This window comes from Amblyraja radiata, chromosome 1 (assembly GCF_010909765.2).
Source record: "Amblyraja radiata isolate CabotCenter1 chromosome 1, sAmbRad1.1.pri, whole genome shotgun sequence".
NCBI lineage: Eukaryota > Metazoa > Chordata > Chondrichthyes > Rajiformes > Rajidae > Amblyraja > Amblyraja radiata.
The window spans coordinates 140889912-140954114 of record NC_045956.1 but is presented as its reverse complement, the minus strand read 5'-3'; the positions used below and the strand labels follow the sequence as shown (position 1 = coordinate 140954114).

General features: G+C 42.5%; 4 protein-coding genes across 6 annotated transcripts in view; 2 read left to right on the top strand and 2 right to left on the bottom strand.

The window, feature by feature from the left end:
• The first annotated feature begins 9595 nt into the window (after positions 1–9595).
• On the top strand, positions 9596–19508 carry fam166b (family with sequence similarity 166 member B). The gene is made up of 6 exons (XM_033031731.1): positions 9596–9734; positions 12451–12677; positions 13798–13973; positions 14955–15093; positions 16537–16758; positions 17490–19508. Exons 1-6 carry the CDS (start codon positions 9658–9660, stop codon positions 17576–17578), a joined length of 930 nt encoding a protein of 309 aa, XP_032887622.1. The 5' UTR covers positions 9596–9657; the 3' UTR covers positions 17579–19508.
• A 250-nt stretch (positions 19509–19758) lies between these two features.
• Positions 19759–44910, bottom strand: creb3 (cAMP responsive element binding protein 3). The gene is made up of 10 exons (XM_033031720.1): positions 44789–44910; positions 36397–36525; positions 35196–35508; positions 34643–34755; positions 32551–32643; positions 29375–29481; positions 28882–28950; positions 27443–27527; positions 25004–25091; positions 19759–22592 (listed from the first exon to the last, which is right to left on the bottom strand). Exons 2-10 carry the CDS (start codon positions 36523–36525, stop codon positions 22219–22221), a joined length of 1371 nt encoding a protein of 456 aa, XP_032887611.1. The 5' UTR covers positions 44789–44910; the 3' UTR covers positions 19759–22218.
• An 8286-nt stretch (positions 44911–53196) lies between these two features.
• Positions 53197–64203, bottom strand: part of sra1 (steroid receptor RNA activator 1) — a 47816-nt gene continuing 36809 nt past the window's right edge. The window contains 1 exon segment of the mRNA XM_033037652.1: positions 53197–53256. Coding sequence (XP_032893543.1) covers positions 53197–53256 — 60 coding nt within the window.
• tln1 (talin 1) overlaps positions 54123–64203 on the top strand; it is a 245220-nt gene continuing 235139 nt past the window's right edge. For 2 of the 3 annotated variants that reach the window (XM_033031712.1, XM_033031693.1), the window contains exon 1: positions 54123–54283. The gene's annotated coding sequence lies outside the window, so the exon portion shown is untranslated. Of the gene's footprint in view, positions 54284–54549; positions 54795–64203 lie in introns of those variants that run through there. The other variant, XM_033031702.1, reaches the window with a different exon arrangement.

The window sequence follows — 64203 nt, the reverse complement described above, 5'->3', positions numbered from 1 at the left end:
GCTGTATCTCTAAATTAAACTAAACAAAACATCGGTAGAAATCCCCCACATGGAACTGTTAGCAAAATCTGAAGTTCTAGGAATTGAACACATATTATTAACCTTGCCAGGAAACTGTGAAGCAGCAGGAAACAAAGTGTATGAACAAAGGGCATATATAGTTGCAAAGTATCAGTTGTTCCTTTGTTAAAAAGAAAAGAAATAGAGACAATCAGGAAATTATAGATATAGTGACAGATTGAGTTAAGCTAAATGGCTACTACAATAGGCTTGTGAGCCTCACGTCAGTGGTAGGGAAGCTATTTGAGAAGATTCTTCGGGATGGGATTAATTCCCATTGGAACAGAATGGGTTACTTAGGGGTCCAAGTCCATAGCTCCCTGATAGTGGCAATACAAGTAGACATAGAAACATAGAAAATAGGTGCAGGAGTAGGCCATTCGGCCCTTCGAGCCTGCACCGCCATTCAATATGATCATGGCTGATCATCCAACTCAGTATCCTGTACCTGCCTTCTCTCCATACCCCTGATCCCTTTAGCCACAAGAGCCACATCTAACTCCCTCTTAAATATAGCTAATGAACTGGCCTCAACTACCTTCTGCGGCAGAGAATTCCAGAGATTCACCACTCTCTGTGTGACAGAATGGTAAAGAAAGCACCTTCATTGGTCAGGGCATTAAGTACACAGTAAGTGTCAGGAAGTCATGACGTAGGTCAAGAAGACTTTAGTTAGGCCACATTTTGTGTTTTGCATGCATTTTTGGTCACCCTATTACAGGAAAGAGGTGGAGGCTTTGAAGAGGGTACAGAAGAGGTTTACCAGAATGTTGTCTGGATTTGGGGGATTTGTAGCTACAAGGAGAGGTTAGACAAAGTTGGATTGTTTTCTCTGGACTGCCAGAGATTGAGGGGAGACCTGATAGAATTATATAAAGTAAACTCCACCTGGGTCTCCTCAGTCTCCACCTGTCTGGTGGGTGGGGATGGGGGTTGGGCCTTGCCCTTCCTTCTCCTTGGAGCCATTTTTCAAAGCACAATGTCCCCAACAAAAAATGTATAATGTCCACGCACTATATTCGACTGACCACATGGTGTTGAGGACTTGTGTTTTTCCAATGTCGCTACTTGACTTCTCTTGACGGCGGTACCTGTCGCCAGGGTGACGTAGAATGACGTAGGTAGTCGCCAATGTAACTCACTGAGGTCATCCTGGCGACATCATCCACGTCAGGCTAAGATTGTTGGGCGCCGACTGTCGTCGAAAAGTTTTGAACATTTTAAAATCCAGCGCCGACCAGAAAAAAGGTATGACTCTTTGGGCAACTGAGGAGACCATGCAGGCTATTCCTCGGCGAGCATGTGGCGACAGCCTAGTTGCCTGTAGTCGCCTGAAAAATCACCTAAGTGGGACAGGAGCATTACGAGAGGCACAGAATTGCTGGACTTTTTCCCAGGGTGTAATTGTCAAATACTACAAGCTCATCTTTAAGGCGTTTAAGAAGCTTTTAGATACAGTCGGTGCACAGAAATGCAGGGAATGGAGTAATGGGGATCATGTGCAGGCGGATGAGATTAGTTCATCTTTGCTACAGACATAGTGGGCTAAAGGGCATGTTCCTGTACCTGTATTGTTCTATGTTTTATACACTCATGGCAGAACATGATGAGAGGAAACCTGCAACAGCCTGTGTTAATGACCCAATTATTCATAGTATTTATATATAACTTGTCATGGGTTAGAAAGCTATTTAACCAATATTGCTGCAAAAGGAACGCAGCTTTGTGAGCAATATAAAGCACAGATTGAAATTAAGAGAAGAAATGAATTGGTAACATTGTGACGAATAAACTTTAACATTGATAAATGTGTTTGCGACTTTGGACCTCAAATAATCAGATCAGAATACTTAAATAATGAAAAGATAAAAATAGTCAATTGATTATTGATTATTATTATTTCACCCATCCAGACTCTTCCAGATATTGGTTAATTTCAACGAGTGTTGAACCACCACAACATCAAGCTGTCAACTAAACTCAAAGTCTACAAAGCAGTTGTGCTTTCCAGCCTGCTCTATGGCTGTGAACCGTGGACCTTGTATAGGAATCACATCCGTCAACTTGACAAGTTCCATATGCGCTCCTTACGGTCCATCATGGGCATTCACTGGCAGGACAAAGTGCCCATCCTAGTATTGGACAGATCCAGCTTCACAAGCATTGAGGCAATGATCATCAAAGCACAGCTCCGATGGACGGCACGTCATCAGGATGGATGAAACCCGCATTGCCTCGACAGGTCTTCCACAGCGTGCTCTCCCAGAGACAAAGGAACCGTGTGCGTCCCAGGAAGCGGTACAAAGATTGCGTCAAGGCCCATCTCCACAATTGTGGTCTTGCCCCCAAGCAACTGGAAGCCTGCGCCAGCGACAGAACACACTGGCGCGCAGCAGTGCGAACAGCAGCCAGCAGCTTCGAGCAGCGCCGCCTAGAGCGACTTACCAAAGCCAGGGAGAGGAGGAGGGCTGCCGCCCAGAACCCGCTAGCGATGTCCTTCATAATTTTTATGCAAGAAAGCATTTATTGTTATCAATCCTAATTTGATAGTTTGAACATGCGTCTTCTGTCCTATTCAAACAAATTAATTTAATTAGACACAAAAGGCAAAATCGCTGGAGAGAAGGAATAGGTGACGTTTCAGATTGAGACGAAGGGACTGATGAAGGATCTCATAGAAACATAGAAACATAGAAATTAGGTGCAGGAGTAGGCCATTCGGCCCTTCGAGCCTGCACCGCCATTCAATATGATCATGGCTGATCATCCAACTCAGTATCCCGTACCTGCCTTCTCTCCATACCCTCTGATCCCCTTAGCCACAAGGGCCACATCTAACTCCCTCTTAAATATAGCCAATGAACTGGCCTCGACTACCCTCTGTGGCAGGGAGTTCCAGAGATTCACCACTCTCTGTGTGAAAAAAGTTCTTCTCATCTCGGTTTTAAAGGATTTCCCCCTTATCCTTAAGCTGTGACCCCTTGTCCTGGACTTCCCCAACATCGGGAGCAATCTTCCTGCACCTAGCCTGTCCAACCCCTTAAGAATTTTGTAAGTTTCTATAAGATCCCCTCTCAATCTCCTAAATTCTAGAGAGTATAAACCAAGTCTATCCAGTCTTTCTTCATAAGACAGTCCTGACATCCCAGGAATCAGTCTGGTGAACCTTCTCTGCACTCCCTCTATGGCAATAATGTCCTTCCTCAGATTTGGAGACCAAAACTGTACGCAATACTCCAGGTGTGGTCTCACCAAGACCCTGTACAACTGCAGTAGAACCTCCCTGCTCCTATACTCAAATCCTTTTGCTATGAAAGCTAACATACCATTCGCTTTCTTCACTGCCTGCTGCACCTGCATGCCCACTTTCAATGATTGGTGTACCATGACACCCAGGTCTCGCTGCATCTCCCCTTTTCCTAGTCGGCCACCATTTAGATAATAGTCTGCTTTCCTGTTTTTGCCACCAAAATGGAGAACCTCACATTTATCCACATTATACTGCATCTGCCAAACATTTGCCCACTCACCCAGCCTATCCAAGTCACCTTGCAGTCTCCTAGCATCCTCCTCACAGCTAACACTGCCCCCCAGCTTAGTGTCATCCGCAAACTTGGAGATATTGCCTTCAATTCCCTCATCCAGATCATTAATATATATTGTAAATAGCTGGGGTCCCAGCACTGAGCCTTGCGGTACCCCACTAGTCACTGCCTGCCATTGTGAAAAGGACCCGTTTACTCCTACTCTTTGCTTCCTGTTTGCCAGCCAGTTCTCTATCCACATCAATACTGAACCCCCAATGCCGTGTGCTTTAAGTTTGTAAACTAATCTCTTATGTGGGACCTTGTCGAAAGCCTTCTGGAAGTCCAGATACACCACATCCACTGGTTCTCCCCTATCCACGCTACTAGTTACATCCTCGAAAAATTCTATAAGATTCGTCAGACATGATTTACCTTTTGTAAATCCATGCTGACTTTGTCCAATGATTTCACCACTTTCCAAATGTGCTGCTATCCCATCTTTAATAACTGACTCTAGCAGTTTCCCCACTACCGATGTTAGACTAACTGGTCTGTAATTCCCCGTTTTCTCTCTCCCTCCCTTCTTAAAAAGTGGGGTTACGTTTGCTACCCGCCAATCCTCACGAACTACTCCAGAATCTAAAGAGTTTTGAAAGATTATTACTAATGCATCCACTATTTCTGGAGCTACTTCCTTAAGTACTCTGGGATGCAGCCTATCTGGCCCTGGGGATTTATCGGCCTTTAATCCATTTAATTTACCCAACACCACTTCCCGGCTAACCTGGATTCCACTCAATTCCTCCAACTCCTTTGACCCGCGGTCCCCTGCTATTTCCGGCAGATTATTTATGTCTTCCTTAGTGAAGACGGAACCAAAGTAGTTATTCAATTGGTCCGCCATATCCTTGTTCCCCATGATCAACTCACCTGTTTCTGACTGCAAGGGACCTACATTTGTTTTAACTAATCTCTTTCTTTTCACATACCCGAAACTCCACCTGCTTGTTCTCTCCAGTGATGCTGCCTGGCCCACTGTTACTTCAGCATTTTGTGTCTATCTTCGGTGTAAACTAGCATCTGTAATTCCTTTTTACACAATTTAATTTAATTATCTTGTCAGTTTTCCTGTAAACTCAACATGCATTCAACTCACTTGGATTTCATGTAGGCCGAATACCACGTGATGAGAACTGGTTTACTTATTATTATTATTATTTAAAACTTGGCAAAAGCTTTTCGAACACTTAATCTGCTCTGGGTGCGAGTATCTTATTCATTGTTGAACGACGAGTCACCAGCAGTCAGCTCATGCATATCCAGTGTTGCAGAAAACAATGTGAAAAGTTAGATAATAGAGAGGCTCAGCTCAAGATTGTTTTGTTTTAGAAGAATACCAAGGGACTTAGGCAATTGTTAAGAGTTAAATTCTGTTCAGATCAAGAAAGATCACCTCCCAAAAGTCGAGATTCACACAAAACACTTTCTTGTGTAGGTAGTCTCTGTGGGTTGTCACCTTGTCGTGGTGGAGAAGCTTGTGTGGTCCTGAGATCCTGAGAGTGATGCCATATGGAGCTATGCTCCTGGTATGACCACCCATGGCGGTAAGGTCGAGGGGGAGGTCTCTGACAAAGAGCAATCCAACCAAGACCTCAATGGTGGAACAGGCGAAGGACGATGGCTGACCTTAGTGGAGTGTCACAAAGGCTGGGAAGGCGGATGAAGGCTGCAGGGCCTCCGGTTGTCTTGGACTTCATGCCATCGGATCCTGACCCAGATCTGTTAAGGATCGTGCGGTGGCTGTCTGTGCACCAGTCTCCCCACAATAAACAAAGTCACCCACAGGCATCCTCCATATAGGGAATAACACCCTGGAGACATCCATGGTCAGCCACGACCGAGGGGGGCCTAAGAAGTCTGACAACAATTTTGATGTATTTGTATCATTTTTGCGACTAGCAGAAATAAAATCTACTAAGATAGATTCAAATTCAGTAAGTAATCTCTGGAGAGAAGGAATGGGCGACGTTTTGGGTCAAGACCCTTCTTAAGACCCGAAACGTTGCCCATTCCTTCCCTCCAGAGATGCTGTCTGTCCTGCTGAGTTACTCCAGCATTTTGTGTCTACCTTTGATTTAAACCAGCATCTGCAGTTCTTTCCTTCACATACTCAGTAATCTACCTGGTTTTCTTGTGGAGTGTACACACTCTCTTCTTGGAATGTACCAATTACTTAAGTCTATTCAATGATTCAATGATACTTTATTGTCACATGTACCTAGGTATAGCGAAATGCTTTGTTTTGTATACAACCCGGTAAAACTATATAGCAGGCCTCACCTATCCAGCACACAAGTTCATGACGCTGAGAAAGTTACAAAATGGGCAGCTGACATTTGGAAAAGCTACTGTAGTCCAGAGTTGTACAATAACTCTGACCATGCTAAATTTTCTTGGTGGAGTGTAAACTCCCATTAATTCACAACAAGGTCACATAGAAACATTGAAACGTAGAAAATAAGTGCCATTCGGCCCTTTGAGCCAGCACCGCCATTCAATAATGTTCATGGCTGATTATCTAAAATCAGTACCGTTTCTGCTTTCTCCCCATATCCCTTGGTTCCGTTTGCCCTAAGAAGGTCGGTGGGGGCGCTGCGAGATGGCTGCCCTGCCAGCAATGTGTTCGTTATTTCGACTTTTTTTGTTTTTTTTAGTGTGTCCAAATGTTTGTTTTGGTGTCTCTCGGTGTGTCTTGTGTGGGGGGTGATGAGGGGGAGAAGGGGGGAACCACTTTCGGTCTCCTCCTCGACGGAGAGGCAACTTTTTCCATGTTGCCTCCTTCGCGGCCTAACAGCATGGATTGGAGCGGCCTTTCCCGGAGTCGGGCCCGGAGCTTCAGCAGCGGGCGCAGCGTGGACTTTTCATCGCAGAGCAGGAAAGCCCTTGCCGGGGGTCGCCAGAAGGCAGTGCTCCGATCGATGGTCCGCAGACTGTTACATCCTGAAGCTGTGGTCTGCGGAGTTGCTAGCCGCAGGCGCGGCGTCCGGAGCCCGGGATCCCTCGCTGGTGATACCTGGAGAAGAGCTCCGACCGCTGGCCCGCGGCCTATAACATCCTGAAGCCGCGGTCTGCGGAGCTTCTTGCTGCGGGCTGGGCGTGGACTTACCATCCGGAGCCTGGGATCCCTCGCCGGGGATAGCCAGAGAAGAGCTCCGACCGATGGCCTGCGGTCTACAACATCCTGAAGCCACGGTCTCCGTTAAGAAAGTGCCGATTCGGGACCTCCAAGCCGCGGAGTGTGTTTGACCGTCCCGACGAGAGGGCCTGTACATCCGGCCGTCCGTAGCGGCGACTGCGGAGGGTTTTTATGGCCTCGACCATGGGTGAACACGGAGGAGGACTGACTGAACTTTGTGCCTTCCACCACAGTGAAGAATGCTGTGGTGGATGCTTGTGTTAAATTCTATTGTGTATTGTGTATTCTTTTTGAATTGTACCGTTGCTGGCAAATTCATTTCACTGCACCTTCGGGTGTATGTGACGAATAAAATTGACTATTGACTATTGAAGAGTTATATCTAACTCTCCCTTGAAAACATCACTGTATGGGATAAATTACTATCCAGACATATGAACTGATTCACATTACTTCTCAGCAGATATTCATTTGAACCACACCACTGTCAAGAACCACAACCACCTATTTTTTGTAAGATATCCTAATATCACAAAATTGTGGAAATGTAAGACTAATACAAAACAGCACAATCCTTGATTGAATGGACTGTAACCCACCCCTTTAAGCCACTAAACACTCTATAATTAATGATCTCTTGGTGGCAATATCAACGTACAGCATCATTTATATTGCGGGAGCCTTATTTTTGCTTTAAATGTATAGATAAATCTAAAGGCTTCATCGTCCTCTTCTAGCAATAATGAGTGTGTGAGGAAGTGGTCACTTATTTCCACGTCTCTGCTGGTGTTTTCTTTGGGATCCATATTGCTTGTCAATGATACATGTGCTTCCTTCCTAAAGCTTACTATCCGACTGCAGTCAGATGGGATCCAAAACTCTATGCTGGGTCATTTTGGATGGTTTCAGTCTAAGTCCTCAGAATACAAGGACGTATCTTTAGAAAGAAGGTGAGAAGGAATATCTTTAGTCAAAGGGTTGTGAATCTATTCATTGCCACGGAAGGCTGTGGAGGCCAAGTAATGTGGATATTTTTAAGGCAGAGATTAACGGATTCTTGATTAGTAAGGTGTCGGTGGTTTTGGGCAGAAGGCAGGAGAATAGGGTTGAGAGGGAATGATAGATCAGCCACAATTGAATGGCAGAATAGACTTGATTGGGCAAATTGCCTAATACTGCTCCGAGAACCTATGAACTCAGGTTGGGTCAGATCAGGCAGGTAGCTGTCGGCTCTTCATGGGACGACAGATCGCACAATGGGCTAAGTGTTCGGCTGGCAACCGGAAGGTAGCCGGTTCGAATCCCGCTTGGAGTGCATACTGTTGTTGTGTCCTTGGGCAAGACACTTCACCCACCTTTGCCTGTGTGTGAATGTGTGTGAATGCGTGTGAGTGATCGGTGGTGGTCGGAGGGGCCGTAGGCGCAGAATGGCAGCCACGCTTCCGTCAGTCTGCCCCAGGGCAGCTGTGGCTACAGAAGTAGCTTACCACCACCGAGTGTGACTGAGGAGCGAATGAATAATGCGATGTAAAGCGCCTTGAGTATTAGAAAGGCGCTATATAAATCCCATCCATTATTAATGTGCTGTTGCTTGAGGCTTGGGGTCAAAATTTTTGATGTTGGACAGGTGGGTAGATGGGATTTTGGTGCAGTGTCAAGTGAGCTGGTATTGTGTTGATCGGCTGGAAAAGAATTTGAGGTGAAGGTCAATATGACATAGACTGGAAGTCTGCTTATTTAAAAAGGAGAGTATCTTTTGGGCAACAAAATGTAAATGTAAACTGGAATTGGTCTCCTTCCAGAGATGATTACTCACCTTCATCTCTGAAGGTCATTGGCTTTTCAAGATGTGGCTTTGGGATGTTTTGTAATTCGTTAGTTAGTTTTGTTTATTGTCACCTGTGCCGAGGTACAGATGAAAAGATTTTTGTTGTGTGCTATCCAGTCGGCGGAAAGACTATACATGATTACAATCAAGCCGCCCACAGTGTGAAGATATAGGATAAAGGGAAAAACGTTTAGTGCAGGATCAAGTCTAGTAAAATCCCATTAAAATTACACATATACGCTAGTTATTCCGGGCAGACCTGCTGGTCTCATAGTCAGTAGGGTTTGAACCTGCGTGGGGAAAACCCAATGGATTTTCAGACCATTGCCTTCACCACTCCACCACGACTATCCCGATAACGAAATGTCTTCTATTCCTTTTCTCCAGAGATGCTGCCTGACCCGCTGAGTTACTCCAGCTTTTTGTGTCTAAAGTCCAATTAAAGATAGTTCGAGGGTCTCCCATGCGGTAGATGGTAGTTCAGGACCACTCTCTAGTTGCTGATGGGAACAGCTTCTTCCCCACAGCCATAAGGCTGTTAAACACAACGAATAAGCTATGAGCTATGATCTGCAAAAGTCTATATTATTATTTGTTATTTGCACTATATTTTATTTATTGAACTTTTTCTTTTTTTTTCGTTATCTACTATGTTTACATTTTCACATATTCTGTTGTGCTGCAGCAAGTAAGAATGTTATTGTCCCGTCCGGGATATATAACAATAAAACACTTTTGACTCTTGGATGGTTCAGTTGCCTGTTAACAGCAGGGAAGAAAATGTCTTTGAAACTGGAGGTGTGCTTTTTCACACTTCTGTCCTCTAGTATCTTTGCATCTGTCCCTCTTGCCTAATGCCTCCAAATGACTTTGGCCTCTTCCCTGTGGTTTGCAGCTCCGGCTTCGTGTGGGACGTCCCGCGGGGGAAGTCCCTGCCTCTTTGCGTTCTCCATCTCCCCGCCTCTGTTACCAGCACCAACCTCACCCCGCCCCCGGGAGCGGCCGCTAGGAGGGAGCATCCACCGACTGCAGCCCACCGCTCATGAATGTTGAGGATGGCTGACCTTTACCCGCCCAAGATCAGCCTGAGTCTGATGACCCGGGAGCCTCACTACGTCCCCGGGTGAGTGAGTGAGTGAGTGGGTGAGTGACTGTGGGGAGGAGCCCACCCACCCTCCGCTGCTCCGCGCCGGTTCCCCCTGCCTTTGGCCTCACTTACACGTCCAACTCGTCTAGGTTCTTAGTTAAAACGAATCTTTGCTCGACCATTTCTACTTCCTTTGATAAAGTAAAGTTCGCTGCAGCAGAGGCGCTGGTGTGTTTAATGTCCCTATGGAAACCAGCAACTCAACAGTGGTTTTCAACGTCTAAAAGCTCAAGTCTGGAGAAGTATATCGACTGAAAACATCGCATGTCCATTCCCCCCCCCCAAATGCTGCCCGACCCTTTTTTTAAACTTCAAAATAGACTTTATCCAAGTGATAAATATATATAATTCATGAACCGTGCAAAAAAATCATCCGACATTTTCGGAGACTATGCAAATTGTTCAATACAATTTTTTACATTTTTCAAATTCCACCAAACTGTCCCCCACCCGTGCCACTCATGTGGCCCCTGTCCAAGTAATAAATATATATAATGTGTGAACCGTGCGAAAAATTCATCCGGCATTTTCGGAGGCTATACAAATTGTTCAATACAGTTTATACATCTTTTAAATTCCACCAAACTGTCTTCCACCCGTGCCACTCATGTGGCCCCCTGGCGTGGGATACCTTCCCTTATTTTGAGGGGCGTCTCCACCATACCGTGCCCCCCATGTCCAGCAGCGGAAGGACCCTAGACTGTGGCCCTCCCCCACCGAGCCTTGGCGTTGGCTGCACCGAGCTTCAGAGAGTCCCTTAGCACGTATTCCTGCAGTCTGCAGCGGGCCAGTCGGCAATATTCCCTGACGGACATCTCGCTCCGCTGGGTGGTGAACCCACTGCGTTCCTCCAGGACTTTTGTGTTCTGCTCAATATTCCACCATCTGACTCTATTGTGTCTCTTTATACCCTTGCCAGCTATTGCTCTTTATTGATTCTGCCAACGTGATACATGTTCTACATAAAAGTATTGTAAAAGTGCAAACTGTTGTACTCTAACTCGTGTTATTATAGCTTGGGGATTTGAAAAGTTAGTTGTTAAACCATGAAAGCCAGCAACAAGATTCAACTACATTGTATATAAAATAATGGATTCTGTTCATGAATAGTTTCTGTCAGTCCTTTCAAACCTGTTTCTCCACCTTATGCATGTCTATACTTCATAAATAAATCTCTTTGACATGCATTGAACTTATGAAAGACGGTCACAGAACTCAAATTTCTTCCAATCAGTTTTCTGCTACTGAATCAAACTCAGCAGTCACAACGACATGCTACGTAAGTGTGACTCTCCTTCCTCACCCTTCTTGCTCTGCAGCCTTAGGCATGATCAGAACCACAACATCAATCCTGCAGTGTTATTCTAAAATGATTGAATTGGTAAAATGATACTATGACTTCTGCTATTGCTTCAAAATCCAGTTTAGTTTAGTAATTGTCACGTGTACAGAGATACAGTGAAATGTTTGTTCTGCCCATGTTATCCAGTGAAATCATCTACATCACAACCTGAGACCACTCCAAATGCACGACCCAACGTTTCCAGTAGCAGTCCATGTGCTGCCGTGTGCCGAGTTTGCCATGTCCCACTTCCCGAACCGATCACATAACTTTAGGGCGCAGGAGATGAGTTTGTGGATCATTTATTCACAACCGCTGACTCTCCGCTTCACCTTCCACCGCCACCATCTTGTGTGTGATATAGGGATTAACAGCAACAAACATCGGGTCAAACATCATCTGTTGGGGGGAAAAGGAACAGTCAACATTATTATCACTCGCTTTCACCGGTCAGTGTACCGAGTATAAAAGTTGGGAAGTCATTTTGCATCCGTACAAAACATTGGTTTGATCACATTTAGAATATCATGTGCAGTTCTTGGCACCGCATTACAGGATGAGTGTGGAGGTTTGGGAGCAGAAGCCAAAGAGGATCACCAAGATGTTGCCTGGATTCAACAGTATTGTCTATAAAGAGAAGTTGGACAAACTTGGGTTGTTTGCTCTGCAGCATTGGAGGTTTAGGGTCATCAATAGACGTGTAAAAAATTATAAGAGGCATGGTTAAATCTGTGGAATTCTCTGCCACAGAAGGTAGTTGAGGCCAGTTCATTGGCTATATTTAAGAGGGAGTTAGATGTGGCCCTTGTGGCTAAAGGGATCAGGGGGTATGGAGAGAAGGCAGGTACAGGATACTGAGTTGGATGATCAGCCATGATCATATTGAATGGCGGTGCAGGCTCGAAGGGCCGAATGGCCTCCTCCTGCATCTATTTTCTATGTTACTATGGGTATTTCCCCAAATGTCAAATACAAGAAAGCATAGATTTATGGTGAGAGGGGAAAAGTTTGATAGAGGTTAAGAGACAAGATTTTTTACACAGAGTGTAGAGGTGGTAAAACTAGGATTAGCATAGATGGGCAACAATATGTTTTAATTGAATGATTTAGTTAATTAATAATTTAATTAATTAATAATCTCATTAATTAATCTTGATTAGTAATGGTGTCAAGGGTGATGGGGAGAAGGCAGGAGAATGTAGTTGAGCGGGAAAGATAAATCACCCATGATTAAATGGCGGAGTAGACTTGATGGGCCGAATGCCCTCATTCTGCTCATTGAATTGATGAACTTATGAAGTGTTCATCTTTTACCAGAAAAATAATCAATCTTTTGTGATATCATTTTAGATATGCTGGTTATTGTCCTCAGTATAAGTACAGTCTTGGGCAAAGCTATGGCAAGCTGACTTCTAATCTGCTCACAAATCCTGGAATAGCACACTCTCGGCATCTGCTCCTCCAGCCAAACATGTGCAGAGAAACCAACTATAGTGTGGGTACTAAGCCAAATCAAAATTATAAAGCCAGCAGGAAAGCACAAAAACTGACCGACTCCATGGTTTCTGGCTACAAAGGTTAGTTCTCCAATAAAGGTTATGTTAAGAAGTTTTCTTTTTGTAGGCAAATTGTTAATTAATACAGGGAACGGTAGAAGGTATATATTGCATATTAGTTTAGTTTAGAGATACAGCGTGGAAACAGGCCTTATCTTTCGGCTCACTGAGTCCGCTCCGACCAGCGATCCCTGCACATTAACACTATCCTACACACACGAGGGACAATTTTAACTTATACCAAGCCAATTAACCTACATACTGTACCTGTACATCTTTGGAGTGTGGGAGGAAACCGAAGATCTCGGAGAAATCCCACATGATCATGTGTAGAATGTACAAACTCCTTACAGACAGCACCCATAGACAGAATCGAACCCAGGTCTCCGGTGCTGTAAGCACTGTAAGGCAGCAACTCCCAAACCTCCACACTCGCTGCGTCAGCATGCCACCCTATTAGGTTAGAAAAAATGTAAATGAACTACTGATGTACTGATATGTTTCTGGTCTGGTTAAGGATTAGCTGGACAATTAAAAATCATGCTAGGAAGTTATCCAGACTTTCTTCACATTTCAGATACAAGATGGTAGGCAAAACTGCAAAGGCTAACAAACCCTGGAGCATTAAGGTTAGGGTTATCTGGATTTATTCAGTGGCTTTTATTTAGTCCATCATAAGCTAAGTCTTGCCTGTGAATCACTGCAGCAATATCCGAGGGAGTTTTACATTTCAATTCCATTCATAAGTGAAATGATCTGTGGTGTTTTTCCAGAATATTTTACCTACCGTCGGTAATTCCGAATTCCGATTTTTTTGTTTTCCTAGAAGCTGATGTCTCAGAAAAATGTTTCAGTTTAACACTCACAAGTTCCCTTTTCACCAGAAGCTAGTTCCCTGAAAATATTTGCCCTCTCCCATTGAACATACAATGTTGAACACAGAAATGAAAGACAGAAAAATATATTTAAAATTAGGGAAGATTATGTTAAATGTATGTATAACTGTTCGGTAATTTGGAGAGATCATTAATTATTCCAGTCTTACATATGATTACATGATTATAGTTTTCTTTCCTATTTGTTCCAACCATATGCATTTGAAACTTCAGTTTGTATTTTTCTCTTCTACTTTTAATAATAGGTTTTGTTCCCAGAAGCGAAGGCTATTTTTCAAGAACTTTCACTGAAAACTGCTTGGATGCAATTGCACAGTTTGAAAGAGAACAGCTTAAGGTTGCTTCCAAGAAACGAGAGATGGATTTGATAAATGCATTACAGACTGGGAAAACTACGGCGAAGACTGAGCAAGAGAATAATGTAACAAAACCTGTGCTCATCTCTATCTGTTTGAACAGAGTGCAAGCATTCCCATGTTTCTATCGTTCCTGAACTTCAACACCAAACACGACCACAAATCTTTTTTTTTCTTCCCTGTTCTTTCTCACTCAAATCATTCTGTCTCAATGTTGCTGACCAGTTTGTGTGTGAACTGTACTTAAGGCATAGAGGTGTGGGAGCCACAATCATATTCAATAGAGGGCTGGCTTCAGTTCATAAGTTCTAGGCGTAGAACTATGCCATTCGGCCCATCAAGACTACTCCGCCATTCAGTCATGGCTGATCTAGCTTTCCCTCTCAACCCCATTCTCCTGCCTTCTCCCCATAACCCGACACCCTTACTAATCAAGAATCTGTCAATCTCCACCTTAAAAATATCCATTGACTTGGCCTCCACAGCCGTCTGTGGCAATGAATTCAACAGATTCACTACCCTCTGACTAAAGAAATTCCTCCTCATCTCCTTTCTAAATGTACGTTCATTTATTCTGAGGCTACGGCCTCTGGTCCTAGACTCTCCCACAAGTGGAAGCATCCTCTCTACATTCACTCTTTCCAAGCCTTTTTCTATTCGGTAAGTTTCAATGAGGTCTCCTCTCATCCTTCTAAATTCCAGTGAGTAGAGGCCCAGTGCCATCATGAGATTGGCTTCTCCTGTTATTTCCCCATTAAAATAATTTTTTAATGATTATTCTTTGAAATAGTTGTAAAATGTAACACATTTCTGGATCTGTCTTCTGACCTCGCTAAGTTATTGAAAAATGTTTCCAATTGTCACTTAGAAAATGGGGGATTGATGGTCAGCGTGGACTAGGTGAATGCATAATTCCATCTTAACACCCACTAGCTTATGTATATTTCACTTTGCTTTCTTTATAAAACATTATAGCAGTTCCTTCTCACTTTGTGTTCTTTTAATGGACTTGTGTTGGAACTAATACTTTCTTCCTTTTTTTTAAGCTTGTAACAGTCAAATACAGGACACCGTTTGCTGTAGTTGCTACCAATCCTGCACCTTATTATTTATCACATTCATATAAAGTAATGACCTCTCCATACTTGATGAAAAACGAAGACCCTGATAAATATTTTATGTCTGGTATGTCAGCTTCATGTTTTCTCTTTTGTGGATGTGAATATAATGACATACTTGTGTTAACATTGCTTTGAGTAACACCTAGGATTAAAAGGACATTGGATTTTTGTTGAGACCCTTTGGACAAATACATCACAAGGAATGAATCATGCTGTCCTTGAAACTCCTATGATGAATCCTGGAGCTACATAGAGTTGGATACTCACATATGGTGCCTGGTAAGGGCACCATGAGTGAGCTCTGAATTTTCAGTTCTTTTACTGCATTCTGAATCTCACCTCCTTTCTGAAATGTAATATCTTTGCCAGTTGCATTTTTATGACTTTGCATCACAGTCTGTCGTTTTTCTCTTCCGTCTCTGATTCTGTTTTCATAATTTTCCTACTTCATTTTAATTCCCTCTATTTCTTTGATGAGAAATAGAGGAAAGATTTGCCCCTCAGCTGAGAAGTAATGGAACGATTTTCCAGAAGGATTCACAGTGGTCACAGACTGAGTTTGGAATGGATGTGAAAGCTACAATGCAATGTTCAATGGCTTCTACCCTTCACTACTCAATTTCTTATGCTTTCTTCACTTCTTTGTCCCAGCATCATTTAAATTACTTTTCACAGGCAACTGAAGCATCCTACCTTATCCAGAGAGCAGTCCTGAACTATCTATCTCATTAGTGACCATCAGACTATCCTTGATCAGACTTTGCTCGCTTTACCTTGCACTAAAAGTTATTCCCTTATCATGTATCTATACACTGTAAATGGCTCAATTGTAATCATGTATTGTCTTTCCGCTGACTGGATAGCACGCAACAATAGCTTTTCACTGTACTTCGGTACACATGACAATAAACTAAATAAACTAAACTAAATACCCTGTGCACTGTCCATTCACTTCATTGTAAACTCTCCCTAATGTTTACTCTTTGAAGAATCTGGTCACTGTCCCCTCTGCCTCCCCTTAGCATGCGGGAATCATCCATTCCTCCCACCACTACATCCTCCCCAAATGGACGATAAGGCCAATGCTTCTTTTTTTTTTTTTTAATGTCCTTCCATCTCCATCTCACCTTCCACTCCACCGCTCATTGCCTCTCCCAGAAAGATGCTTTGTGATTTTTAACACTTTCTCAACGGGTACTGATTGTGGATGATCAGTCATGATCACAGTGAATGGCGGTGCTAGCTCGAAGGGCCGAATGGTCTACTTCTGCACCTATTGTCAATATGATCTTGTCACATACAAAAAATAGATAATTGGATAAAGATCAGCATTCTTCACTGGTTATGATTCTTTGCTAATGGTTGAAATATTTTGTGTAACTTTTAGGTTAATTTACAATATTAGTTGAACAGACATGTGATGTGGGAGTGGCCAGATAATTTGTTGTATACTTTACTGCATTTGGTGCATGACACTTAAGAACTACTGTCCATTGCATGTTCATAGGGTACAAGGGGCATGTGCCTCACTCCCGATTTCTGCTTGGGTCAGGATATCCTACCATCACCAACTGTGCCTTGATCGAATTCAACCAGATGCATAATAAATCAAAAGCTACATTGACCCCTACTATAAATTGTGCAAAAGAGAATGGAACATTTCCCCGGATTGTGCAGCTTTATCCCTCAAATCTTGGAATGTTGCCCCAGTATACAGGGCACGTACCAGGTAGGTGCTTTTAAAACTGTGGGGACAATCAATGTGAATGATGTAAAAAAATGTTTTACACCGCACCTTGGTACGAGTGACAATAAACAAAACTTATTAATATCTGAAAATCAGTCCAGTGATAGTTGAAATAAGAATCCTCTATAGGTTCGTTCCAAATTCACTGCTCAGCTTGATGTACACATAATCTAAGTCTAGAGTTACGGAGTCATGCAGACAGAAACGGGCTCTTCAGCCAACATCTTCCACGCCGAACAAAATGCCTAGTACCATTTATCTGTGTTTAACCCATATCCCTCTAAACCCTTTCTATCCATGTACCTGTCCAAATGTCTTTTAATAGATTTGTTAAGGCCCAATCTAACCACAAATCACAGCTCTTGAGTCTTCCTCTCTTCTTCACTATGTTTTGGCTTCACTTTTTGCACTACATGTGGCAAAAATGAGGATTTGTATTATTTTGAATTTGTCAATTATTGTCACTGGACCTTTGAAGCATGCTAAAATCTCTAATCTCCTCAACCTGTTTAAATGCCCAATGGAATGTGTTACCAACTTTCTGGAATATAATAAATAAGCGGAATGGTTGGCTGTACCTTGATGTTGGTATGAGTGAAATTTTGATTCAAGAGTGGCAGGTGATCATTGACATTTTGGTTGACTGTTTAATCCATGCTGAAATAGTTTTTATAGATTTAAGAAATTGAATGTAAATTTTGATTTATTTTCAGGATACAAATATCAATTTGGCCACACTTTTGGACACCATACCCAGGATGCACTTGGAATGAGCACCATCCAGAAACAAGCTGCGAATTAAAAATATTGAAGCAAATTTCCTAACCTTAATCAAGAGTTCAAATATCAACATTTAGAAACTCAAATATAATGTATATATTTGTTTACAAGTTGCAAACATTTAACTAGAGCATTTCCAGCAGGCGTAAAATAGTCAAGGTTCTGAACATATCTAAATACCAGAAAAGCTGTAATGACTTCCACTGCTGAACCAGCTGCTAACACACATTGTCACAATCATGCACGTAGAACAGCTCAATGGAATGCACATGACAGCTGATATCTCTGGAGTTGCACTGCACAATCTAGCATAACAAATACAAGAGAAAAGCGAGAGCAAAGAAAACAAGCAAAAACTAAAAATCTCTTGGCCAAGCAGATGAGAGTCATTGCACAACTCCATTACCTAACATCCTGCTGTCACTTAGGGTGGGAAAATATGGAAAACCATTGAGAATCTCAACAACATAGAAGGAACCCAAACCATTTGTTATTGATTCAGGAAACATCTATCTCCAATACAGAAATTAAAATTTAATTCTAATAATCTCATCATTATTTATTCCAGGGAGACTAGAATCCTCAGATCTTTAAGGCTGTGCCATCATGGCTGATCTGTCCCTGCACTGGACTTACCTTCATTTGGTCCATATCTTTTGATACCTAGCTCAGGCATGAACTTTTCAGTTGACTAGGCAATCAAAACCTGTTGGGGAAGAGATTTCCATATTTTCATTACCCCTTTGTGTTGCCCTTCGATGCCCTACCTACAATATTAACACCTGGAAATTTATTTTAGATATTAGATTTGCATTACATTCTGCAAACTTCCATTAGCGGAAATAACTTATTTTTAATCAAATCTTTTTTAATATTTAGACCTCTTCGGATTGCTGCTTAAATGTAAATCCAAGATATTAGTCATTCGTTGATGTACAAAAACTATGCACTTTTGTAAAGTTGAAAGAAATCTTGTAAATTGTTGGTCAAATTGCAGATTGTAGCTCAAAATACAATGATACTTTATTGTCACATGTACCCAGGTACAGAAACGCTTTTTTTTGCATACAAACCCAGTCAAATCATACAGCAGACCTCACCAAGGCAGTACACAAGAGTCGCCATGTTTCTGCTGCCTTACGCTCGTCATGGCCCTCCATGCTTTCGAAGCTCTCGCCGATCCACCTCATTCTTGGTTCCCCTCGCTCTCGACGGTCCACCTCGCTCGCAGGTCCCTCCTTGCTCTCGGCGATCTGGGTCCCGTCGACGCCGGTGGCTTGGAACAGCTCTTGCACATCAAACAAACACTTCCAAATATTCAACGATGTTACACAAAAGCGTATGAATCTAATCTGTAAATTCATGTGATAGTAGTAGAATTAGGCCATTCGATCCATCAAGTCTACTCCACCATTCAATCATGGCTGATCTATCTCTCCCTCCTGCATTCTCCCCGTAACCTCCGACACCCGTACTAATCAAGAATCTATCTCTGCATTAAAAATATCCACTAACTTGGCCTCCACAGCCTTCTGTGGCAAAGAATTCCACAGATTCATCACCCTCTGACTAAATTATGGAATTACTGTACAAACCTAGTCTCTATTACTGCCATAATCCTGTGAACATTACCACCATTATTTCCACCCCTCTGAAGTAAGTCCACTTCTTCTGGTGTGATGTGCCCAAAAGCTTCACCGCACGCCAGATGGAGTCTGACTAATGTTTTCTGCAACTGAAATCAAACTCTTTCCTCTTTGTATTATTGATACAGAAAATTGAGAATGGACATCCATATCACCAGGGAAAAAAAAGGTTAAATCCGGAATATTTAACAAATCTTGTGGCTCATTTTGTCACTTAAAATAATCACAAGACATCTTTTCCCATCAACACTTGAATAAAGACCATTGCTTGCAAATGCTAGTCTTTAATAATTCACTCAAGTGCCTATTACTAATATACAAGTCTAACTGCATGGGTTAATATTGTTAGAATTTAGAAGTATCCTGTGCTACAACACCCAGGTATTCTGTGGGGAATAACTCCAACCTTTCACAACTAATACTGAAATGAAGTGATAGCAGAATAATTTGGTATTGCTCACAAGAGAGTTGGTTTTGCTTAGGAAGTAGCCGATTGTGTGAACAGCACAAAATTAGAACAAATCAATATTTAATACCCCAAAAGACTTACTAGGAATATGATCAGAAAATATATATATTTCAGTTTATACACACACATACGTATATGCGAGTCTCACCAACTGGGGGAACCAGTGTACCACGCAAGTGTGTTTCAAATGTCAGTATATAGTTGGCTGAATAAAGTTTACAGGCAGGTATTAATACAACTGTAGCAAAGTGTCAGTACAGTAGGGCTACGCAAAGTCCAAAATGCCAATTAGTTTACAACGTTGAACAGAAAACCAGATAAACAAGAGAAGGATAAATGATCTTTTTAATTCGACCAATGACATTCCACGATGTCTACATACATTTCGACATGTAATAGTTAATATTATGCAACATTCAAGCAGTTTAAAGTGCTACACTATCCGGTGTCGGAATGGGAAGCATGGAGTGACATGAAATAGCTATAATTTCATAATCAATAATTAAAATGCTACATGTAAAATATTAAAGAACCTTGTCCAACTGGTGACAAGACTGCTATAACATCACTTTCTAACAGGCAGACATTGAATACCTGGTTAAGATATTGAGCCATTTACTGCTTCTATTTAATCAGTGGCGATTCAATAAGCCTTTGAAAATTCAGTATTCCAATGCCAGTATGGTGCATTTGTATACAGCATCATATATAAACGTCAGGTTTAGTAGTTATTCATGTATCTACATATTGAATAGCTGCCATCAAGGATTTAGGTCGGATGCTTTGAATATTTCCTTTATATCTGCACATGCTCAACTCTTTCAACCAATGAAGGTATAGCCCTCCCAAACCATTTCTGTCCTGTGATTTTGGGGAGGTGGGGGGGGGGGGGGGGGGTTGAGCTTGATACTTCTACAAATATGGGTATTATCAGTTACAACATCCCGATCTCTTCCAAATCTAAATACATCCCACAATAGTTTTGTCCTACACTCTGTGCAACTAACCACCTGATAACTCTGCAACTTGAAAAATTATTTTGCTAATCTTGCTGTATTAAAAGTTAATGAAAGGGGGAAAAAAAGAGTTAATAATATTCAGTTACAAAGCTGTCTGATGAGCAGCTTTTGGTGCAGTGGGGAAAAACAAGGATTGGAGATGTGTCAGTCAATAAGAATATGGACATTTTGAAGTATTGAAGATACATTGCAGTATTGAAGACTGCCAGCTGTGTTATTCTTCCATTATTCATTAGCGGAGAATGTCAAGCAAGATCTTCAGCTGTAGGCAACTGAAACTTTAAAGTGCATCCAAATTAAGAAGCTGTAATTTGAAGGCCCACATAAACTCTACCATCGCAATGAGACTACATAAAACACTTTAAAATTACAAGCAACTCCCCTTTCTGTTAAGACAACAATTACAACAGCCGGCAGGAGACGGAGTGTTCACACTTAAGGAAGTAGAAATCTACCCTAAAAGGCTCTTGAAGCAATGTCAATTGCAAATCTGAAAACAGTGGCAGAGATTTAAGTATCTGTAATAAACTATGGTACTAAGACAGGTAAATGGAGTCCCAATATTCATCAGAAATAAGTTGTATGAATGGTAGAACAGCATTGAGGAGAAGAATGTATTACTCTTGTTATTACTTCCCTAATCAATTAACCACCTATTCACTAGTTAGTATAAATGTGCCCTTGCTTTTCAATACAGGTTGGAACTATCATTGGAAAACAAACGGTGCTACAAAGAGAAAGAATTTTAGATGCCAAAACAAAATAGACCATCGGTCATCAGAGCACATGAAAGCAAGGTGAAAAACGTCTCAATGAAAGGGAGAAAGCCATTTCTGGACTCACACCTTCTTGATTTCTCAGGATCCAAGTCAAACAGGGAAGAGAAATAACAAAAAAGGCCCAAATACGAAGGATGAAAGAAAACAAATTATATTATGTGGATAAGTTTCAAACAAGTCTAAATTCCCAGCTGTAACAATTTGCTACAAATACATCAGTGGGTCTCAGTCCCAGAATGAGTTAGGAGGAGACGTGGTACAGAAGTATTGGGACATGCATCAGAGTTGTACACAAAAAAGGCAATCAGACCCTTCAAACAATCCACTAACTATTGATTTTGGAAAAAAAAAAATTTCAGAAGAACGCGAAGGGGAAAATTCCAGGGAGTATTATATAGAGAAGTCGTTACATTTGAACAGTGCTCAGCAAAAATTAGACAAACTTTTAAATCCACGCTGATTCTGGAGTGTTGAATTATTGGAGCCTCTAATATGATTTTTTGTTTCCCAATGCAAAAAAATTTGAATATACGTTATGAAATTGTAGAAAAATGAATACTTTACAACAATCCACTTCCACATGTAACACCAGACCTCTTTTACCAACGAAAGAAAATAAAACCTCAAACTACAAACCTATACAGTACCCAAGCAATGGAAAGTATATGTGGTTGCATAGCTCTGCAATATCAAAAAAACATGTGATGTTCAATTCATGATTCATAGGCAGGAAACTTCCTGTATATCAGTTACATTTCATCGGACCTTGGATGTGTTTTTATTATCACTGTTGCAGTGTGCTCTGTCCAGTTTGGCTTATTCACTGGTGACGATGAAATGCTATAGTCGTCCTCTTTGCTTTGGGGAGCTAGGCTTACTTCGCCCTGGACATCCGGTTTTACTACTCCACCCACATCTGAAGAGGAGTTGCTATTTAAAGTTGAAGTGGATTCTGCCTTTCCCAACTCTGAAGCCTCGGGTGTGCGGTTCAGACTTGTTGACATTAACAATTCAGGAGCCTCCTGATCTAATCCACGATTCTCCTGATCAGCATCTCGATTATGGGCGCTTGGCACCAAGCGTGGATGGGATGACTTACTTTCAAGTAAACTCCTGGAAACTACTATCAAAGGGAAAAGAAACGGGCATCATTATTCATGAAACTGAATGTGTAGTTTTAGGTTTATCTTTATTATTCCAATGTACAATGAAAAGCTTTGTTTTGCATGCTATCCAATCACATCAGTTATACCATATATAAATACAATCAAATCAAACACAAGTACACTAGATAAAGCAATGGGGAAGATGGAGGATGCAGAATATAATTCTCAGCTTTGTTGCACATCTGTTCCATAGGCAAAGTCCAATGTCTATAATGGGGTAGAGGTTTGAACGATTGCCAAGGAGCAACTTTGAATAATTGGCTTATCTTAGACAACAGGACATCATCTAAGGCCAATTTATTAACTCGTGCTGAAAGTCTAGCACTCAGCATCTTACAGGGGTTGATTAGCATTGAGAAAAGCAAAGTAATTCTCGCTAGTTCGTTGACAGAGGTTAATATAAACGTGCAAACATATCCTCAGAGCTCGATAAGTTAATTGATAGGTTATATCAGGCTAATGAAAACTAGAATAATATTTCCCAATTTACAATGCTAAACCAGCAGTTGTTCATCTTACTGCTAGATTGTTAATAGTAAACATTATGTTTCCTGGTATTTGAACCCTTTTCCAGAGGAAGCAACCAGTCTGCATCAATTGTGTCAATTTCCTTCATAATTCTGAAAACGTCAAATTTGGATATCACTGTTCCCCCCCCCCCCCCCCCAAGTAAAACAAGTCCACTTTACCTTTAAATTATCCATAGCTCATTACTCATTTCCGAAAGAGAATATGCCTTCCCTGCACAATGTGATCAGAACTGCACATATCCATTCCTGCTCAAATATTTACAATTCAATCTCTTGTCAACACAATTCTGTAGTATGACTTATTTACTAAATCAGAGCCAAGCATGTCCTGATAGTGGCATTGATTTAGTTGGTGTCATTCTAAAATGGGTTTCCTGAGATCACAGCATTTAAAATATCCTCCTTCTCTTTCATCTTTGATCAAGAGCTACGCTAAATGTATGGTTTATTACACTAAGAAAGTAGCAACAAAATTACTTTGTGTACTGGTTACGGATTTTCTAACCAGTGTACAATGATCAGTTTGCATAGGTGTGGCTATCTAATTGTATAACTCCTCCCCCTTCTGTCGTGGGGTAGACTGACTCCCCTTCACCAATCTTTGCACATCCCCAATCTTTTCCACTCGTCACTTTAATTTCATGTTTCGAGTATTTTGTGTGTTATGACCGTTGGCAGATCAATTTCCCTCCTGGGATAAATAAAGTTCTATCGTGTCTAAAATGGATGGTGGTGTTGCTGTTCATAGCCAAAGGCACAAGTTAACCAGCATGCACTGCAACATTCCATGCTACTCAGCACTTGCAGAACACAAGTATTTCCAGTTTTACATGGTATAACTTTATTACCGATTCTTAAATAATGCTGTTTAGAAGGTTAACATTCCCTAATTTAAAAGCAAGAATGATATACCTTGAAGAAGTTAAGCAGCAATGCATTAAATAAATGACCATTGTGTTAACTGCATAAGAGGACAAAATCAAAGTCAATTTCAAAAGAACAAATACACATTAAGAACTGGAGCAGGCCATCTGGGCCCCAAAATGTGCTCTGCCATTTAATAAGATCATGGCTGATCTGATTGTAACTTCAACCCTGTCTTCTCATCTATCCACTGCAAAGTGTCACCCATCTTCTTACTTCTGTGATAAAAATAAATAAAGTCTCCACTTTCACCAGCCTTTGCGTAAAAAAGTTACAAAGGCTCACAAATCCCCGAAAGGAAAAAATGGGCAATTATCAAGACCTCTCAAAATATTACACGTTTCAATTAAATGCCCTCACACACTACCGTTCAACAGGTTACAACTATAACCTGTCAAACATTCCTCATAAGACCACCCACCTAAGTTTACTATTAGTCTGGTAAACATTCTCTGAACTATTAAAATGGAAGAATTTTAAGTCAATTTAATGCAAACACGCGATTCAAAATATGAATAGGCCAATCGGCCTCTCGTCGCTTTCTCGATCTAAGTATAACTGAACTCCACATTCCTACCCGGCAGGGGTTACTTTGTGACAGTACGTGCCAGTATGGCGTACTAGCACCTCCAAAAAGTTCAATATCTGATTTCCTTTTCTGGCCACGTGACACTTACGTTTACTAATCATGTGTACCGGCTCCTTTAAGTGTACAAAGAAGATATGCTGCTTAGTATCCAGGCAGAGCAGCAATTTGATTTTCTTAAATACGTGCCCTACATGCGTACTAGGCATTTGTGAATCATGGATACCACACGTCTCTGATTTTGCCCTTTTATTTTAGAAAATGGCATGGAACCTTTACCAGTATTCAGTCGTGCTTTGCAACCAAACATGAAGACATTTTTTCTCACCACTATATGACTCTTCCTGGGATTTTAGTTTTCCACCAAATGGGTTGATACTTGGGAAAATTATAAGTGTAAATGACAGTAGAAAGACCTAGAAGAAAAAGACGTAATTAAGTTGATTGCATGTCTCATTCACTTATAACCAACTTAGATAAAATGAACAGCTGTACATTGACACATTAATACCCATCCATGAGCAATCTAAATATGGCAATATCTTGGTCAAGCAATGGAGGAAGGACAACATAAAATATACGCAAAAAGCTGGAGTAACTCAGCGGATCAGACAGCATCTCTGGAGAAAAGGAATAGGTGACATTTCACGTTGAGACCCTTCTTCAGACTGAAGAGTCTAAATAAGGGTCTTGATCAGAAACATCACCTATCCCTTTTCTCCAAAGATGCTGCCTGACCCGCTGAGTTGCTCCAGCTTTTTGTGTCTATCTGCAGTTTAAACCAGCATCTGCAGTTCCTTCCTACACATAAAAATATACTCAGTCTTTTAAAAAGACTTGCTGCCTTACAGCGTTTGCAGCGCTGGAAACCCGGGTTCGATCCCAACTACGGGTACTGTCTACAAGCAGCTTGTACGTTCTCCCTGTGACCGCATAGCTTTTCTCCATGATCTTCAGTTTCCTCCCACACTCCAAAGACGTCCAGGTTTGTAGGTTAATTGGCTTGGGTTTGTATACTTGGTATAAGTGTAGATTGTCCCTAGTGTGTGTAGGCATTGTGTCAATGTGCGAGGATTGCTAGTCGGAGTGGACTCGGGGGGCCGAAGGGCCTGTTTCCGCGCTGTATCTCTAAACTAAACTAAATATCTTCATATTTAGGATCTGGGTTCACTGGTGGAACCATTGCTAATTGCCCATCCCTAATTATTCTTGAGAAGGTGATTCTGAGCCACCATGTTGTGCCTCTACTGTAGCCGCAGCCACTTTGCACAAGAGGTGGAGGGGCTGGAATTGAAACAACCCCCAAGTCTATTGAATGTTTTCCCCAATTTTGCAGAGGACAGGGAGAATTTTAACCAAACCAAGAAAAATTAATAAAATAATTTACAGAATTATTTTCCACTTCAATTTTCTTCTCTGTAACAACGAACCAGCTCAAGTGTAATGTCACAGTTTCAGGTGTCAGCTGCTTCATCTTCGAATAGATGACATTATAGATGACAGCTACAGTACATGAATAGGACAGGTTTAGAGGGGTATGGGCCAAATGCAGGAAGGTGGGACTGGTGTAGATGGGACATATTGGTCGGTGTGGGCAAGTTGGGCCGAAGGGCCTGTTTCTACAATGTGCGACTGCGACTCTATACTTCATGTCAGAGGTATCCATAAGTAAAGCGAATGTGAGGGCAGCCACACAGTGATGCACGATCCCATCTTTAATGAACCCTTGTACACAGGATCATTGGAATGTTATGGGATGAGATCATTATAATGGATTTCCTATTGTAACATCATGTTACATTCATACTCTTCACCACACTCCAGAAAATGACTGGATGAGATCATATTACACAAACAGGAAACAAAATCAGTGACATTCATGGGCGATTTAGTAAATGAAGGCTGCGGGCTCAAGTTCATATTCTGATGCAATACTACAATGCAGAACTACTACACTAGGTCCACCCCAACCATGATGCCAATAGAACTAATACCACTAGTTTGCTCGTGGTCCACACCTCTCTGTTCTCTGCTTGTTCATGTATCTGTCTAATTGCCTATTAAACATTGGTCTTGTATCGGCTTTCAACCACTTCCTCTGGGACCCAGTTATGTGCACCTATTACTTTTTTTTGTAGTTTAGAGATACAGCGAGGAAACAGGCCCTACGGCCCACTGTGTCCGCACCGACCAGCGACCCCCGCACATTACCACTATCCTACACACACTAGGGACAATTTACACATACGCCAAGCCAATTATCCTACATGTCTGTACGTCTTTGGAGTGTGGGAGGAAACCAAAGATCTCGGAGAAAACACACGCGGTCACGGGGAGAACGTACAAACTCCTTACAGACAGAACCAATAGTCAAGATCAAACCCGGGGCTCCGGCGCTGCAAGGCAGCAACACTACCGCGGCATCACAGTGCTGCCCTTACGCCATTACTGTCCTGTAAAAATTCACAGGTCTACCTAAAGAGTAGTGAGTTCTGCAATTGTGCAGTTCAGTGGTTCTCCCTCTACAATTAAAACAGTTTCCTGACCGTTATTTAGAGGAAACTGTAGGAATTGTCGTAATTAAGTTTCTAGAATAATTAATTGTGCAAAGACTTTGGATAAATCTTGATGCAAATCATACCACGTATAAAAAAATATAATATTCACTTACTCTTATCTGAGAATACAGTTAAAATCTGACACAACAAAGTACTGATTAATCCCAGCCTAACCATGCTCCATGCATAGTCTAACTATTGATTCTTACCATTATGCAGGTACTGATGTTAGCAGTTTTGGTAGTGGTTTGTTTGACCAATGCTTGCAGCTTCCTCAGTTGTTCAATTAGAGACCTATGATTACATAAACTGAAAATTAACTTTGACATCTTTTTCTGCACAATGTAGCTCAAGAAACTGAATGTAGAGATAATACATCAGACTTAAAATTCCATTAACTCATGATTAAGCTGTATTTTTGATCATTTGGATATGTATTTGGATCCATCATCTTATTTTCTAAATAGCTTGAATATTCGTAGGAAAGTAGACACAAACCAACAATACTGTGAAATATTCCACGAGACAAGTTAGTATATATGTTTGTGCATGATGTTCAAATTTAGATAATTGTTTATTTTTGGATTTTAAAATGGTCTAATTCAATAATCAAACTATCTCCTTGCATAAATTCAGTGACCCGAGTGAGAGCGATAAGATAGGAACTTGGAAACCAGTTATTCTGAAGAAGGGTCACAACACAATGGCCCAGCGGTAGAGTTGCTGCCTTACAGCGATAGCAGCGCCGGAGACCCGGGTTTGGCCCTGACTACGGGTGCTGTCTACAAGGAATTTGTACGTTCTCCCCGTGACCTGCGTGGGTTTTCACCGAGATCTTCGGTTTCCTCCCACACTCCAAAGACGTCCAGGTTTGTACGTTAATTGGCTTGGTAAATGTAAAAATTGTCCCTAGTGGGTGGTGTAGGATAGTGTTGATGTGCCGGGACCACTGGTCTGAGCGGACCCGGTAGGCCGAAGAGCCTGTTTCCTCGCTGTATCTCTAAACTAAACTAAACTAAAATCACCTATCCATGTTCACCAGAAACGCTGCCTGACCCGCTGAGTTACTCCAACCTTTTTTGTCTTTTATTATAAACCAGCATCTGCATTACCTTGTTGCCACTAGTTGTTGATTAATGCTTCGTAACTCAGTATGGGTTATATTAAAGCTGCAATTAAGTTTTTCTGCAGTCAATATGCTACTCAGTAGGTCCACTGTGAGTGCCATCTCCAGAGAAACAAAATAAAAATAGACGTGGGAGCAAAAATGTTCCATAGAAGTGATTTCAGAAAGTGTACAACCTCATTAGAAATCCTTTAAAATTTCGCCAACTCTAATTTCACATGAAACATTCATTACCAATTATTGCTACGTTCTTCTTTTTAATATATCAAAACTTCTCATCGAGTAGTGGAGACAAATGATGTGGATCATTTATATTTTGCTGTTCACCTATTGTTAGGATTCAGAATTTCAACGTGAATTTAAAACATAAACAAATAGATGGAGAAGGGTCTTGACCCGAAACGTCACCCATTCCTTCTCTCCAGAGATGCTGCCCGACTCCAGCATTTTGTGTCTACCAACAAATAGATGGTATCTACAAGTACATCAATGCATTACATTTTATCAAAGGGATATACATACATATTTTGACTCTCAAGATGTTGCACCTTCCTCTGCAATTCTTGGTTTTGGACAGTGCATGCTACAACCCTGCAACACAAAACACAACAGTAGTGTTAGAAAATCCACAGCTGATAAGATATTTGCAATGCAAGCTTGCAATCAGAAACAGGAAATCTGTTCCAGGAAAAATAACAACTAAATATAAATAATTTTCCAAGAAATGGCAAATATTTTAACCACAGTATTTACTTTTGTAACACATTATAACAACATGGGGAATGAAGTGCAGGAGTTATGCAACACGGAACACAAGCAAATGTTCCAGAATGTTCCACAACCCAAGTTCTGGATTTTATTGTAGCAAATCATAGTAATAATCAATTGTACGTAGGTATGAAACTTTATTTGGATAAATTTATAGATGTTTAAAATGGGCAAGGCAAAAAGGTAAGATTTACTTAAAAAAGGGTCGTATAAAAACAAAATATTTGGGAAAGACTTGTGACCTTACCTACTCTCCAGTCCATCAATGTAATTCCTCTTCTTCTTGCGACTTTCTTGAGCAGACTGTTTGTTCCGAATCTTCCTTCTGATTCTTTTCAATGCTCGTTCTTCTGACTACAATGAGAATTTAATGCAAGTTTTAGAAAAGAGACAGCAAATTTACAAGCTGTCTCCATAGATGCTGCTGCACCCGCTGAGTTTCCCCAGCAATTTTGTGTACCAGCAAATTTACATGCTTGTTTCACCTAATAATTACGGTAAGATGAGAAAATGTTGGAATTATCTGTTACTTGAAATAGCTGAAGACAGGAAGTGAATTGCCAAAATAGAGGGAGTTCCTTGTAATTTTGACTGATGTTATTTGGCAAAAATAGTCCAATGGAATAATATTTAAGTTACTGTACTTGTATCTAGGCATCCTGGAGAGGGGAGTATGAACTTCAACTTGGCTGCTAAATCATTCAATGGAAATGGAATTTAAAAAAGCAAGTGTTAATCATAATAACCATAAAACCAGCTTACTGTTGTGAAAAACTAATTTGGTTTATTAATGTCCTTTAGTGAAGGAAATCTGCCATCTTTTACCCGGTTTGGTTTTTATATGCCTCGTCCATTCAGGCAATTAGAAATGGGCTATAAGTGCTGACATTGGGAGGAACATTCCCATCCCAAGAACATACAAAGAAACAAAAAGTTCAGCCTAAAAGGAGTACACATGAAACTGGAGGAACACCACCACCTGGGCAGTCTATAACCCATTGTATAAACACTGCCATATCCCTCTAAAATTTCCTGTCCATGTACCTGTCTAAATTATTATTAATGTTGCTTTAGTATCTGCCTCAACAACCTCCTCTGGCAGATTCTTCCATATATCCACTGACTTCTGTGTGAAAAAATTGCCACTAAGGTTCCTATTAATCATTTCCCCTTTAACACGCTCTGTGCATTTAATTATCTATTCCCCACATGATCTTGTACGCCTTTATAAGGTCACCATTCATCTTCCTGCGCTCCAAGGAATAAAGTCCTAGCCTGCTCAACCTCTACCTATAGCTCAGGCCTTCAGGTCCTGGCACCATCCTCATAAACATTTCTGCACTCTTTCTAATTTAAGAACATTCTATAGCAGGTTGGCCAAAACTGAACACAATACTCCAAATGATTCTTTTTCTTTCCCCACCCCCCATCAGTCTGAAGAAGGGTTTCGGCCCGAAACGTCACCCATTTCCTTCGCTCCATAGATGCTGCTGCACCCGCTGAGTTTCCCCAGCAATTTTGTGTACCTTCGATATTCCAGCATCTGCAGTTCCCTTTTGAACACAATACTCCAAATACCTGATGCCAGCACCAATGTGCTGTAAAACGATAACATTACATCCCAACTTCTATGTGTAGGAAGAAACTGCAGATGCCGGTCTGAAGAAAGGTCTCCACCCAAAACATTACCCATTCCTATCCAGAGATGCTGCCTGTCCCGCTGAGTTACTCCAAGTCTGAAGAAAGTTCTCGACCTGAAACATCATCCATTCCTTCGATCCAGAGATGATGCCTCTCCCCCTGCGTTTCTCTAGGTCTGAAGAACCCGAAACATCAACCATTCCTTCTATTGAGAGATGTTGCCTGTCTCGTTGAGTTACTCCAGCATATTGTGTCTATCCCAACTTTTATATTCAATTCCCTGACTGATGAAGTTCAATGTACCAAAAGCCTTCTAGACCATCTTATCTACCTGTGATGCCACTTTAATGGAACTATGTACCTGCCCTATTAGTTCCCTCTGCTCTAGAATACTCCCCAGGGCCCTCACATTTATTGTGAAGATCCTGCCTTGGTTTGACTTCCCAAAATGTAACTTATCTTCACCGATCTGCATTAAACTCCACTGTCCCAAAACACTGCTGCCGCAAAACACAATCTCTCCCAGTATTCCAATCTTCCTTGGTCCAATCAAAATTGGTCCATTTTGGTTTCATATTTACCCCTTCTCAAATATTAAGTGGTTTGGGAATTAAAAAAAACACATAATTTATCGACTGTATTAAATGTAGGCTATAGAGATGTCACCAAAGCAGAATTAAATTGTAACGCTTCAAGCAGTATGAATGGCACTCAGAGGTTTAGACATCATATCAATGATTCATTTCATAAAAGATGGAAGTGTATAAGATTTGCTGATTCAAATATGTTAAGAAACGGTAGATGGAGATTAATCAGGACAAATAAGTGGTGTTGCACTCTGGCAGGTCAAATGTAGGAGGAAAGTAGGCAGTTAATGGCAGGACCCTTTGTAGCATGTACACATATTGATAGGGCGGTTAAAAAATATGCTGGTTTTCGTCGGTCGGGTTGCAGAGTATAAAATTGGGAAGTCACATTACAGCTGAATAAAAGTTCTTCTGTATAGGATCAGAACGCTAAAAGAGTGGTTGGACATACTTGGATTGTTTTTTTCTGAAGCATTGCAGGTTGAGGGATAACCTGATAAGAGTATATAAAATAAGAGGCAAAGACGAGGTAGGTAGTCAGAACCTTTTCACAGGATGGAAATGTCAAAAACAAGAAGGAACAGGTTTAAGGTGAGAGGGGGAAAGTTTACTAGAACATTTATACGGCATGTTCTTCTTTTACACACAGAGAGTGGTAGGTGCCTGGAATATGTTGCCTGGAGAAGTGGAAGAAGCAAATACAATAGCAAAATGTAATAGCCATTTAGATGGACACATGAATTGGCATGGAATTGAGGGATATTGACCACATGTAGGTGGATGTGCAGTATAAATAAGATCAGAGATGGCATGTACATCATCAGCCAAGGGTTTGCTCCTGTTCCAAGGAATTATAATAGCAGAACTTTATGGTATGAATATACCAATGCAAAAGAGATTTTTATTCCACATTCTCTATTATTAGAATATAACAAAGTGCTGGACTTTGCTAGGTGCTAGTGCTAGGTGGTGGGTGTATGGAACAAGCTGCCTGAGAAGGTAGTTGAGGCTGGGACTATCCCAACGTTTAAGAAACAGTTAGAGAGGTACATGGATAGGACAGGTTTGGAGGGATATGGACCAAAAGCTGGCAGGTGGGATTAGTGTAGCTAGGACATGTTGCCCGATGTGAGCAAGAATGGCCGAAGGGCCTGATTCCACACTGTATCACTCTATGACTCTATGACTCAGTGACCTTTGTCAGGGGAAGACAAGTTGGCAGCTGCACTCCGTCTTTGGATAGAAGCCTTTTTTCTTCATCAGTCAGAACCAGTTCATCAAAGCAAAGCTGGGGGATAAAAAAAAAACAAATAATAAGAAATCACATATCTGTCCGGCACTGATCAAGCCATTTTGATGAACAAAAGCACAACTTAAAATACAAATACAACACATCACCATTTCCAATAAACAGAGGGTGAGGGATGACATGGAGGACTGCAGTACAAGCTAGTGCAAACTGCAAAGGCTTGTAAATATATGTTAGAAAACCAAAAGGCTGAGATACCACTCAAGTGAATGGCAAGGCCACATGACCATTTTATGTTCCTTTTCCCACTAAGTCAGGACAGTGAGACGGCCTTAGTGTGAAAGCAGGTAGCCTGGGATGCACTGGCAAAGCAGTGTATTTTACTCTAAAGATGCATGTATTTAAAATGAGAAGAATGCCTTCTGTTTTTGTGTACTGCTGATACAACACACAGTTCGGAAGTGACGGCGCTGCCCTGGCAGCAGCGGCTCGCCTGCAGTCTGTTTGTTTTTACTTTTTTGTGTTGTTTTTTTCGTTTTGTCTAGTTAAGTTTTTGGTTTTTAGGTTGTGTTTATGTGGGGGGGTGGGGGGGGGGTTGAAACGGGGCTTGCTGTCTCTCCCTTCGGGGGAATGCGACTTTTTTGTCGTATCCCCCTTCTCTGCCTCCGTCTGCGCTGAGGCCTAATGGCGGAGCTGGCGACCTCGAGACTCCGGAGGCAGAGCCAGTCAGGACTTGCCCTGGGCTCGCTTCCGTGAGGGCGGTCCGGCTCGGGGCTGGAACGGCGCTCCCGTGAGGGGCTGTGGCGCTCCCGTCGGAGCGGCCCAGCCCGAGGGTGGAATGGCGCTCCCGTTGGGGCGGCCCAGCTCGAGGGAGGTACGGCGCTCCCGTCGGGGCGGCCCAGCTCGAGGGAGGAACACACTCGCGTGAGGGCGATCCGGCTCGGGGCTGGAACGGTGCTCCGGTGGCTGGGACGGCGTTCTGGCGGCGGTGACCTGAGTCCGGGGTTCAGCCGCGGGCCAGCGGCTGCGTATGCTGGACTGGAGGGCGGCAGCTTCGACCACCCCGGGCCGCGGTGTTTGAGCCGGCCTGTTTGCGGGGTTCGGTGAGCCGCGGGACTGTTTGTACCATCGCCCGGTGGGGTATCGCCTCAGCGCAGAGGGAGAAGAGGAGGGAAGAGACAGCAGCCCTAAGATTTTTGCCTCCACCACAGTGAGGAGGTGCTTGGAGGACTCACTGTGGTAGATGTTAATTTGTGTTTATTATTGTATTATTGTATGTACGACTGCAGGCACGAAATTTTGTTCAGACCGTAAGGTCTGAATGACAATAAAGGAAATTCTAATTCTAATTCTGTATTGACAATACATGACGATGGATATCTGCATCTCATCTGGGTGGGGATGATGGAAGTGAAGACTTACTCATTCAGAGCAAGCAACATTAAAATACCTCTTCACTCCTTCACATAATACAGGGTTGGCTTGCAAGGTCAGTATTTAATGCCTGAGGGCAGGTAAAAGTCAATCACATCAAGGCTATCTGAGGTCATATATAAACCAGACCACGCCAGAGCAACAGGTTGCCTTTCCAAAGGACATTGATGGATTTTTACAGCAATCTAATCGTTTCATGGTCATCATTATTTTTCATTCCAAAATCTATTTAATTAACTGATTTTAAATTCCCCAAGGGCATGATGAGATTTGATATTCCTGCTCTTGCACCAGTCCAGGATTTCCAATGCAACAACTTAAAGTTTTGCTACCATTGCAAACAATGGACTGGCAATCACAGGGTGTTTCAACACGACCCCACAGTTGTATAAAGCTGCCTTGAACTCCTTTCAGGAGAGCTTTATGAGCTGGATCATTTGCTGTGTAAGATTAGGGGGAAGCATCGAAACAGGGAAAAGAAACAAAAGCACCTTATTTCTGCAAGGTTCCTTAAATTACAATATTCCTAACATAAAACCTCGCTACAGATACAATAAATTATTTCTCTATTTTATGTGGATTAATACGATGGATAAACACTTACTTGATTTGTTTTACTGTGTTGTTGGAGGTCTTCAATGGTGAGGGCTACAAGGCCAGCACTTTTCTCCACATGAACAACTTGAGGATTTTCAGTCAAAAATTCAGGCTCCCAGTCTTTTTAAAAAAAGTTTAAAAAATAATCTCTCTTAACTATGAAGAATCAAAATATTTTAAAGTATGATTGTTGCATATTTAAAAATCCCAGTAAACTGATACGGGCAAAGAGCTTTTGCGCATATATACACAAATACATGCCCAATTAAATTTTTTAGAAGACCATCCTATCAAGTTCCTATTGCCACAAGATCCTCCTCAACATTGGGGGGGATCATATATTAAAGAGGAGACATCAGGAAGGAAATTACAAATATAACACAACTCGGTCATGGCCATATTTTTAAATGATTTGTTTGTGGATATCATTACTAAAATAGATTGTCTATTTAACCATTCACAATACTAAAGTATATCACAAAGGATCCAAAAGTAGAAGCCAATGGCTTAGAAATATACAGGTGAATATCTACGACATAGGAAACACTGCAGGTACTAACCTAAAACAATTGCGATGTCCCTTTCCATTGAAGGTGTCTCAGTTTTTACACTGTACAAACAATTGACATCACGCTGTGAGTTCTGGGTAAGCGAGTAGTTATGATCAGAATTTACAACTTCAAAAAACGACAAACTTTCAGAGAGTGCGACATCGCTGCCTGATGGGCTATCCTCATGGGTACAGTTGTTGTTATCTTCAGATATTCCACTGTCACTGCCTGGTGGAGACAAGGACATTGGGATCGCAGTCTCATCTTCAAGAGAACTAATGATGGAGTTGAAGAAATCCACTGTGTTGTGGTCATTCAGCATCTGCACATACAGGAGATGATGTCAGAAAGTGGAAGCGTTCACCAGAGTATCATTTGATTGAATATATGCAAGTACTGACAGGCCAGAGGGAAGAAGAGGAGAAATGAGCTGTTTTCCTACATATTACCTAATTGAATTAATGACGGAATACAGCATGGAAACAGGCCCTTTGGCCTACTGGGCCCATGCCAATGATCGATCACCCATTCACACTAGTACAATCTTATCCTACTTTCTCATTCACTCCCTACAGACTGGGGACAATTTCTAGAGGTTAATTAACCTACAACCCCATGTATCTTAGGGATGTAGGAGGAAACCAAAGCAACCGGAGGAATCCAACGTGGTTACAGGGAGAATGTACAAACTCCATGTAGATAGCACCCGAGTTCTGGATTGAACTTGATTCTCTGGTGCTGTGAGGCGGCAGATGTACCTGTTACGCAAGTGCGCTGCCCATTAAACAAACCAAAAGGAGAAAAAATATGCAAAAAGGTGAGTTAGCATTTTTTTATAAATTAGTAAATTCAACATTCATTGGGTCAACATTGGGTTATAAGCTATCCTAGTGAAATGTGAGGTGAGAAGTATTGTCAATGAGCTACCAGCAACATTCCCACCTCATCCAAGGAACCAGCATGGAAAGGGGCTATGTTTCTTTTTTTTTTTTTTTTTTTAAAGATTGTAAGAAACTGAATTTATCCTCCTGCAGATTTAGAGGATCAAAGATGCTTTGATTATGATATTAGGTTTGTGTGGGATGGTGTGTGAAGTTGAGAGTGCACCTTTGCATAAACTCAATAATCGCTTTGCACACAAGCATTCAGTCAAATATTAAATGACAACAGTTTAGAGGAAGATGGGGAGTAAAAGGAATTTGGTACTTACATCATGCTCACACAGACCCCAATCCTTCAATAACTCAATCCCATCATTGAGCTCCTCACTTGGAAGTAAACCAGGCTGCTGCTGAAACAACAACTCCAGCAGCTCGTTTTCATCAAGGTCACGAGACATCTGCAGGGGAAGAAAAATGTTTTTTAAAAAGATTAAACTGACATGAAGTGCTGGGGTGAGTTTGAGTTTAGTTTATTGTCATGTGTACCGAGGTACAGTGAAAAGCTTTTGTGGCATGCTAACCAGACACTCTTGAACCTTAGCCATTGCATTACAGCAAGTTCAGCCTTCTCATTCAGGATACTATCCAAGCTGAATTTTATGGAATATTTGAAAGCACATCCCAATATTGCACTGCATCCGAAAAACGGATCATTTATTGCATATTTATTGCTGTTGTTGCATTGAATAAGCCAGTAAAGCTGGGGCAGGTAGGAATTTAATTGTTCTGGTTATAACCATATAACCATATAACAATTACAGCACGGAAACAGGCCATCTCGGCCCTACAAGTCCGTGCCGAACAACTTTTTTCCCTTAGTCCCACCTGCCTGCACTCATACCATAACCCTCCATTCCCTTCTCATCCATATGCCTATCCAATTTATTTTTAAATGATACCAACGAACCTGCCGCCACCACTTCCACTGGAAGCTCATTCCACACCGCTACCACTCACTGAGTAAAGAAGTTCCCCCTCATGTTACCCCTAAACTTCTGTCCCTTAATTCTGAAGTCATGTCCTCTTGTTTGAATCTTCCCTATTCTCAAAGGGAAAAGCTTGATCACATCAACTCTGTCTATCCCTCTCATCATTTTAAAGACCTCTATCAAGTCCCCCCTTAACCTTCTGCGCTCCAGAGAATAAAGACCTAACTTATTCAACCTATCTCTGTAACTTAGTTGTTGAAACCCAGGCAACATTCTAGTAAATCTCCTCTGTACTCTCTCTATTTTGTTGACATCCTTCCTATAATTGGGCGACCAAAATTGTACACCATACTCCAGATTTGGTCTCACCAATGCCTTGTACAATTTTAACATTACATCCCAGCTTCTATACAATGCTCTGATTTATAAAGGCTAGCATACCAAAAGCTTTCTTTACCACCCTATCTATATGAGATTCCACCTTCAAGGAGCTATGCACGGTTATTCCCAGATCCCTCTGTTCAACTGTATTCTTCAATTCCCTACCATTTATCATGTACGTCCTATTTTGATTTGTCCTGCCAAGGTGTAACACCTCACATTTATCAGCATTAAACTCCATCTGCCATCTTTCAGCCCATTTTTCCAAATGGCCTAAATCACTCTGTAGACTTTGGAAATCCTCTTCACTATCCACAACACCCCCTATCTTGGTATCATCTGCATACTTACTAATCCAATTTACCACCCCTTCATCCAGATCATTGATGTACATGACAAACAACAAAGGACCCAACACAGATCCCTGAGGCACCCCACTAGTCACCTGCCTCCAACCCGACAAACAGCCATCCACCATTACCCTCTGGCTTCTCCCATTCAGCCACTGTTGAATCCATCTTGCTATTCCTGCATTTATACCCAACTGTTTAACCTTCTTAACCAACCTTCCATGAGGAACCTTGTCAAAGGCCTTACTAAAGTCCATATAGACAACATCCACTGCTTTACCCTCGTCAATTTCCCTAGTAACCTCTTCAAAAAATTCAAGAAGATTAGTCAAACATGACCTTCCAGGCACAAATCCATGTTGACTGTTCCTAATCAGACCCTGTTTATCCAGATGCTTATATATATTATCTCTAAGTATCTTTTCCATTAATTTGCCCACCACTGAAGTCAAACTAACAGGTCTATAATTGCTAGGTTTACTCTTAGAACCCTTTTTAAACAATGGAACAACATGCGCAGTACGCCAATCTATTCCCGTTTCTAATGACATTTGAAATATTTCTGTCATAGCCCCGGCTATTTCTACACTAACTTCCCTCAATGTCCTAGGGAACATCCTGTCAGGACCTGGAGACTTATCCACTTTTATATTTTTCAAAAGTGTCAGTACTTCTTTTACTTTGAAACTCATAGTATCCATAACTACTCTACTCGTTTCCCTTACCTCACATAATTCAATATCCTTCTCCTTGGAGAATACCGAAGAAAAGAAATTGTTCAATATTTCCCCCATCTCTTTTGGCTCTGCAGATAGCTGCCCACTCTGTTTCTCCAATGGACCAATTTTATCCCTCGTTATCCTTTTGCTATTAATATAGCTGTAGAAACCCTTTGGATTTACTTTCACCTTACTTGCCAAAGCAACCTCATATCTTCTTTTAGCTTTTCTAATTTCTTTCTTAAGATTCTTTTTACATTCCTTATACTCCACAAGCACCTCATTTACTTCATGCTGCCTATAATTATTGTAGATCTCCCTCTTTTTCCGAACAAGATGTCCAATTTCCCTTGAAAACCAGGGCTCTTTCCAATTTTTACTGTTTCCTTTCAACCGAACAGGAACATAAAGATTCTGTACTCTTAAAATGTCCCCTTTAAATGTCCACCATTTCTCTTCTACATCTTTCCCATAAAACAAAATGTCCCAGTCCACTCCTTTTAAATCATCTCGCATCTCATCAAAGTTAGCCTTTCTCCAATCAAAAATCTCAACCCTAGGTCCAGTTCTGACCTTCTCCATAATTATATTGAAACTAATGGTATTGTGATCACTGGACCCGAAGTGCTCCCCAACGCATACCTCCGCTACCTGTCCCGTCTCATTTCCTAACAGGAGGTCCAGCACTGCCCCTCCTCTAGTAGGTACCTCTATGTATTGCTGCAAAAAACTATCCTGCACACATTTTACAAACTCCAACCCATCCAGCCCATTTACAGAATGTGTTCCCCAGTCTATGTGTGGAAAGTTGAAATCTCCCACAATCACTACCTTGTGCTTACTACTAATATCTGCTATCTCCTTACATATTTGCTCTTCCAATTCTCGTTCCCCATTTGGCGGTCTATAATACACCCCTATAAGTGTTGCTACACCTTTCCCACTTCTCAGTTCCACCCAAATAGCCTCCCTAGATGAGCCCTCCAATCTATCCTGCCAAAGCACTGCTGTAATATCTTCCCTGACTAGCAATGCAACACCTCCACCTCTTGCCCCTCCAATTCTATCACACCTGAAGCAACAAAATCCTGGAATATTTAGTTTCCAATCACAGCCCGGTTCAGATGCGATACCCTTGACGATAAACACTCATAATCTCCAGCAATTCTGAGAGCACTTGCCACACCCCAGGTTTATTCTCACAGGAAATTACTACACTCACTTAGGTAAAATTACATTTCGCCTTATTGAAGGGTAGTGGATAGGCTAGAACGGGTTTGTTTCCTTGCACCAAAATAGATCTAAAGAATAAAGTGCTGTTTTTCCTTCAGAAGGGAATAAGCTAAAGTTGCTAAACCATGAATACTTCTTAGTAATAAGTAGCTTAGCAAATGTATGCCATTCATTGTTATAAATGCCAGAGGACAAGCTGATTGCCATAAAATCATAGATTTGTATAGCATGGAAACAAGCCTAGACAAAAGGTGCAGTAGGCCATTCGGCCCTTCGAGCCAGCAACGCCATTCAATGTGATCATGGCTGATCATCCCCAATCAATACCCCGTTCCTGCCTTCTCCCCATATCCCCTGACTCCGCTATTTTTAAGAGCCCTATCTAGCTCTCGCTTGAAAGCATCCAGAGAGCCTGCCTCCACTGCCCTCTGAGGTAGAGAATTCCACAGACTTACCATTCTGTGAGATAAACTCACATTTATCTACATTAAACTTAATCTGCCATGCATCTGCCCACTCCCCCAACCTGTCCAAGTCACCCTGCATTCTCATAGCATCCTCCTCACAGTTCACACTGCCAACCAGCTTTGTGTAATCTGCAAATTTGCTAATGTTACTTTGAATCCCTTCATCCCAATAATTGATGTATATTGTAAATAGCTGCAGTCCCAGCACCGAGCCTTGCGGTACCCCACTCGTCACTGCCTGCCATTCTGAAAGGGACCTTTTAATCCCTACTCTTTGTTTCCTGTCTGCCAACCACTTCTCTATCCATGTCAACACTCTACCCCCAATACAATGTGCCCTAATTTTGCCCACTAATCTCCTATGTGGGACCTTATCAAATGCTTTCTGAAAGTCCAGGTACATTACATCCACTGGCTCTTCCGTCTCCATTTTCCTAGTTACATGGAGCAGGTCTCACAGGTCACGATGCACAAGATCTTTGTGTGTGGCTGCGGACATAATCTGTGGACATTGACAAGTGGGCACCATGTGTCATTATGTGCTGAGGTTCTACGTGTCTCTAGTGCTGGGGAGGTTGGCCTGCACAGATGCCACACAATGTGCCAGTCAGTTGGACATTGGTGCACCACCTGTCCTTTGTGGAAATGTTTTTTCAGATCAACACCTTTGACCAAACGTCCATCAGGCAGTGGTCAGCACGGAACATTCTGCAGCACTGCAGGTCAAGGACTCGATGGATCCCGTGGGGTGGTTCCTGAGCAGACTGCCAAGATTGTTTGGCTAAATGTCATAACCCACCAACAATGCACCAAGGCCTCACTTGGCTGATGGTGAGAGGGGATCCTCCCACTCAAATCCTTCCTGTACCAGACTCTTACGACAGACACAATCTTCATAGAGTGTGGATGTTTGAAGAGTGTCAGGAGATGGCGACACAGTGGAACTTCGGCACAATTTGCCCACACTGACCAACATGTTCCATCTACACTCATCCCACATGCCTGCGTTAGTCCCATATCCCACTAAACCTATCCTATACATTACCTTTCTAAATGTTTCTTAAATGTTGTGGTCCATGTCACAGTTCATCCCAAGCAGCGTCCTGAAAGAGGATGCTCTGTGTCACGGGCTTTTCTCAGGGAGACATTTGGAGACAGGAATCAAGGATGGTGAATTAGTGGAATTCATTGCCACAGAAGGCTGTGGAGGCCAAGTCAGTGGATATATTTAAGGTAGAGATAGATTCTTGACTAGATCGGGTGTCAGAGGTTATGGGGAGGTGGCAGGAAAATGGGGTTAGCAGGGAGAGATATATCAGCCATGATTGAATGGAGTAGTAGACTTGATGGGCCGTGTGGCCTAATTCTGCTCCTATCACATGATCTTATGAGCTGCTGCTAGAAGACCATTAACTTAGTGAAAGACACTCTTTGGTCTGCCCAGAACCTGGTCTCCCATTACAGCAAGATGTCCACCAGGAAATGTTACCAACCGGTTCATTCAGACTGTAGGAGTATGTGCCGTGGGATGGCTTGAAGCTTTGTGCAGCCAACATGAAAGCTCTATGGGTTGGACCACAGTCTAGTGTCCTGTGCTGCTGAACATTGGGGAACAGAGACCGGCGGGGCCAGCTCTCAAACAAGGGAAGGGATCTCACCCCAGGGGACCTCATGAGTGGCATGGGAGTTTTGTTTATAGATAGCTGTGAACACTACTGAGTGTAGAAAAAGATTACGGCAGTTCACATTATCTACAGTATGCCCCTTAGGATGTTATAAACCTCTACAACGTCACTCCTCAGTCTTCTTTACTCCAGGGAAATCAGTCCGATCCTATCTTGTCTCAAGCCCTCCAATCCCTGCAACATCCTTGCAAACTTTTTCTGCACACTCTCTGGCTTGGTCACATCCTTGCTCGAGTCTAACGACCGAACGACACTGCACACTATATTGCAGGTGAGGTCTCACTAACGTTTAGTGCTTCTGTGACATGTAGTTCGGTAGTGCTTCTGAGATTGAGAAGCACTGAGATTGAGAACCTCGTGACCTAGAGTGAAAATGCACACCTCCAGATTCAGGGACAGTGTCTTCCCAGCCGCTATCAGGCAACTGAACCACTCTATCAACAATAAGAGAGCAGTGCCAAGTTATTATCTATCTCATTGTAGACCCTCGGACTATCTTTAATCATTGTGCATGTCCTGCCCTGGCTTAACTTGCAAAATGCACAGCTCCACTCAAGTTACATTCCATCTGCCCATTTTTTCTGTTGATTTGGATCCTGCTGTAGCTTTATAGAACCTTTTTCAGTGTCCAAAATATCACCAGTGTAACCCACTGGGTTCCTTCACTCTAGTTCCTGATTTGCAGTGACGAGGTGTTGCACATTTCAAACATACACATTTTGCTATTTTCAATACACATTGAAGAGGAAAAAGCAATGAGGGGATAAAATGGATTATTCATGCTTAAAGTCACGGACAACATTTGTTTTTGGTTTTCCAAAACCAGTATTCCATACAGTCTTTTGGTCTGCACCCCAGTCTTCCCCTCAGTTCTGCTTTCCAAACCTACAACCCTCCATTCTTTCCCAGGTCTGAGGAAGAGTCATTGACCCGAAGCATGAACTGGTCTCCTTTTTCCAATGATGGTGTTTGACTGGATGAGTTCCAGCATTTCCATTTTTCCTGCCCATTTCCCTACCCCCATTATCTATCTTTCTATCTTCTATCCCTATACATAACTAAATCTTGTGCTCTTCGGTGTGCATGGTTTTTCTATTTGCGCGGAAATGGTTCCTGATAGCGCTACAATCTTTTACCACCTTACTCGTCATTATCCTGTGCTCAAGTGCAACAAGTTTTGTTTCGATCGATGGTATATTTTAAAAGTTATTAAGGTTTAAAAATCTTAAGCTGGTGCCGAGTGGGCGAGCTGCCGAGCTCACTTCACGGCCTCCGTGGTGCCCAACCGCGGGCACCTTCGGCCGTTTCGTCCGACCCAGGCTTCTACCCGGCGATCCAAATCCTTCTACTGCTAAATGGTCAATATCTAACACTGTCTCGAGTCATGTCATAATGTCCTTAAGTATTTTGACTAAAGGAACAAATACATTACAGCTAAGCAATTAATACATCATTTTAAAGATAGCTTTAAGTACTACTCCAGGAAAGCAGAAAAGGCAAACAACACAACATAAAAATTCAAAGGAAATAAAAATTCTGGGCTTCACTTTGATAAAATACTGCACCTACATCCTTAAAATGCAAAAAGCTGATTTTCTATTCAGCTAAAAAGTCGATATCATAAAGAATCCAGTGCCTAATCAGTACTGTTTTTATAAACCATGATAGGATTTCCAATATTGAAATTACCAAATCATAGAGATTACGTCATTCATACTACATTACTCAAAACAGGAGATAGGATGTGAACACACAAAGACTGAGGAAACATTGTTATTTCCAACAAGATCAATCAGATTACCTCATTGCTGAATGCTATAAACCACATTTCTAAGACGAAAACCCTGACATAAGTGTATTTCTGAAATTAACACTTTCAAACCAATTGCTAGCTACATAGCTCATGTGGCAAGTTTTGATGCGTGCATCTTGTAGATCAATCATTGTAGTTCACAGTATTTCAAATCCATGATTAAATCCATAATTTTTCCCTAAACTAAACCTTATTCAGAATTTTAAAAATGTAGAAAAATTCTTCAGACATTCTCAGTGTCTGTACATTCATTAGTGTCATACACAGCCGTGTTTAAACAAAACACCCTTGCTACCTATGTGGGCCCCTGAGGTGATACCTCTTCCTTTGTTTGAGGAGTGTCTCCACCAGCCTCTGCCCCTCAATGTCCATTAGCAGGTCCCTAGACTGTGGTCGCCCCCCGTAGATCCTTGGTGTTGGCTGCACCAAGCTTCAACGAGTTCCTCCTGTGTACTCCTGCAGTCTGGGATGGGTCAGTCAGCAACATCCCCGGACAGACATCTCGCTGTGCTGGGAGGGAGGCCAATAGGTTTCGGACAAACCAAAGAGCACCTTTTTACCAAATTAACGCTTATCGTCTCCATATTCGTTTGACAATGTTACAAGAAAGGATGTACCCTGGATTGAAATAGACGACTCCCGCAAACAAATGTCACCCACTCTAAAATGAAACTTTAAACCTCCCACTCAATATCACGTGTCAGTGAAATGACGGAGTGATCGTTATTTGAACGATTTAGATCAAGTAATTTGATTTGAATGTGATCAATTAAGAGTGATCGTTGAGTGGGTTGATCACATACAATCTGGCCACCCTTCACCGCCAGGGGTGACACGTATCAGGTTAGGTTATGGAAGGAGTTAGCAACATCTACGGGCTTTCTCCCTGCTTACCAAAGCACAACGATGCATCTGTTACATTGTTACAAGCAAGGGTGTAACATTGCTACAAGCAAGGGTGTAACATCGTGCTGCTGCTGCCTACCTTGCTGATGGCTGTGCTTGTTGTACTTGTACACACCGGACTGCTGTTGTTTCTCTGCCTACAACAGACTCCAAAAAGACAAAAATGACATCAGGTTACCGGAACTGCAGGCGACCGAGGTGTCTCTTTGGCTGTTGTAGTTTGGTTCTCTCTCCTCCACTGACTGCTCCAGCCGCCGCCTGACTGCTTGGGACTACAACGCGCAACGTCCGCCACCAGAACCGCCCTTCCTCCCTCCAGCTCTGCAACTCGCACAGTTCCTATAGGTTTCAATCCTCCCCGAATTCCCGCCCCCGATTCTCACGGATTGGTCCCATCTTGTATGTGTTTCCGATCGTGGAGACTCCCAAGAAGGTTGAATCGCTCTGTTGTTGGCGCTGCCGCGTAACACGACCTAGGGGGAATTCCATGACAGGCGGCTCCCAACTTTGTGCCAAAGATTGCAACATTAATGTCTGGCACTTTCAGGAACGCAGCTGAAACACACAGAGAAACGTTACCAAGAGATTGTTCAAGTCCGCAAGCAAAATAAGTTAAGAGTCATTCCCTTTACTGGACTTTATCGCACTAAATATAGGCACAAAATGCTGGAGTTAAGAGCCTGTCCCACTTAGGCGACTTTTTAGGACACTACAGGAGACTATGCGGTCAATAGACAATAGGTGCAGTAGTAGGCCATTCAGCCCTTCGAGACAGCACCGCCATTCAATGTGATCATGGCTGATCATCCCCAATCAGTACCCCATTCCTGCCTTCTCCCCATATCCCCTGACCGCTATCTTTAAGAGCCCTATCTAGCTCTCTGTTGAAAGTATCCAGAGAACCGGCCTCCAGCACCCTCTGAGGCAGAGAATTCCACAGACTCACAACTCTGTGAGAAAAAGTGTTTCCTCGCCTCCGTTCTAAATGGCTTACCCCTTATTCTTAAACTGGCCCCTGGTTCTGGACTCCCCCAACATCGGGAACATGTTTCCTGCCTCTAGTGTGTCCAAACCTTTAATAATCTTATATGTTTCCATAAGATCTCCCTCTCATCCTTCTAAACTCCAGAGTGTACAAGCCCTGCTGCTCCATACTCTCAGCATATGACAGTCCCGCCACGGTCGCCACATGTTCGCGGGTAGTTGCTGTGGAGTCGCCTTAAAGGTCGCGAGGAGTTCCCACATTCTGGGAACTAGTCGCGGCCTCATTATGGTCGCCGCAAATTTTTCAACATGTTGAAAAATTAGCGGCAACTAGAATGAAGCCGCCATGGAGAGTAGCGAGAATTCTCGTGCCATAGGTGGGTTGCCAGGAGGTCGAAGGTTCTCATAGGTTGTACCCGGTGCTGACTGGTGAATTTCATTGGGGAAAAAAAACGTAAGCAGTAGTTTTCAGAACCAAGGAAACCGACCAGTAATGTTAGATGTCTGCCGAGCTTCACAGCCGTGTATCTCTGGCTTCTTAAAAGTTGTCTCCGCTCCTTCTTCCACTTCTCCCCCCTCTCCCCTCACCCCTCTCCCCTCCCCCCTCCCCCCCTCTTTTAAAGGACTTACCGTACACTGTGCTTACAGCGCCAACCTTCCTGTTCATCGCGGTATGTGTCTGTATCACATCGGTTTTGCACCGTGTGAATTTCACTCAGACAGCGCTCCCTCGCTTGCCCTATCCCCCGCCTGCATAATGGGCTGGTGAAGGAAGCGATGTGTTTGTGTGTGTTCCACTCTGACAGTCGTCGTTCAAGTTGCCGGTCACTAATCACCTAAGTGGGACAGGCCCATTATTCAGTGGGTTAGGCAGCATCTCTGGAGAAAATGAATAGGTGACGTTTTGGGTCGAGACCCTTCTTCAGTTTATGAGTCAGGGAAGAGGAAAACTGGAGGTATCTTGCACTAAATGTTATTCCCTTTGTCATGTATCTGTACACTGTGGATGGCTTGATTGTAATCATGTATCGCCATTCTGCTGACTGTTTAGCATGCAACGAAAGCTTTTCTCTGTACCTTTGGTACACGTGACAATGAACTAAACTCAAAAACACCAACTTCATTTTTGATTTCTCTCCTGACCCGAAACGTCACCTATCCATGTTCTCCAGAGATACTGCCTGACCCACTGAGTTACGACAGTACTTTATGTCTTTTTTTATAAACCAGCATCTTTGCATCACATACTTCTTATTTCCACATTTTACTGCTCCATTGTGAAATAAGGTATGCCTGCTTTGAATAAGTAGAAATAAGGAACTGCAGATGCTAATTAAAAAAAAGATAGACACAAAATGCTGGAATAACTCAGCAGTCTGAAGAAAAAAATATTTGTACCAGATAATATGCCGGGCATATGGCTCTTAAGCAAAACACAAAGTACTGGAAACATCACCGATCCATGTTCTCCAGACATGCTGCCTGACCTGCTGACTTAATCCTGCTCTTTGTGTCCTATGTTGAAAAAGTTATTCTCTCTGTGATGAGTGTACTGTGAGACCCTCTTTCACTGGCCTCCCTCTGTGGAGTCTGAAGAAGGGTCCTGACCCAAAACTTCACCAATTCATGTTCTTCAGAGATGCTGCCTAGTGCTACTCTAGCTTTTTTTGTAAACCACCACATGTGGTTCCATGTTTCTCCAGTTCTTTGTAGTTTGCTTAAGAGTCAAGAATGTTTATTTGTCTTACCCACTGGATATGATCTGGTACAATAACATCCTCAGGAAAGAATGTCCCAATGCTCTTCAGTTCTTCCTTGAATAGTGACCCAATTAGTTTTCCTCTCCTAACACTCTCCTCCACCGAGCAGAACTTGCTCTCACCCTCAACAACTTCTCTTCTGACTCCTCTCATTTTCTTCAAGTTAAAAGTGTAACCATGGGCACTCACATGGGCCCCAGCTGTCTTTTTGTTGGTTACATCAAACAGTCCTTATTTCAAACATACACTGGCACCACTCCCAACTCTTTCTCCGCTACATCAACGACTGCATTGGTGTTGCCTCCTGCACCCATACAAAACCTTTAGTTCACTCATCCTTTCCCACCCAAACCACCCCATCCCCAGGTACTTTCCCCATGAAATGTAGGAGATGTAACACCTGTCCCTTTACCTTCTCCCTCACATCCATCCAGGAACCGGTATTCCTTCCAGATGAAACAGAGGTTCACTTGTACCTCTTCGAACCTCATCTACTGCATTCAGTACTTCCGATATAGCCTCCTTTACTTCAGCGAGATCAAGTGTAGACTAGGTTACTGTTTTGCCAAACACTTATTGGATCTCCTGTTTGCTAACCATTGTAACTCCCCTTCCCATACTGACCTGTCTATCCTGGAACTCTTCCGTTCTCAGAGTAAGGCCACACATAAACTGGAAAAACATTACCTCATATTCCACTCATGGAACTTACAACCCAATGTATGAACATTGAATTCTCCAATTTTAGGTAACTTGCTTGCAAACAAACCCCACTTCCACTCCCACCCCCATTTCACCCTTTTCCCTGTGTCCCACCAGGATGCGCATCCATCTCTCCCTTTCCCCCTCTACCCATATCTGTTCCCTATCACCTATATTCTTTCAGCTAGCTTCACATTTTGCACATCTTCTATCCTTACACTTTTTGTCTTTTAATTTCTGGCTTGTATCCACCTATTACTTGCCAGACTTTGTCCAGTCCCAACCTCTCTTCCACCATCACCACCCAACACACTCACACTACAATCAGTTAGTTCAGGGGTCCTGACCCGAAATGTCGCCTTTCCATATTATCCCGAAGTGCTGAGTTACTCCAGCACTTTGTGTCTTTTTCTGTAAACACGCATCTGCAGTTCCCGTGTCTCCATGAAATATATCATTCTTGACCCAAGAAATTAAATTAGTTTCCTTAACTGGTTCCCATACAAATGGAAGAAAATGTTTTGAATTGGCTATAAAGTTAAGGTTGCTGCACATCTATTCAAATACTCAGAATATGAATTTGTCAGATATATGAATTATTATTATAATTGCATTTTTCAGACATTACTATATACTGTGAGTCTAAAGATAAACCCAAAGTGCTGTAGTAACTCAGCGGGTCAGGTAGCATCTCTGGAATGAAAGGATGTGACATTTCGGGTCGGGAGCCTTCTTTGTGTCTATCCAGCTTATCCATCAACCTCTGGTAATAATAGGTTTAGTGCATTTATAACTCCCTTCTAAATTAGTTCTGAAATTATAACTGAAGATAGACACAAAAAGCTGTAGTAACTCAGTGAGACAGGCAGCATCTCTGGAGAGAAGACCCTTCTTCAGACACTGTTTCTCTAGAAATGCTACCTGACCTGCTAACTATTCACTGTATATTCAGTTTTTAGTTTTAGATTTGTAAGACCTTCTATATTCTATATAAAAAGGAAAGGATTGGAAAGAAACAAATGTAAGTTTTCCCAGGACAATATTGTAATATGAGGTAAAGAAATGGTCAATATTGTAATATGAGGTAAAGAAATGGCTGGACATTAATTTTTCATCTGCCTTTGCAGCAGAAAACATTAACATATTACAAATAGTGGGGAACCAAGTGAATAATGAAGAACTTGAAGTAATTAACATCAGTAAACAGTAGCTGGAGAAATCGAAGGGACAAAAAACCATGACATCCTATGGAGCTAATACTTTGCATTCTAAATTTCTAAAAGAGGTGGCAGCAGAGATAAAGAAGGTATTAGCATTAATCAAAGTTTCCCTGAATTCTGGAACTGTTAAAATATTGCAAATGTAAAATTGTTATTAAGATGATAGAACACAAAATGCTGGAGTAACTTAATGGCTCAGATTTGCATCTCTGGAGGACACGGATAGGTAATGCTCTGGGTCGGGACCCTTCTTCAGACTGTAGTAGAGGGAAGGAAGCAGGAAAAGTGGTGGGAGCAGGACAAACCCTGGCAAGCTGTAGGTGGATACAGGTGAGGGGGGGTTTCATTGGCAGATGGGTGAACAAAGGCTAGATATGAAAATAAGACAAAAGGACAACAATGGCGCCTAAAGGAGACAAAAATATATCAAATAAGAATGAAATGTACAGCCAGAGGGAGGGGTATATATAGGTGGAAGGGGGTGGGAGTGGTGGGTAAGTGGGAGGTGCAGGATAGTGGTAGAAATGGGTGCACATTGGGTGGGTGGAGCACAGGTGAAGAGGGAAGAAAGAAAAGCCTAAAATTGGAGTATTCAAAGTTCATACTGATGATAGACACAAAAAGCTGGAGTAACTCAGTGGGTCAGGCAGCATCTCTGGAGAAATGGAGTAAGCGACGTTTCGGGTCGGGACGCTTCATCAGACCGAGTCCTGACCTGAAACGTCACCTACTCCCTTTCTCCAGAGATGCAGCCTGACCCGTTGAGTTACTCCACCATTTTGTGTCTATCTTCGGTGTAAACCAACATCTGCAGTTCCTTCCTACTCAAAGCTCATATTGATGGATTTTAAGCCAATCAAACTGAATACGAGGTGCTGCTCCTTCAGTTTGCATGTGGCCTCACCCTGGCAATGAGGAAGGCCAATGACAGAAAGGTTGGAATGGGAATGGGAGGGAAGTTAAAATGGTTAACAATCAGGAAATTCAACTGACACTGGTGGTTTGTGGTGTAATTGTCCCTTAGTCTTCACTCGGTCTCACCGATGTAAAGGAGGCGACATTGGGATCACTGAATGCAGTAGATGAGGTTAAAGGAAATGCATGTGAACTTCTGTCTCACCTGGAAGGGAGGCTGGAATCCCTGGATGGAGATGAGGGAGGAGGTACATCGCCTGCAATTGTATGGGTGTTGCCTCTTTGGCTCCCCGACACACTGGTGGGAAGCAACCAAGGAGAATGTTAAGAGGTTCTTCATATTTAAAGGGGTTCGGAGAGCAAGACAGAGTCAGAGGGAATTGTGTCAACTCCAGACAGATTTGCAGCAACTGCTCCTTCTGCAGTCGAGAGGGGTGGAACTTAGAGAGTTGAAGGGCCGGCAAGCTCGGCTCTTTACCTCCAAGATCATCTTCCGATCCAGGGTCCGCCACATGGAGCAGGATGAGACGTGCTCACGCTTATTCTTCGATAAGGTTCACAGAGGGAGCTCTGTGATGAACAGCCTGAGGGAGGAGGACGGCTCTGTAACATCCTTGCAGACGGATATGCTGAGGATCTGCAAATCCTTTTATACAGACATGTATGGCAGAAAGGCCACAGACAGCCCTCCCAGAACATCCTGTTCTCTATCACGGAGGTCTTGGAGGACAGCAAGTGGGAGAGTCTGGACCAACCACTGACCCTATCCGTTCTGGCTCCATCCGTTCCTTTGACTCGAGTGAAACTCCCGGAAGCGATGGCTTACCGGCCGAGTTGTATTCGGCTCTGTGGGACTGGGTGGTCCTGGACCTGCTGGAAGTGTACAACGACATGCTTCTAGCCAGCAGGATGTCAGACTCCATGAGGATGGGCAGCATCACCCTAATCTACAAGCAGAAGGGGGAGATGAAGAATATAAGGAATTGCAGACCCATCACATTGTCAAATGTTGATTATAAGATCCTGTCTAAGGCCATCGCCAACCGAGTCAAGTCTGCTCTGGGACGGGTGATCCACCCGGACCAAACCTGTGCTGTACCTGGTAGGAAAATCTCAGACAGCCTGGCGCTGCTGAGATATACCATTACCTACATGCAGGACAGACAGGTGGATGCCTGCCTAGTCAGCTTGGACCAGGAGAAGCCCTTCGACATGATATCCCACACATACATGAGGGATGTGCTCTCCAAAATGGGCTTTGGGGAGGGAATCAGAAATTGGATCCAACTGCTCTACACCGATATCTGTAGTGCAGTCCCAATCAATGGGTGGGAATCAGACAGCTTTCCCGTCAGGTCTGGAGTCAGGCAGGGTTGCCCTCGCTCCCCTGTCTTGTTTGTCTGCTGTATTGAACCTTTTGCCGAGTCCATTAGGAAGGACGCGAGCATAAGAGGAGTGACATTGCCAGGCAGTGGAGGCACTCAGGTCAAAACCTCCCTGTACATGGACGATGTCGCCGTCTTCTGCTCGGATCCAGGGTCGGTCCGCAGATTGATTAGCGTCTGCGACCAGTTTGAGTCGGCCACAGGAGCCAGGGTGAACAGCAAGAAGAGCGAGGCCATGCTCTTTGGCAACTGGCCCGACCGATCTTCCATCCCCTTCACCATCAAGCCTGACTTGTTGAAGGTGCTGGGGATCTGGTTCGGCGGGGCTGAGGCGTGTGACATGAATTGGCTGGAGCGGATAGCCAAGGTGGGGAAGAAGCTGGAGCTGTGGAAGCAACTCTCTATAACTGGGAAAAATTTGGTCATCAGGTGTGAAGTGCTCTCGGGGCTGCTGTACTTGGCGCAAGTGTGGCCTGTCCCTCCCTCTTACGCCACAGGGATCACCCGGGTCATCTTCCAGTCATCTGGGAGTCAAGGATGGACCGGGTGCGATGGGCCACAATGTACAAGTTGGGAAACAACAGGGGTAAAAGCGTGCCCAACGTCGCCCTCACCCTGATGGCCACCTTCGTGTGTGGCTGCATCAGATGGAGCGGAGAGCCAAGGCACGTGGGCACCAAGTGTCACTACCTGCTGAGGTTCTACCTGTCCCCGGTGTTGCGAAGGATGGGTCTGGCGCAGATGCCACGCAATGTGCAGTCAGCTGGACATTGCTGCACCATCTGTCATTCGTGAAAAGGTTCTTCTGGACCAACACCTTTGACCACGTCCATCGGGCAGTGGTCAGCATGGAACGTCCTGCAGGGAAATGACTCCATAGGTCCTGTGGAGTGGTTCCCAGAGCAGGCTGCCCAGCTTGTCTAGCAAAATGCCTCATCGCGAGAACTCACCAACAAGCACCAAGACCAGGCTTGGCTGGCGGTGAGGGGAGCCCTCCCAGTAAGATCCTTCCTGCACCGTCGGAACCTCACTACCAGTGCACGCTGCCCTCGGGATGGCTGCTATGGAGAGGAGACGATTGCCCACCTCTTTGCAGAGTGTGGATTTGCAAAAGAGAGTCTGGAGAGGTCTGCAAGGGTCCCTGTCACGGTTTATTCCGAACAGCTCCGTCACAGAGGAGCCAACGCCAAGGCCAAGGAGCCAACGCCAAGGCTCGGTGGGGGAGGACCACAGTCTAGGTTCCTTCCACTGCTGGACATGGGGGGCACGGTATGGTGGTGATGCCCCTCAAAATAAGGGAAAGGATTCCACGCCAGTGGGCCACATGAGTGGCAAGGGTGTGGGGTAAAATTGTGATTTGGGGAAACTGTATTGTATGTATGTATAGCCTCCGAGAATGTGGGATGGAGTTTTGTAAGGATCATGTATTGTATATATTTATTTCTCAAATAAAGTCTATCTTGAAATATTTAAAAAAGGACCTTCACCCCCCTTTTTTTTGGAGAGGTGGGTTCTTCTTCTCTCATCGTTTGATCTTGATTTATGGATCACTCCATGCCTTCAAATGCATCAATGTCCAGATAAATGTCAAAGATATCACGTGCAATAATATCTATTTTATCAATTATCATAACCACTGAAATTAATCTCATTTTTATAGTTCATGATCTCTAAAGTTTCCTGCAAGAAAAGTAATTAAAAAACAAACAAATTAAGCCCTTTTTTACAATGTAAAAATGCACAGACATCGCGATACTTTTCCTTCTCGTTTACAATAGGGGGAGCTGTCTTAGCCTAATCGCTTCTTGGAGGTTCCAAACTATTTAATGCAGTCTCAAACAGGCATAACTCATTAACCACCAAGACATCTTGACATCTTGAAAATAAATATCTATAGATCTTTGGGAGGGAGGTAGATGGATGACTTAAAGAAAAGGACACAAAGTGCTGGAGTAACTCAGCCGGCCAGATAGCATCTCTGGAGAACATGGGCAGGGGATTTGTTGGGTTGGGACCCTTATTCAGATTAACTGTGGTTCCTAAATTCCTGGCTTATTATTACTCACTCAGGAGATATTATATTTAATGAAATTGACACACACACACATACATATATATGTGGACTATTTCACACTTTCGGTATTTTTTGCGGGCAAATCGCACATTATAGATATTCATCTATAAAAAATCGAGATATTTCTATTCGATTTAAATTGTATTGAAATATCTACTTCGCTGTCGAAATGAAGTATTTAATTGAAATCGATTAACCTCTATAGTCTAGCAATCTGCAAGGTGAATACTGTACTTCAATAAAATTACACTTGGAGCCTTAAAGCACGGAATCTTCTCTAACGAACTGAGACTAAACTATTTCTGAGAGCAGGCGACTGGTGACTTTTGTCGGGAAGACGGATAATGAAGAGTAGCGATATTGGAAGTTATTTCATAAGACAGTAACAAATGATGATGCCATGATCCAGCCGGCAGCGCCTTGCTACAGACCCGCCTAGTGGTTGGTGTACGTTGGTTGGGAGCTTGGACCGGACGCGGCGGCGAGGGTGGAGCCTGCAGAGTGTGTGAGCGCTGAGCTGCAAAGCTTTTCCAACCCGTGGGCAGCAACATGCGCCGCGAGTGAGGGCAGGAGCGGCTGGAAGTGCGAGAACTAGCGGATACACATCTACCAACCTTGGGAGAGAGGAAGAGGGTGAGTCTGTCTGTCAGTCACTGCAGGAGAGTCTCTGGCATTGTAAGAGCGGCGAGGAGGCTTTTTTTGTTTTGTTTGAGGAGGGGGTGAGTGAGGGAGGGAGTGAGAGACGCTGCAAGCGCTTGGGTGTGGGATGCGCTGAACTCGGCGGCTGCAGGGCGCTGCAAGTGGCTGCTCGCCAATGTTTAGGCTGGGCAAGTCGGGCCGAACGGCCCCTCCGCCCGTTACTTTGCAGAAATCCTTCTCTGCTCCTCAACTTCTCAAATCGTCACACCCGGAAAACGCCTCGACTTGGTCCGATTGGTTCCTGCCAACCAAGGGAAAGAAGTGCAGGGGGAAATGAAGAGAGACTTTCCGTTCTAAGTTTCCCCCCTTCTAGACGGTATTTGTTTTATAGACATACAAAGAAACGTGGCAAATTATATCGCTTCGGCACCTGGGGCCGAGGGTGGTTTCTCCCTTTATCAGATATGATGACGTGCATCTCTTCCTGTTCTTTGTAGCCTGCGGGGTGAGTTTCTTGAAATACAGTTTTGCTAAACGGGTTAAGTTGAAGGGCGTGTTAAAGTTCTTGCGGTTGCTAAAAACGGCGTATTGTCCCAGGGAATCTGTTGATTTATCTTGCAGGGCGCTGAAGCTATGTTTTGTTTAATGGGAGAAAGCTACGTGATTGCAACTCATTTGTTTCGCGTTTTGTAATTACCTTTGGGGCCATTAATCCCTAGACGTTTTAACCTTTTCGTTTCTATAACATGTCCCCGGGAAGCGGCGCATTTTAACAAGGTGGTAGTCTAATATCATTTCTGATGGGGAAAGCTTAGCTGTTGTAAACTTGGTGAGGATAGATATGGACCTAGGATATTTATCATCTCTCCTGTGAGGCAAAATTGCAGCTTAGGACTGTTATACAGCCACGAAAAGTGTTTAATTTTAGACAATGATAGTTCACTATCATACAGTTCTAGTTATTGATCTGTAGAATAAGGGGCTGCAATTGTGGGATTGGATTTCTATTATCATGACATGCCAGCCTGTGATCTTGGAGGATACAGTGGATCATTTTTCTATTGGATTTGTGTTTGAATCCAACTGGGATGTAGGACTTTGCAGATGTGCTTAGCCATACAACTATGGTGGGTGGGGGGGGGGGGGGGTGAAATCTTCAATTGGAAGGTGCTGAATCTTTGGTATTTTCTATCCCTGAGGGCTGTGGAGACTGTCATTGAAGTATTTGTAAACAGATTGATAGATTTCTAGATATGGGAATTGTGCTGGTCGAGGAAGTAGATTAGCGTTGCTCATGATCAATGATGGAGCAGGCTTGTATGTTGACGGGCTTCTCCTATCCTGATGTTCGGCAGTTCTGGTTTAACTACAGCAGATGCTGGTTTAACCCGAAGATGGACACAAAAAGCTATAGTAACTCAGCAGGACAGGCAGCATCTCTGGAGAGAAGGAATGGGTGACTTTCGGGTCGAGACCCTTCTTCAGACACCATGTTGTGTTCTTATTGATTTATTTAATTCAAATCTCTCTCTGTCTGAATTTCTTTTGAAGGAATGCAACATGTTCATACTGGTTGCTGAATATTGCACAACTGGTAGGAAAGTCAATTACAATGCAGTTGCAATTTGACTTTGAATGCTTAAGTTTAAAATTATACTTGCCATCCGTACCTACCCAATGTGCAAGTGGCAGAGTAGGTTGCAGAAAAGTCCTGTTAAGTCCTGATAATGAAAGGTGACATTGATAAGCTGGAAGAAGTTTGTACAAGTATTACCAATTACTATGACATGTACCAAGGTACAGTGAAAAGTTTTCTTTTGCGTGTTATCCAAACCGCTCCGGCACCATACATAGATGCAACAATTTCAACTCGTACAATAGCTAGATCAAAGGGGAAGAGACTGTGTAGAATATAGTTCTCGGCATCATAGGGCATTGTATCGCATCAGTTCTTAGACAATGTCCAATGGCTTCTGGATAGATGTGATTCGAACAGTACCCTTGTTTATTGAAGGACTGTTTCAAAACCTGATAATGGAGGTGAAGTAGCTGTTCCTGAGTTGGGTTGTGCATGCTTTTCAAACTTCTGCACCTCCTGCCAGATGGGAGCAGGGAGAATGAGGAATGACAAGGGTGACAAGTCTTTGATTATGCTGGCTGCTTTTCCAAGGCATCATGAAGTGTAGATGGTGTCAATGGTGGGGACTCTGGTCTGTGTGATGGACTCGGCTACATCTACAGCTCTGCAATTTCTTGCGGTGTTGGGCAGAGCTGTTATCAATCCGTGATGCAATCCAACAGTTGGCTTTCCACATTGCATCTGTAGAAGTTTGTAAGTCTGGAGACCTGCCAATGCTTTATAGTCCCCTCGGGAAATAAAGTCATTGGTGTGCATTCTTAGCTGTCGCATCAATGTGGGTTGTGCATGGCAGATCATTGGTAATATTAACTTCTAGGAACATGAAGTTTTCAACCATTTTTACATCTGCACCATTGATGCTAATTAGAGCATGTGCACCATACTTCCTGACGTCAATTAAGTGCATGGATTAAAGTGATTTTAGAAAGGGCATGGGAAACTTGGGTTGCAGGTAAACAATATTAAAACAAAACTGGATGTTAAATGAAGAAAAGTAAGATTGTATAAAAAAAAATTTTTGCCAAATTATCAATTTGTAATTAATGAATGGCCGCTGAAGTGAAGATTGCTGCAAGCTTTGAACAAGTAATGTTGTGTCATGCAAAGGTGGGGTTAACCCATGGAAGATCAAAATGAGTAAGGAATATTTGATTCTATAATTATCTGTGAAGCATTGTCATCCTTTGGAACTTGATTCTCTGGCAGGGACATGAGAGATTTTAGTGAAGTTTCTATGAAGTTAGCCAAGCATTTCTTTCTCTGCTCAAATAGTTTGCATCATTAACTATAGTGCTTTGGTGACTACCAGAATAGTATCTATTGTTTGTCCTCTTGGGTTATGTTGGTGGTTAATGTGGAGCTTGAGGTGGGGTCATGTTTAATATTCCGATCTGTTTCTGTTCACTGAGCTCAAGGTTGTTGAGATCAGCAGATTGTGATAGTTCAAAAAATCAGAATCCATTAATAAGACCACTGCAGTAAGGAATTATTTTCCAAGCCATTATAATTGAAACAGGATGAGCGAAGGCATAAATACAACTTCATAAGTTACTGGAGCTTTCACATTGTATTGAGTGTTACCGCAAGGCTGGTTGCAAGTTTAATCCCTTACGTGGTCTTGCCCAGCCAGTCTTTCTTTGGTTTAGGAGAAGTGATCAGTGGTAGTTGAATATTAACGTTGTATTAAATGAAGTTATTTTGTATTTGTATAGAATCTCTAAGATAATGCTGCAGAAACCTTCCCATGTTGGTGTTGAAATTTCTCTTAACTGCTAGCAATTCCAGCCATAACGCAATCTGTTTTAATTGAAGGCTTTTTTTGTCACCTGCATTACATTGTGGAAAGAATAAAATAAAAACTGAAATTTAGTCATAACTAGACAAAGTGGGACCCATTGGGTCCCAGCATCACACGGGAGGCTGGTCACCAACGCAATATTCCACATCTCCACCAATTCCAATATTGATCGCCAGTGGGGGGGGGGGGGGGGGGGGCTGTGTGTTGCGCTAGTATGGGTGTTGCGGGCCGAAGGTACTGGTTTCCAGAGGGCTGGCATAGATATTGTGGGCCGAATGGATTCTTGGGCTGGCATCCAACTGTTGCAATGATTTTAAAAGCCAAGCCAAGGCAAACAATTGGTCTGCAGCCACCTGACAACCAAAATTCATTTTGTGAAAACAAACTTGTTATAAAGGCGAGGCAAGCAATTGGGCTGCAGCCATCCGACAACCAAAATTCATTTTGTGAACACAAACTTGTTAAAAAGGCGAGGCAATCAATTGGGCTACAGCCACCTGACAACCAAAATTCATTTTGTGACCACAAACTTGTTAGAAAGGCGAGGCAAACAATTGGGCTGCAGCTACCTGCCAACCAAAATTCATTTTGTGAACACAAACCTTTTAAAAAGGCGAGGCAAACAATTGGGCTGCAGCCACCTGACAACCAAAATTCATTTTGTGAACACAAACTTTAAAAAAAAAAGCGAGGCAAACAATTGGGCTGCAGCCACTTTAGAGCCGCATCAAGGGGACTCACCGTGGAATAGACGTGTGTTCATTGTTATTCGCAGCTCAGAGAGCTATGACCCTCTCGCTTCCTGGGTCTGGCAGAGACTGAGTGAGACACTACACTTCCGGGTTTTATAGTCCCTCCTACTGCCGCCAGCGGGGGCAGCAGAGAGAATGGGGAATTTAAAAAAAACATTAGTATCTCTCTGATTTTTCATTGATGGGAAAAGTCCTCTGGTCCCGGAAGGCGGAGGGGGGCTCTGAGCAGGTGGCCAAAAATGACGGCCGTTGGTGGTGGCATTCTCTCAGAAATCGCAGCACAGTGGGCCAAAAGAGGTCAAGATCAGACTTTTAGTAATATAGATTTAGAAGTGGGTAACTTTAGATGGTAAATGGATTTGTTAATAGAAACATAGAAACATAGAAAATAAGTGCAGGAGTAGGCCATTCGGCCCTTCGAGCCTGCACCGCCATTCGATATCATGGCTGATCATCCAACTCAGTATCCCATCCCTGCCTTCTCTCCATACCCCCTGATCCCTTTAGCCACAAGGGCCACATCTAACTCCCTCTTAAATCTAGCCAATGAACTGGCCTCAACTACCTTCTGTGGCAGAGAATTCCACAGATTCACCACTCTCTGTGTAAAAAATGATTTTCTCATCTCAGTCCTAAAAGACTTCCCTCTTATCCTTAAACTGTGACCCCTAGTTCTGGACTTCCCCAACATCGGGAATAATCTTCCTACATCTAGCCTGTCCAACCCCTTAAGAATTTTGTGAGTTTCTATAAGATCCCAGTAATAGCAACTTGTGCTTAAAATATTTAAATTGTTTTGAAGAACGAATTGATTTGATAAAATGAGACATTCAGTTTTCAGAAACGTTTTGATAACCTTAATGGAAATGTTTAGTTTTATTCATGAAAATGAATTGGACAGAACTTGCAACATGGGCAGGACATTCAACCCATCAAATTTGAAATCAGTCCTCTGTAATTGAATAGTTTAAATCCATATTTAGCCAAGCTATTTTGGTCATCAAAATACTGAATCTGATCTTGAATTTTGACATAGCTGTGCATGGCAAGCTCGAACAGAATCTTTATGCTTGTATTTAATCTTGTAGATGGCTTCTTGATTTTGGCCCCCTCATCAAATGGAACCAGTTTGCCTCTCTCTGCACTGTGCCACAGTGCCCTCCATAATGTTTGGGACAAAGACCCATCATTTTTATTTGTCTCTGTACTCCACAATTTGAGATTTGTAATAGAAAAAATCACATGTGGTTAAAGTGCACATTGTCAGATTAATAAAGGGTATTTTTTATACATTTTGGTTTCACCACGCAGAAATTATAGCAGTGTTTATACATAGTCCCCCCATTTCAGGGCACCATAATGTTTGGGACACTGCAATGTCATGTAAATGAAAGTAGTCATGTTTAGTATTTTGTTGCATATCCTTTGCATGCAATGACTGCTTGAAGTCTGCGATTCATGGACATCACCAGTTTCTGGGTGTCTTCTCTGGTGATGCTCTGCCAGGCCTGTATTGCAGCCATCTTTAACATGCTTGTTTTGGGGGCTAGTCCCGTTCAGTTTTCTCTTCAGCATACAAAAGGCATGCTCAATTGGGTTCAGATCGGGTGATTGACTTGGCCACTAAAGAATTGACCATTTTTTAGCTTTGAAAAACTCCTTTGTTGCTTTAGCAGTATGTTTGGGATCTTTGTCTTGATGTAGAATGAACCGTCGACCAATGGGTTTTGAGACATTTGTATGAACTTGAGCAGATAGGATGTGTCTATACACTTCAGAATTCATTATGCTAATACCATCAGCAGTTGTGTCATCAATGAAGATAAGTGAGCCAGTACCTTCAGCAGCCATACATGCCCAGGCTATAACACCCCCACAACTGTGTTTCACAGATGAGGTGGTATGATTTGGATCATGGGCAGTTCCTTCTCTGCTCCATACATTGCTGTTGCCATCACTCTGATATAAGTTAATCTTCGTCTCATCTGTCCACAAGATGTTTTTCCAGAACTGTGGTTGCTCTTCTTAGTACTTCTTGGCAAACTGTAACTTGGCCATCCTATTTTTGCAGCTAACCAGTGGTTTGCATCTTGCTGTGTAGCCTCTATTTCTGTTCATTCCGTCTTCTCATTGACAAATGTACGTCTGACTCCTGAAGAGTGTTTCTGATCTGTCGGACAGGTGTTTGGGGATTTTTCATTATTATAGAGATAATTCTTCTGTCATCAGCTGTGGAGGTCTTCCTTGGCCTGCCAGTCCCTTTACGAATAGTAAGCTCACCAGTGCTCTCTTTCTTCTTAATGATCCTCCAAACAGTTGATTTTCGTTGGCTGATGTCTCTAACAGTTTTATTCTTGTTTCTCAGTCTCATAATGGCTCTTTTGACTTTCATTGGCACAACTTTGGTCCTCATGTTGATAAACAGCAATAAAGGTTTCCAAAGGTGATGGAAAGACTGGAGGAACGACTAGGTGCTGAGAGCTCTCTTATACCTGCATTAAGGAGGTAATTAAACACACCTGAGCAATTACAAACACCTGTGAGGCCATGTGTCTCAAATATTATGGAGCACTGAAATGGGGGACTTTGTATAAACACAGCTGTAATTTCTACATGGTGAAACCAAAATGAATAAAAATGGTCTTTATTAAAATTTGATAATGTGCACTTTAACCACAGGTGATTTTTTTTTTTCTGTTACAAATCTCAAATTGTGGAGTACAGAGGCAAATAAATAAATGATGGGTCTTTGTCCCAAACATTATGGAGCGTACTGTGTCAATGCATGATTGTAAATTCTTTATTGTAGTATTAAATTAATGAAAAAAACAAGTATTATTTTTCCCATATATTGCACACCCACCAAGAAGGTACAATAACCCTTGTTTTGAGCCCAATACTGTACAAAATATTGTCGTGAATGTCTTAAGATTTTATACTAGACTGTTATAATTACTACTGAGCTCCTGCGGTAGCAAACTGGATGTTGTTCAATTTTTGCTTCTGCCTGAGTACTTCACAGCTGTAAAGGAAGGTAACAAGCCCGATATACTCATTTTGTCTTCACAAGTAGCAGCTTGTTATTTCAGGCATACAGTGTACGTCTGCTAAAGATGATCAGGACTTTGCTGAATTTTGCATTAAGATGGTGCATGGGTTGAGCCAAGATAGCACATGTAACTCACATTATTTAGAGCTTCATTGTTGATGTAGATTTTGACTGGGGCTGGGACTCTGACAGAGGTACTCTGACTGTTGCTCTGTTCTTGATTGCCAGGCTAAACTTGGTGCATGCATCACAAGATTAGTTTATCATGAACTGCAATTCATCAGGTAATGTAGTGATGAATACCGAAGCACCTGCAAAGAGCAGATTCTGATTAGTGAACAGGGTGACAGTATTTTGCTCTGAAGTTGTCTGATTGTGAACAAATAGCCATTTGTCCTCAATTAAGTCAATATGTTAGATTGGGTTAGGGATAGGGCTTCGGCTTCAAAGCATTCTTGAGAAGAATGTAATAGCTGGCAGGCTCTGTCATGCTGTCTGGCTTCAAACCAGTTTCAATGCTGACACTGTTTCATTCACGTTCTCATTGTTGACCTCTTTCTACTAGAAAGAGCATCTTTTGTGGTCAACCAATTTTCAAAGCACCTTTTAGATGCTTTAACTCACTATGCTGAAGATTTTTGACAGGTCAGTAGATGTAAGGAAGAGAGGTGCCCAAGTTATAAGGTTATTTGCAACAAATGTAATGCAAAGACGTCTCTTAAGTGTCCAGTTATGGATCCTGGTGTGATTATTTTGCAAGGACTCCTTGAACACTCAGTCGTTATTGTAATCTGCCTTTTTGTTGAATTGGTAATAACCTTTGCATTTTTTTGCAGATTCTGATAAGCGTAACTTCATAAATTCAGTTTGGTTTATTCTCACGTGTACCATGCCCTAGAAAGCTTCCTCTTTCAATGCAGATTTGAATCTTTTTGCAGCGATACTGCCAGTGCCTTCCAATGTATTTTCTTAGGCTGTAGCCCCTAAAGTTGTAAAACTCTTTGAACTTGAGCTGGAGCTCTAGATTTGGTTGTTAAATGAAAATACATTTTATTTTCTTATGGTTGGAAGAAGCAGATGTTTGGACATGCAAACCAACAATTAATTGTTCCAAAGGTATCCGTGACAGTGGTCACTGTCTTGTTCTTAATGTTTTCTAGGAGGTGTCAGAATCGGACTCTTCGGGGTAGTTATTTTCTCTCAAATACAAATGGACTCCTACACTCTGTGGCTTTATAGTTGGCATGGATGTCTTTGCATAATGGATCTTTTTAAGTGTGATTGTAGCTTGAAAGGCGCATGGCCAATGCAACAATTGTTGTCATTCATTCATTCAACTGTTTGCATATTTCTAGGGCATGGATAGGAAAGGTTTACAGAGTTATGGGCCATACCTGGCACTCGTGTAGATGGGGATATCTTTGTTGGCCTGGGCAAGTTGGGCCAAAGGGCCTGTTTCTGTGCTGCATGACTCTGACTCCGAGGCAATAGGGATAAGGTCAAGATGATATTAGTGCCTACCTGAGGTGCTTCCATATGGCCTTCCTGAGGCTATAACCAGCAAAATTAGTACTAAAAATAAATGGTTTCAGTTTATAAGATACTCAGGCTATTTTGTTGAGCCTGCCTGTGCACTATTGGCTAATGATGTCTTCCAATACATCCAGTTCTTGCCATACATGCATGAAAACCAATGTGTAGGAAGGAAGTGCAGATACTGGTTTAAACCGTAGATAGACACAAAATGCTGGAATAACTCAGCGGAACAGTCTGAAGAAGGGACGCAACCCGAAACATCACACATTTCTTCTCTCGAGAGATGCTGCCTGTCCCGCTGAGTAACTCCAGCATTTTGGGTCTATCTTTCTTGTTATTTAGCACCACAGGAATGAAGAATTTCTACAAAGGGTTAGCTTGTTCCATAGCTTTGGTATTTCAGCATAACAACACATTGAGGAATTGTAGAAACAAAGAAATGCCGATGCTGACTTATACCAAAGATGGACAAAAGGTGCTGGAGTAACTCCGTGGGTCAGGCAGATCGGGAGCAGAAACATCACTATCCCTTTTCTCCAGAGTTACCTGCTGAGTTACTCCAACAATTAGTGTCTAATATTGAGGAAGTATTTAGTTAAATGTATTATTGTCATGAGTACTGAAGTACAGTGAAACGTTTTTGTGTGCTATCCAGTCAAAGCAAAGACTATACGTGATTACAATCAAGGAGAAGTTCGGTGAATAAATAAATGTAGAAGAATAAAGTATAGTTTGAGCAACACCCTGCTACAGCATGTCATAGAAATGATTTTATGACTGGTAAATTGAACATGCATTTCAAACAGAAGAACGTGTAGAGCTTTAGAATGAATGCATGGACGTTCCAAACTTAGACTGTTCCAGTAAGGAGCTGACGTGTGCACAATGGATTAATGAAGAACTTTTTGTCCATTAAGAATCTCTTTCTTTCAAATCTCGTGCCTGTTGCTGAGGTGTGTTGGCTGGCTGTTTAACCCTGGGAAATGTCCAAGTAAAGCTGAAATCTATCCAGCATAGTGTTTTTTGTAGAATTGCTGATTGGTAATGTTATTCCAAATAAGCACTGGAATATTAAAGCACTAGTGTTATTTCTCCCCTGTTGATCATACAATACTTTTATATGCCAGAGAAAATATGTTT

Excerpts from the sequence above, each read along its gene's own strand:
- fam166b (XM_033031731.1), top strand. The coding sequence starts at position 9,658 with ATGTTGAGGATGGCTGACCTTTACCCGCCCAAGATCAGCCTGAGTCTG. Across the intron at positions 9,735-12,450 it reads GAGCCTCACTACGTCCCCGG|ATATGCTGGTTATTGTCCTC; the intron begins GTGAGTGAGTGA and ends ATATCATTTTAG. Across the intron at positions 15,094-16,536 it reads TGATAAATATTTTATGTCTG|GGTACAAGGGGCATGTGCCT; the intron begins GTATGTCAGCTT and ends GCATGTTCATAG.
- creb3 (XM_033031720.1), bottom strand. The coding sequence starts at position 36,525 with ATGTCTCGTGACCTTGATGAAAACGAGCTGCTGGAGTTGTTGTTTCAG. Across the intron at positions 28,951-29,374 it reads ATTGATGGACTGGAGAGTAG|GGTTGTAGCATGCACTGTCC; the intron begins GTAAGGTCACAA and ends TTTGTGTTGCAG. Across the intron at positions 25,092-27,442 it reads ACATCAGTACCTGCATAATG|GTCTTTCTACTGTCATTTAC; the intron begins GTAAGAATCAAT and ends TTTTTCTTCTAG.